The sequence below is a fragment of the Cibotium barometz genome, chromosome 1 (genome assembly GCF_041138505.1).
Source record: "Cibotium barometz isolate CiBa-2024 chromosome 1, ASM4113850v1, whole genome shotgun sequence".
Lineage (NCBI taxonomy): Eukaryota > Viridiplantae > Streptophyta > Polypodiopsida > Cyatheales > Cibotiaceae > Cibotium > Cibotium barometz.
The window spans coordinates 376,543-448,631 of NC_141046.1; the positions used below are offsets into that span (position 1 = coordinate 376,543).

The 72,089-nt window shown below is 40.9% G+C and overlaps 1 protein-coding gene across 1 annotated transcript; it reads left to right on the forward strand.

Annotated features, from left to right (window-relative positions):
- Positions 1-21,368: 21,368 nt before the first annotated feature.
- LOC147641491 (uncharacterized) lies at positions 21,369-22,780 on the forward strand. The gene is made up of 2 exons (XM_086807385.1): positions 21,369-21,691; positions 21,972-22,780. Exons 1-2 carry the CDS (start codon positions 21,407-21,409, stop codon positions 22,620-22,622), a joined length of 936 nt encoding a protein of 311 aa, XP_086663511.1. The 5' UTR covers positions 21,369-21,406; the 3' UTR covers positions 22,623-22,780.
- Positions 22,781-72,089: the final 49,309 nt, after the last annotated feature.

The following is a 72,089-nucleotide window of genomic DNA, read 5'->3' on the forward strand; positions in this document are numbered from 1 at the left end:
CAACCTTTAGCCTTGCCACCTCCACCTCTCAATCCTTCCTCATGGCCCACTACATCACAAGCTCTACCAAGTACTTCTCAATATGTGATAGTGCCACCATTAGCCTCACAATACATACCACCATCACCATAAACCCCATAAATAGTCCAACTATCCTCTCAAGATGGGTGCGAATCTCTAGTGCCTCTAACACTAATGATTTAAAAGATATGTTCATAAACTACATGAACCAATTGAATGAAAACATCAAATCTATTACTTTATGTCACGTAGGCTGTAACGCCTGTGACCGACGGCAGACCGGATGGCTATATCCAGGGTTCAGTGGGAGAGGACGCCCATGCGGAGTCATGGGCGGCCAGGCTAGTGTGGACGGCAGGCCACACACTATATAGCCTGGGGGATGAGGGGCAATCCTCATTCTTCCTCTATGGCTGGGTGGTGAGCGAGAGGCCGTCCCCTCTCGTGGTTAGTGGCGTTACGGATATGTAACACTGGTATCAGAGCGTGGTTCGATGAGATTGTCAGAGCCCGCGCGTGACCGGGGGACCGGAGCCCACTCGATGGTTTTCGACCATTCGAGTCCTTATCCTTATCTCGAATGGAGGGTGTGGAGGGGACGGCCTCTGGCTCACCACCCAGCCATAGAGGAAGAATGAGGATTGCCCCTCATTCCCCAGGCTATATAGTGTGTGGCCTGCCGTCCACACTAGCCTGGCCGCCCATGACTCCGCATGGGCGTCCTCTCCCACTGAACCCCGGATATAGCCATCCGGTCTGCCGTCGGTCCACAGGCGTTACAGCCTACGTGACAAATCCACACGACCATCACGTCGTGTGGTCGTAGTGCCCGTTTTCCACGAAAGAGTCCCACCGCACATGGCCGTAGCGCCGCGTGCTAAGAGAGAGACAAATCCCACGGCCGTAGTGCCGAGTCCTTCGAGAGAGAGCCGTTCTATGGCCGTTGTACCTAGTGAACACGTCTATGGCCGTAGCGCCGCGAGGGTAGCACTATGGTGATCACATATTTGGTTCAGAGAGACTAAATTTAAGCTGAGCATAGACTTAGTATTGACCATCACAGTCACGTAGTTTGGCTATAGTGTAAATCTAAAACTGCGGTGTGTTTTACTTGGGCTAAGAGGACCGACAATGGCGTCAGTTGTGCCCAAATTAGACGAAGTGCTTATCACGAGAAATCAAGGTAAGCCTAATTGAGCCGTAGTGCTCATAACCCTTCACAATCTTTTAACAGTTGCTAGAAGATTGAGATAAACTTTGACAAATGAGAACCATGTACAAGTGTAGTCTTGATGTGGTTATGCCTTGTGTCCAAATAAGTTGCTTACTGTTTGTAGCAACAAGAGAGCCTTGGCCCGTGGAGGCAAGCTGGCCCTTGGTGTAGTAACAAAATAGTGTCACTACTTGGGCCTAGGAGTAGTGACTAATTTGATTTAGTCACGTACATTGCCTGGTAAAAGTAATCCCTAAGGTGTGTATTACTTGGGATAAAGGGGCTCGTAGTACTGCTATCAGTACTCAATTGAATGGTTTATCTAGGAGTACTAATCTGAGGGATTAGCATACGCCTAGATAATAATAGCAGATTTAGGAATAAATCTGAAGGGGTATAGTCTTGAGATGTAATGCTCAATGCCCTTATAGAAGTTGATCGACGAAGAGAACTGTTCTTAAACTTATTAGCATGGTTTTCTCTTCTTTTTATTGCCATGCGTCGACATCCCACTGCTCGAGAGTTTGTGGTGATCTTTCGAGGGGGGAAAGAGCCTTTTTATATGTTACATCAATTGGTTTGGTGGTAATTTGATGGTATGGGACATCAAATTCTCACGGAATCGATTGTAGTCTTGGTGGAATGGGACGCCAAGACTTGTGCATGTAACTTGACTCTTTGGCAGGTCTGTATGTACACTTGTCTGTAGTGATAAAGTGTGCAAGATAAAATTTGAACTTTGAAAATTACCAAATATAGCCATAAGATGGGATAAAACCCAGTTACAGAGTTCGGAGAAGCTCTAGGTAGCAAGACCATGATGGTGTACTAGTGCTAACAGAGTGATTTAGTTCCGGAGTGATCTAAATCTAGAGGTTAGCAGTAAGACTAGTTGGTTGGACAGTTTCATGCATGGGGAACGCCCTATAACATTTTGCAAGCGTAGTCTTGCCTATGTTCAACATAAGTGTGCGATTGTGAGCACATTTTAGTTGCTACCATATGAATTTGGGAAATATATTACTTTCCTACATAAGCAATTGTAATATTGCATGACAGGCTATTTTGCTTACAAAGTTCATGTGCATGTAAACCCTATAAGTCGTAAGACCCCTTGGGAATGAGTGGAGCATTCCATGGATTTTATAAGGTTTTACATGGCAATAGTGAGTAGTATCTCACTCCAGATGATCCTGGTTGTTGTTAGTATCGGATCCGACATATGTAGTGTACATAAACTCAGGCTGAGTTAGGATAGAAGGCTAAGCCGGAGAGCTTAGTGGTAAATTCTACTGTATCTGGTGAGTTTTGACTTAACCGGAGTGTTAAGAAGTAAACTCAAAGTCTGGGGCTGAACTCGAGTGTTCGGAGGCAGACATATCTTTTGTTAAATCGGAGAATTTAGCAAAAGATGAGCTTGGGGTGAACCATGGTACCCAGGAAAAAAGCTCTTCACACTAAAATAGTGCACAATAATTTTAGGGTGATAAAAATCCATCTCGCAGGAATGTTTTACAACTTTCCATAGATGATAGATGAGACCATGTACTTTACGGAGTTAAAGTACATAGGTGGTGACTTCGGCGCCACATTTTTTGTAGGAAGTCACCAGTGGTGTGGTTAAGTCAGCCGAGACTCCACAAGACCTATGCACTAGTTTTTAAGTTGACCTCTATGATAAGGACGTCCAAAAATTCATGTTGTAATACCATAAATTGTACTGCAATGTGCAATGGAGGGGTCAATTTGTGTAGTCACTTCTTAGTAGCAAGTGACTTAAGCATCTTGTTATAGATGGCTGTATATGGTACTCCCACTCGCGGGAGGTACGCCATGGGTACGGAGTTACTCACAGACTAGTATCGAGCTACTAGTGTGATGATAGTGGGTACGTAGTTACTCACTACTAATACATAACTGCTAATAACATTAAGATCCTCGAGTGAAAGATACTCTAGATAAACATTTTAAATTACCGAACCACAATCCATGAGTATCGAGGTACTCATAAATATGTTGACGTTGCTCAAATCGAGGGACCGATTTGTTCGATGGTATGGAATAAGCAAGGAGAGTGGACTAACTTAAAAGTTACACATCACTAGTCCTAGTGAGTTGTCAAGGTCATCCGTAGTTTGATGATCCCCTCTACCTATCAGATAACATTCAATTTTGCAAGCCCTGGCATTTAATCCGTAGTGATTATGAGTTTGGTGCGAGATATGGTTATGAAGAACTTACAAGATTACTCATTTATTTGCTTGTCATTGGTTATAGCTTGGTAGAGATTGCCACCTGGTGATGGGTAGGTAGCTTTGCCGCTATAATGAGGAGGCAGCAAATAATGTTCTCATAGTTATACTTCATACCAACACCAAACAGGGATAGGATGAAATTCCTAAGTTCATCATCACGAAGTACTGTGATGTTTGCATTTATATTGAATGTATGATGTAATGAGACATTGGGCTTGTGTAATTACCATCAATTATCTAGCAACCTATGGCTTCGCAGCAAGCTCAGTCATTATCTGTGGATTGATAATGTGGTTATTAGTAGTTTGGAAATTTTCTTGATAGATGGTACAACCCACCCAAATAATTCATAAGTGTGTAACCGCTTATGAAGGGTAATAATATGCAACAATGAAGCACTTTGTTACAAGTGTGAAACCACTGATCTGTTGCAAAGCAGTTTATCAATAGTACCACCATATGTGCGTAGACACTATACCACATCTTCGTTGCAAGATGTTTAAAAGTTTCTTGGAAGGACTAAAGAATATAACATATGATATTAAACACGGTCTAGATTTGTTCTTAAACCTATGACACTAGCGCGTAGTCCGCTTGAGAGTAGAGTTTTTGAGGACAAAAACCTTTCTTGAGGGAAAGGAGGGATATCCTCAAATATCACATAAACCCGAATAGTTGTGTGAGTCCAGACAATACTTGAAGGGATGTGTCTGGTAATAGCAACAAAGAGTTGTAAGTAATTGGATGTAACTCCAGACACCCGTAGTGGTGCAACAATCTTTATCAAACATCTCCACATACTATATGGTCTGCCCGCATATATAGTATGGCATAAGAAATAGGAAGTTTGATTGTTATATTTGAATGGAAATTTTCAAAAGTTACATTTACTCTGAGTTAGAGTGGAGTTTAACCATCCGTAGATTGTAGTAGTTAGAAACTCAACAAAATTCTAGAGCATATGCTTGTGCAAGATGTTACTCTAAGAGAGAAAGTATCTCTCAGCTTTAAAACTAATCCTTGTGATGCATGATTAGATTGACTCTAGTTTATTTCTCCTATGGCCGTAGAGCTTTCCAAGGAGAAGTTTTAACAAGTTGGTAATGCAACATGGTAGCGTAGTCTACAAATATCTAGTAGCATAGTCTGAGAACTTGCGCTACTAGAGTGCTCTCCAGTACATTAGCTTCTGTGCTAATGACATGATGCAAAATCAAGGCATGAAATTTGCCTTAAGGTTTTGGTTGAAATACCAAATCATGGCTTGTGTGAGCATGATCCTGTCTTTACAGAGGTCTGGCGCGCTGTACGCGTATGCACTTTGTCACAGCCGCGCCCACCTTCCTCGCCGGCACGTAATGCTAGTCTGGAGAGACGCCGTAGGTGCGGCGGGTAGCGAGACGAGAGTGAGTCTGGAGAGGCTAGCCGAGTCTTCGGGGTATAGTTTTGAGCCGGAGAGGTCAGACGTAGGCCCTTCATCACCTTTGTTTTCCTACACGGTTTCAAAACATGATGCTAAACTTCGTCAGGGGGAGAAATATGCTAATTACTCCATTAACGACGGGTACTTACTTTACAAGGGTAGAGTATGTGTACCAACTATTGGTGACTTTCGGGCCCAAATTCTTAAAGAAAGTCGTGATAGTCCAAGTGTGGGTCATCCTGGGATTCAGAAGACCTATGCACTAATAAAAAGACAGTTTTATTGGCCTAGTTTGTTTAAGAACGTCCAGACTTATGTGCTGAAATGCAGTAAGTGCCAGGTCAATAAACATGAATGTCTTAAGGTTGGAGGACTACTCCATCCACTGGAGATTCCTCAAGGGAAATGGGAAAGCATTTCCATGGATTTCATTACCAGTTTACCCAAGACGAGTCGAGGGAATGACTCGGTGTGGGTGCCAGTGGACAGGTTAACTAAAATGGCAAAGTTTATTGCCACGAAGAAAACTGTAAAAACGCTAGAGTTGGCAAAACTCTTTATTGAACATCTCTACAAGCTATATGGCCTGCCCGCAGATATAGTGTCAGATAGAGATAGAAAGTTCAACAGTCATTTTTGGAGGAAAATCTTCAAAAAGTTGGATACTACTCTGGGTATGAGTACGGCAGATCATCCGGAGTCTGATGGTCAAATTGAAAAAATTAACCAAATTCTGGAGGATATGTTGCGTTCTTATGTTAGTAAGAAGCAATCTAATTGGGAAGAGTACTTGCCCTTATTGGAGTTTGCCTATAACAGCTCCAAACACTCAGCGACTGGATTTACACCATTCATGTCAATGTATGGATTCCAGCCGAGATCTCCGATGGCTGTAGGCCTGGAAAAGGAGAAGATTCAATCTGTCAAGGAGTTCCTTGATAAATGAATGATATGCTCAAAGCTGCACGCGAGAGCATCCATAGCGCACAGGATCGCGCTAATACATTTGTCGATAAAGGACGCAGACAAGTGACCTTTGCAGAAGGTGACTTTGTATTTTTTAAAGGTTCCTGCGCAGTCAGCAACCATGCAAACGGGAAAGTGTGATAAACTTTCTCCTAGATATTGCGGTCCTTTCAAGGTCCTTAAGAAGATTGGGGATGTAGCCTACAAACTTGAGTTACCGGAGAGTTCTCAAGTTCATCCTGTCTTCCATGTTAGTAAACTGAAGAAATCAGTTCACAAGATAGAGAACGTAGTTTCTCTAGATATTTGGTGGAATTGATCACTCCACCAAAGATACCACATGAACCGGAAAGGATTCTTGGGTATCGAGACAAACAAACCTGACATAAAGTGTACCAGGAGGTACTTGTTAAATGGATAGATAGGGATGAGGAGGTAGCTACCTGGGAATGCCGTAGTGCAATTTCCAAAAGGTTTCCCCAGTTTGTTTTCGAGGACGAAAACTCTTCTTAAGGGGGGGTAATGTCACGTAGGCTGTAACGCCTGTGACCGACGGCAGACCGGATGGCTATATCCGGGGTTCAGTGGGAGAGGACGCCCATGCGGAGTCATGGGCGGCCAGGCTAGTGTGGACGGTAGGCCACACACTATATAGCTTGGGGGATGAGGGGCAATCCTCATTCTTCCTCTATGGCTGGGTGGTGAGCCAGAGGCCGTCCCCTCTCGTGGTAACGCCCATAGTGGCGTTACGGATATGTAACACTTTAGATGTAAAGTTTTTGAAGAGGCAACAAAATCTCCTTGCAACACCAAAAACTGAAGCCCAGTCCACAAGGATAGTTTGTTGAGCTTGTAGGGAACCTCATCTCACATAGTAATGCCCTAATGCTCAATGCACATATTGTCTTGGAAATGGGAATATAGAGGTTGATTGTTTTATGAAATTTACGGCTCAAAATAATAGATGAGTAGCCTTGATTCACTCCACCTCTTTTTCTTGATTCTCTCCACCTCTTCACTTTCTGAGAATATCTCCACACATCCTAGAACTTCTCATGCTTCCCTTTATTCTCTCCCAGTAGATATCTCTCACCTTTTCATTGCTACTCACTCATTTACAGACTCTTGCTAAGGGCTTGTTCCCACACACACCCATTCACATGTATATTTCAACACCTCCCCTCAAGTGAATAATCGTAGCATACCTGGACCCTATACCAAGTTTCCCTCTTACTTGGTAGTCCATGACGAGTGCCTCAAGTCCCTAACTCATAGTCCTTGGCACTCTCTCTCTATGTGTCCAAAGCTACTACAAGTGCCTGTGACCTTGACTAAAGTTCTCACACATACATCTACCATGTGGACTACATCATCGGTGGCTCAGAGGTGGTTTTACTCTGTCGGGGTAGGTCACATTGGGTGTTGTGGGGTTTCTCTCTCTTTCTCTCTCAGAAAAGATGATCTGACTCCACTGAGTCTCCATGAAGTTTGTCGATGTTGTTCCTTCTTCACTGGGTTTTCTGTAGCACTCTCTTGCCATGTGTCCTGGCTTCCCACAGTTGTGGCAAGTGAAGGTCCTTCCTCCTCCCCTGCCTCTTCCTCATCCTCGTCCTTGTGAGAATCCTCCTCGGGTGAAGAATGCTTTTTCCTCTCCAGCTGTTGGGTCCACTTCTTTCTTCTCTTTGAGAGCTCTAGTAGAGCTCCTTCTATCTCATGCAGCTTCAATTCACGTACATTCTTTAAGGTTACCACAATGTTCATATTCTCCTTTGTTCACACTCTTCAAAAGCACTGCTAGTGCCTCATCATCCTCTACCTTCTTACCAATGGCTGCTAGTGCCTCATCATCCTCTACCTTCTTACCAATGGCTGCTACTTGTTGCTTAATGCTTTTGTATTTGTTCAAGTGTTGTGTGATTAAAGGTTCACTTTCCTTCATATCAAGTTTGTGGAATTACATTACCAGATTTATCTTTGATTTTTTTGCTTGAGTGCCAATAATTTATTGAGTTCATTCCATGCATCTTTTGCCCGTTGTATCCCTGTGAGATGTGGTGAATGATTTCCTCATTTAAACTGAGTGCAATGAGTCCTAATGCTTTCTCATTCCTGCTCTTCCACTCATTTTTCCCAATCACCTCTGGGCATTCATCTCTTCCCTCAACTAGCCCCCATAGATTTTTCCTCATGAGCAAATACATGGTCTTTGTTTGCCATGTATAAAACTGCTCCCCATTAAATTTAGCTATTTCTTGTGCCGTGATCATGATGATGATATCAAAGGGGTCTTACCTCTTTATCCAATTCAAGATTCAAGGGTAGTGTCTACCCTTTTACAACTTAAATTTGGTGTTTAAATGATGATACATATTTATCAGCATAAATTTACCAAAAATTACATAAAGCCAAGGGTAAAAAATCTGTACTGAATGGTTGGAGTATCAAACCATCTCCGAATTGTAATCTGAAGTTATAGGGATCTGTATCAGATACCCAACGGTAAATTTGAACCCTCAATTGCACCAAAATATAGTGATTAGTGCTAATTAATCATTGATTAGTAAAATAATCCCTTGTTTTGTGTGTAGAAAACAGAGTGTGCGGGGAGGCCAGGTCTGGGGCCTTAGAGTTCAAATGAGCTCAACTCCTTTCAAAGGTATCAATAGCAGTTAGTCTAGTAGAGGGTGAAGCCAGGAAACAAAAGATTTGACCAAACATTGAATGCTTAATCTCTATTTTACCAAATTCACTTGCAGATTTGATACAGAGATTGATGCCACTTATCCTTCCTTGAGGAATTTCACAAATTTGAGATCACTAGCATGTAGAGCACCCTTGAAAACCACTGGGGCCAAGAGGAATTAGACCAATTCTGTCTGTGTGAGTGTAGATCTTCAATTTCCCTCAGAAATTTGGCACCAGCGATTTCACGATTTTCTCTTGAATTAGACGACGGTTTGGCATGCTATCTTGATGAGCTCGTGCGTGGGTAGCATTGCTAGATGGGGCTAAGAGTTATTGCCTAATGTTAAGCTTGGAGGGAGATCAAGCCGCTCCACTAGCTGGGGGTACACAAAGCTTGTTGAAAAGACTAAAAAAAATGATTATCTCTTAATCCTAATTAATAGGTTAATTAGCAAGATAAATAAGCTCATAAATTGGATGGATCCTAAGTTAGGCTCTGATACCATGTTAAAATGTAAGTAAGATGATGAACTAAGGTGGATCAAATGCAAGAATTAACATCATTATCAAGTGATTAGATGATGATTAAGATAAGATTAGTGGCAATTAACTGATAGCTTAATGTAGGCATGGATACTCAAAAACCAGCAAATTACTCATTAGGCCAATGCCTTAATTTATACAAGTTTGTCCATGATCTGCTCCACTGATTTGTTCCTTGATTTGTGCCACCTCCCCTACATCTGGGGGGACACCTCATCCTTGATTCACTCCACCTCTTTTTCTTGATTCTCTCCACCTCTTCTCTTTTCCTAGAATATCTCCACACATCCTAGAACTTCTCATGCTACCCTTTATTCTCTCCCAGTAGATACCTCTCACCTTTTCACTACTACTCACTCATTTACAAACTCTCTTTTACAGCCTCTTGTTAAGGGCTTGTTCCTGCACACACCCATTCACTTGTATATTTTAACAAATATCAAGTGGTATTAGGGAGTCCTTAGCTCAGAAAGAGTGATTGTGTGGTAGATATCCCTATCTTTGGGAGAGGGAAAGAAATAATTAAGCTTGATGCATATCCTCGAGCTCCATAGTCTGAGAGAGGAGAAGATTCATATGATTTAGCCTAGTGATGATGGGAGTGAGGATTCTTCAAATTCTCCTCATGTTTACACTATCTAACCTGATCACACACAGATTAGCTTTGGTGAGGAGAAGTAAAAAACCACCCTTAGCTAATGATGCTGACACCATTAAGGTTCCCATTAAAAGTCCTTTTTACAAAACAATCATTGTGAGTGTATCCATAGACCCTAGCCTACAAGATTGTATAATTGAGCTTTGTAAGAGGTATCAAGACATTTTCTCTTGGGACTATTATGAGTTAAGGTGGATTCCACACGAGTTGGTTGTCCACTGTATACCTTTGAAGCTAAATGTCCAACTTGTGAGACAAATAGCTTGCCTGAGCTTTATCGACTTGGGGTGTACAATGAGCTGAAGATAATTATTATCAATAGGGTTCATCTTTCCAGTAGGTAACATTGAGTGGGTTTCCCCTATAGTAGTTGTGCCTAAGAAAAATAAGATATAAACAATTGAATAAGGGTAGTGTGAAAGATTACTATCCCCTTCCTTTTATAGATTAAACTCTTAATTGCTTAGCTGGGAGGGAGCTTGATTTGTTCATGGATTATTTTTCTAGGTATAATCAAATAGCCATAGCCAATGAGGATAAACTAAAAACCACCTATGGGACCTATGTATATCATGTCAATTGAATAAGGGTAGTGTGAAAGACTACTATCCCCTTCCTTTTATAGATTAAACTCTTAATTGCTTAGCTAGGAGGGAGCTTTATTCGTTTCATGGATTATTTTTCTAGGTATAATCAAATAGCCATAGCCAATGAGGATAAACTAAAAACCACCTATGGGACCTATGTATATCATGTCATGCCATTTGGGTTATGTAATGCAGCAGCCACATACCAGCGCTTCATGCATGAATCTTTTCGGGATGACTTGGCTGAGTTTCTTAAGATTTTCTTGGATGATCTTGGCTTGGGAACTAAGAGACACAAACGCTTTGCAAGCCTTGGAGTATGTCTTTAAGCAGTGTAGAGAGAAATCTATAGCCTCAAACCTACAAAAATGTATCTTTAGCATAGAGTATGGTATCTTGTTGGGACATCTCATCAGCAAACATGGCACAGCAATGGACCCTTTCAAAATTGAGGCTCAAACACCAGCACTAAAAATAGTGAGACAGTTGAGGGGTTTCCTTGGGGTAGCTAAACACTATAGTTGATTCATTAAAGATATAATGGCTCATGTTCTCCTTCCATTGAATACTCTCTGAGGGTTGAAATAAAGTTTGATTGGGTAGAGGGGCACCAAAAGTCATTTGATACCCTTAAAGATGCCTTCACCAAAGCTCCAATTATGAAACCTCCTAATGCTCTAAGACCATTTCACCTTCACTCATCTTGTTCATGACATGTCATCTAAGCTTTCTTAGCTCAAAAATATGATAAGAGGGATCACCCATAGCTTACTATAGCCAAAAGTTGAAGGATGCAGAAACTAGATACACTTGGGTGGAGAGAGCATGTTTAGCCACTGCAAAGGCAGCTAGAAAGTTTTGACCTTATCTTACTTTGTAGCATACTATCATCTATGTACCAAAAGATTCCCTTAAGCTTTTATTGAATAATTTAGAGGCCCCTGAAAGAATCATGAAATGAGCAATGGAGTTAAAAGCCATTGATTATGAGTTGAAAACCAAACCCCCGACCCTTCAAAAACTGGTGGATTTCTTAGCTAACCTTTTAGATGTTGAAAAAGAAGCACTTATAGACCCAATGGTGGTTGACTTGTTTCGTATTGAGAAATCTCAAGAGTGTTATGACAAAATAGCCTCTTATCTTTCTACCTTGGAGTTTCTCGATGAGTTGAATAAAGTTGAAAGAAAAAGGTTAACTACACGTACAAAACTTTTCTATTATGGATAGGCAGCTTTATAGAAAGGGCATGGAAGGAGTGTTTAGACGATGTGTTGCACAAGAGGAGATTTCAAATATTTTGCTGGGAAACTCACTGCAATGAAAGATTCTAAGGGTGGGTTATTGGTGGCCTACTATCTTTAAGGATGCTCATGAGTGGTGTAAGAGATGTGACATTTGTCAACGGGGGCTACACGTCTTGAAAATTGTCTTAGAGCTAATATCCCTATTATGGTAGCTTTACCTTTTAAAAAATTGGGGATATATTATGTGGGACTCATAGCATCTACATCTAGGAGGAGAAAGAAATAAATCATAGTATAGCCACTGATTAATTCACCAAATGGTATGAGGCACAAGCTATTAGAAAAGATGATGCACAAACCGCTCTACTACTTTCTTGATTGAGCAAATCATTTGTCATTTTGGATATCCAACCAAACTTGTATCTGAGAGGGGGAAACATTTCCTCAATAAAGTTATTCAAGGTCTCACTAATTATTTAAATATTCGTTCATGATAAAACCACACCATATAAAACTTCTACCAATGGGCAAGTTGAAAGCACTAATAAGACATTAATCACTATCTTAAGAAAAACCATTGCATCACACATGAGGGATTGGGATGATAAGTTATGTGCTACTATTTGGGCTTATATTACTACATATAATGAGGGCTTTACCCATTTTTCATTGGTTTATGGATAAGAATGTGTACCTCCCATTGAGCATCAATTATTGAGCTTAAGGTTCCTACATGCACATAACCTCCCTTAGAGGAGTCTCTACAAGAGAGATTAACCACTTTGAATCATTTAGATGAGTGGGGGTTGAGAGCTTACTTACATCAACAAGAGGTTTCCAAAAAGAGACAAACAAAACTACGAGGTAAAAAATCCAAATCTTATGAGTTTGAGAAGCACCAATTAGTATTGCTTTATGATGCCTGCCAAGAGTTGTTCACAGGAAATCTTAGTAATGTATGGTCAAGTCCTTATCGTATAGTTGAGGTGAAACCAAATAATAAGGTCCAATTAGCAAAAATGGATGGGACATGGTTTCCCACTAAAATAAACGTGGATAAAATCAAGCCATATTGGATTTGATTCATCTTCTCACTATGCATCTTAATGTCTTTTTTCCTTTGTGTTGTAGATGAGGAGGTAGTAGGTGAGGAATATATGGAGTTACTTAACATATTGGGATGCCATGGAGGAAACATCAAGATAGCAATTACAAGCAAGCATCCCGAATGACCCACCATGAGGAGAATCCACTTTGCCTTGGAAGCTATGGAAGGACATCTGCAAATGCACAACTGATGATTGCAACATTCCAAGCCTTCATCTACAACACTCTAAACGTTTGGTTTTGCTTCAATAGCATTATCATGCTAATGAGCAAAAGTAACACAATGGAACAACAACGAAAGGATGTGATATGTATGCTAGATTTACTTTTGGAGTTTTAAGTGTTTGATGTTGAAAGGATGTGATATGTACAATTGTTATTTCTCATGACAGTTGGTTTTCTGTAGCATATACGATATGATGATTGTTATTTCTCATGGTAGTTGGATTTTGTAGCATATACCATATGCACATGGCACATATTTATTAACAAATATGATTGTTATTTCTCATGATAATTGGTTATTTTTTAGCATATGCGATATGTTGATTGTTATTTCTTATGGTAGTTGGATTTTTGTAGCATATACCACATGCACATGACACATATTTATGAACAAATATTGCTCCTTGGACATGTGGAGCACTCAAGGAATGGAGAAGTCCCACTATCAACCAAGAAAGTCTACTTAAAAAACACTCATCACACTGGGAAGGAAAGGATTACACAAATTATTTGGAGGAGATGTTCAATTGGTTTTTTCAATATACCTTTAGAAGGTTTCTAAACATAGAGAGGGAACAAGCATCCAAGATTTGCCAAGGCCATTGAAAAATCCAAGAAGGTGACAAATTTTGAGATGTGGAAGAGAACATCTACCCCTATTTGCCATGCCACTTGACGATGGCAATGAGAATACATGGAAAGTATAGGGCAAAAGTTGTTGCTCTATGCCTTGGTTTTTTAAAGTGCGATTGAGAATTTTAGTTTTTGAAAAATTAGGGTTTTTTGGTCATGATGCCATTTTTGGCCCTATAAATACCTATAATAAGAACTCATTCTCACTTTCATGTCTCTCTCTCTCTCTCTCTCTCCCCCCCCCCTTATCTCTCTTTCTCTACCTCTCTAAAAACAAGTTTGCATCAATTTTTACACCCATCACCATGGCACGAACCCAACAAACTACAAGAAAAGAGCCAAAAATAATAAGATAAAAGAATGCGGTAACATAAAAGGCTAGGGTAGCGACTGCGAAGGCAAAGCACATGGATGCACAAGGCTTAAAAGTGACGTCAAAGTGGCTTGCACACCAATAGCTAGTGGAAAAGGCTCCAAGAGGCCAAGGAAAGGGGTAGTACCTAGTGTGACGAGGATGCAAAACAAGAGAGATACCCATAGTATGCACTCAGATTGATGAGGAAACCAAAGGATGGAGGACCCTTGGCAAAGTGAGATGCCAAGCGCAACATTAGGGGGACAAAGAGGCTCCTTCTTGGCTTGTCCAAGATATCCCATTAATCACCACCACTGAGAGAAAAACATTGTCGAGAAACGCTAGGCCCCTTCCCACCACACAAGAACGTGTGGCTATTGATCAAGAGATGGGGAGGATGAGGGCAGTGACACGAGCATCACGAGTAAGTAAAAAAGGTCCAACAAGTTCTACCAACTACCACAAGCTTACGCACAAGGGCCCCATGTGCACCCATCATTAACCTAAGCAAGGAATCACAACCTTATATGAGATCTAGCACTACCAGAAGAGCACCGATCTCCTCATTTAGAAGGCCACCTTTGCACATAGAGTGCATGAGATCCTTCAAAGCTACAAGACTGACTTCTTTTTCATGCAAGACATCGTGCTTGAAGCTATCCAAGAAGCTTTTATTTCTAGTGAGACTATGTTACCACCAAGCAGCACTTCATTTCTGATGTTTTTTACATAACATTTTCCTCTTGTTGTGTAGGATGTGATATGTATGATTGTTATTTCTCATGACAGTTGGTTTTCTATAGCATATACGATATGTTGATTGTTATTTCTCATGGTTGTTGGATTTTGTAGCATATACCATATGCACATGGCACATATTTATGAACAAATATGATTGTTATTTCTCATGATAATTTGTTTTTTGTAGCATATACGATATGTTGATTGTTATTTCTCATGGTAAGTGGGCTTTACATCTTACTTAGCTTCTACACAATGATAGAATATACTTACACAATAAAGTTTAAAAAAAGATATAAACGCAAGATCACACTAACTGTGTGTATATATATAAATGATGATAAAGTATACAACACCCATCCATGGCTGAGTGACCAAATATATTTTTCATTACTTAATCATAGTGGAGGAAATACATTTTGGATTAGGGAAAAAAAGAGTACTCTCGAATCATAGACAAAATAAAAAGATAGCAAAATGAAAATCTATAGAGTTGGGGATTGCTTTGAGTCCTCATCTCACGAACGTGATGTTCCTCATTATCACCTTCACTAAAAACATGGGCACAGTCTCACACATTCCAATTATTATCATCCCTTGCAGCTTCACACTCTTTTCTCACATTTCCATTACTTTTTGCTTGCACATGGGCACTGTTTGTGCAGTACCACAGTTTGTAGTAACAACCTAAAATATAATATAATTAACGCAAGTAAAACCCAGTTTTGAAAAAACAAAGAGATTATGGTTCTAGGAATGTAGTTACTTGCCATGCTTGCTAAGCAAGGCCTCCGGAAATAGAAATCCATCCTTTGTCTTGTACCCTTTCGAAGAGAGCTTCCAAACCCTATTGTAATGCAAAATTATATTCATCCTATATAGCAAGTGGTTTCTTGCTTTGAGCTATAGACATACAAACAAATGAACATTAATTTTATATTGTTATAAGGTAACCTTTTTTCTTAAAAGATAAGATACAATTTTAAGTAATATATTTATAAAGACTGGTAGGATATCTACTCCTCCTTCATGTGTAACATCATGCTACAAGTTGTTTACCATCTATCCATGCATAAACATAAATACTTAAAAATCCTATGCATAGTCTATGGATAATCGATAATTCATCCTAGACGGTGGCACCATAGCATAGGCATAGAAGCCTCTTGTGCATTCTCTAAGCATGCATACTATTTGAGCTTTGCATGTTGTATGTATGCATATTAGAGCATACATAGAGTGTGCATAAAGCATACATACGTATGTATACATATTAGCACATACATAGAGCATGCATAAAGCATACATATGCATGCATACATGTTAGAGCACAGATAAAGCATGCATAGCTCTAGTATGCATGCATAGAACATATGTATTCTCTATGCATTCATATGTATGCTTTATGCAAGCTCTATGCATACATATGTATTCTTTATGCATGCATATTAGACCTTTGCATGCTCTATTATGCATACATAAATCATACAGATGTATGTATGTATACATATTAGATCTATGTGTATACTCTAATATGCATGCATGTAGGCCTCTTACAGATAATATCTCTATCTATAGAGGCCTCTTACAGATAATATCTCTATCTATAGAGGCCTCTTTATGCATAGATGCCTCTTTATGCATAAATCCCTTTATGCATACTAGTAACATGGAAAAACAATTCCCATAGCACCTGAGGGTGTATCATTCATAGCACCCAAGGGTGTACAATATACATAAAGGGTTTATGTTTAGAGCTTACTTGAATATACAGGAAGGGTAAGGTGTTGGACCAAAAAAAAACCTACAAACACATGAACCATAAACATAAAACTTATTTTAAAAATGAGAGAGAGGGTTACCCACCTTCTGTAAAAATATCATGAAAAAGTAAAAAAAAATTCAAATATTAGGTGAGGTAAAACATAAAATTACATTACTTATATTAGTAAAGACATAGCATCGTATTTTAGAAACGTTATTTTTACCTAATGCATGAGCCTCATACATCACGCATATTTTATGAGCCTTGTGTATTAGGCATAAGGCTAATGCATCATAAGCCTTATGTAGAAGCTAATACATGAGCCTCATACGCATGCATTAGCCTAAGCATAAGGATTATGCATAAGCCTCATTAGATATGAGGCTTATGCATTAGGCTAATGGATTAGGCCATATACATTAGGCTCATACATAATGCATGAGGCATATAATGCAACAAACCTGGTACATTAGGCATGAGACTCATGCATTAGGCATATAATGCAACAAACCTGGTACATTAGGCATGAGACTCATGCATTAGGCATATAATGCAACAAACCTGGTACATTAGGCATGAGACTCATGCATGCATGAGGGTAATGCTTGCCTATATGCATAGAAACTCATGCATAAGCCTCTATACATAGAAACGCATGAGACTCTATACAGAAGCCGCTATGTATATATTCATGAGACTCTATACAGAAGCCGCTATGTATATATTCATGAGACTCTATATGCAACCTCATGCATTATAGCTTCTATGCATAGAAACTCATGAGTACAATAAGCATGCATGTGATCTGTCATCTATAAACGGCTGTTAATGTACTGCCTTTTAATCGTTGGCCTATGTTCTTTGGCCAATTCCTTAGGTCCCACCAGTTTACGCCGCCTTATGTCGGAAGTTCAACACCTAGCACACTTGGGGGATCTATGCCACAGCTTCCTCAGAGGTTGATTGAAAGGTTTGATGGATGGGTGGGGGTGGCCTATGGTAGTTGGACTGGGACGACCCTTTATTTATTCACTAGTGCCTCTCTGCTTCCTGTGGATCACATCCTAAGCCTCCCCTATTATCATGCAGTTGAATCATGTCGAAAACGTGATATGCATCCGCATGCACTGCTTGGTAGTTCAAATAATGAATGAATAGTTTAGCAGATATGTATATCTTGTGGGTTGGATTCTAGCTACTACAAGGCCTCTATGTCTTCATCCTCATAGATATCTAGTTTCGAATCATTTTTCCCTGTAGTAGTAGCAAAGCTGCACACCATCATTTGGGATCTGCTAATGAAGATCCTGGAGTTTGGGATGTGGAACTTTCCTCTGGTTTATATTTGTTGAGAAATTCATTGAGCTTGTATGGGTTTATAGGCAGGTCCCATTCTTCTTCATCATACTACTGTTTGAACTTAGAGAGCAAGTAGGCAACGTACTCTAGATTCTTTGCTCTAGCCTTTAGTTGTTCTCTTGTATGTCCATGTTGTCTCGCTGATTTTCCTCCTAAAGATTCACCAGCTTCTGCTGATGCAGAATTACTTGATTGGCTGTGGTAGTTGGTGGAATTGACGATCTCAATGCTGCTTGACTGTTGTCAGGAGCTCTTCATGCAGCCTTCGTTGTTTGCTTTTCTCTTGCATGAGTTGTGTTCAAACTCGTTGTAGCTGTAGTTTCACTTGATTTGCTTTGGCTAGCCTCATGTCCCTTACCTGAATTTCTTTGTGTAGGTTTATCAATTTTTTCTTGACTGCCTCTATCAACTCCTCTTGTTTTTCATGTTGTTTGTTGGCTTCTTTCTTGATAGCTTTCAAGTCATGTTGAGTTTTTTTGCAATTGGGAGGTCATCTTGGAGTTTTCTTCTTTCAGACTATGCAGCTGATGTAACTTTTTGGTGCTAATGGTATCCCGCTACTCTTCATATGTCTTCCATCAGGACCTTGCTGTTGGGGAGGTTTTCTTCCCCGTGGCTTTCTCTTCTAGCTGAATTAGCTTTGCCTTTTGCCGATCTAGCTTTGCATAAGCCTACATGAGTACCTTGTCTGTGTTTTTGAACGCTTCTTCTAGATCTATTAGGGTAGTCTGTCTGGTTGTGTTCTCATCTTACTACACGGACATTTGTTTCTCTAAGATGATGATTTGTTCTTTCAACTGAGTTGGTGTCATCTGATCAATGGCATGCATGCTTCCAATTGTTATTTTCTTTATGGGCTCGAGTTGGCTGTATTGGTTCTTTTCCCTTGGCCAACGCTAGATTTGTTTTCTATTGTTCATTACTATCCAATTTCCTTTTGAGTGTTTTATATGTTTTTTTTGGTGATCCATTGAGCCTTCTCATGTGGTGCCTTTGGCTGACATTTAATTCTAGAGTAGTGCCAGGCTGATTTCCAATTCCTTTTTCCCCTCTAACTACTCTATGAGCCTGTGTATTTTATTCCATAGCTCCTTCATCTACTGATCTAAGTGTGTATTTCCTCCAGAGATGGTGACTGTGGAGGTGGTGGTGGTTGTTTTTGCGGCTGAGCTTCCTCGTGTGGATGTGCAGACACATTGACCCTCTGGTTCTACCTCTAGCTTCATCTTTATTTTATGAGATGGAATTGGTAGCAGGAGGTGGCATGTGGGAGTCAGCAGTATCAAGTATTCTTTCAGTAGCTATAAATTGTACTTGTGAGCAAGTGAGAAAAGAGTGCACGCGATTGTGATAGAAAGGAAGGTCATGACAAAAGGAGAAAAACATGTGTTTCCTTCCCATGTGGTTTACTTCACTGATCTTCTTTTATGATAAGAAACAAAGAGTGTATGCATAGGGCTCAAGCTTTTGTAGGACCAAGAAAATCTTGACCTCCCCATCCTCTTCCCCACTACACACACCGTTGGCTCATTCTAACTGGCCACCACAACCTAGCAAAGCACCAAGGCAACATTGCTATCGTGGGGGCACAAAGCTATCAATGCACAAATGCTTTCGTTCAACTATTGTCGGTGTTATAGCAAGTAACGATCAATGCAACACTAATGTTTGCATTTTCCTATAAAATTGGTAAGTGCAAGTAACCCCTTCACCCTTCTTTTATTGTTTATATTGGCTCCTCATTAATTGAGTGGGTAAAGCACTCCCCATGGAGGGTAGAGTTGGTATAACTAGTTGTTTATAGGTACTCTCCTAGAAAGTCCAAACACAAGAAATTCCAAACCACCTCCCAAACAAGCATGCACTCACCACACAATGACCAAGCACTTACTCAAAACATAAGGGCTTAATCCATTGGGCACAATGAACTTTGCACACACATCATGGCATGAACAGTGCCACATCCACCTTCTTACCTCTCCATCTCGAGAGCCTTGAAAGTGGCCACGTTGGATCTCTTAGATCCATTTGCTGAAATGTGCCTCATAATCATTTGGGATAATTGTTGCTCCCTAGACTTGGAAATGCATCGATTCATCCAAGGTTACCTCCTCCATGACTAGGTCGTCAAAACCACCTCAGTAATCTTTTAAGGGCCACGTACCCATCGATGCCATGCTTCAATCACTAGAAGTGGCCCCTTTCCTAGACAAGGTTGGCCTCATGAACTTTAACGAAAACCTATCCCCATGCGGCATGGATCTCCCTCTTACCCTCTATTATATATCTAGTCCTACCACAATACATAATATGGCATTAAAAAAAAACATTTTAATAAACTTCACACTCTCTCTCTCTCTCTCTCTCTCTCTCACACACACACACACACACACACACACACCCCAATCACAAACACACATACTTTGATAAGCTCCCATAATATGGCATTTAAAAAAACATTTTAATAAATTTTGAATTAAGAGTCACCTGACCGTGATATATATATCTATCTATCTATCTATCTATATATATACACATGGCACACATACAATAACAACTTCATCGCCATTCAAGGCTCAGCATACGCATCATTTTTATTTTATTTTTAAGTAGAAAAAAGCACATGCAGCAAGCACAGTCTCTAGAGTGGTCGCAACAATGTGGAGATGCACACAAACGGCAGCAACGCCATGCATTGGAGATAGAAATATATACATATATTTTAACAGAAAAAAAAGAAAAAGATAGAGCACAACATAACGCGGGCTACTCACTCGTACTCGATGAAAGAAGCACTCCTTCGCACAACAGAACACGGGCTACTCACTCGTACTCGATGAAAGAAGCACTCCTTCGCACAACAGAACACGGTCTGCAAAACCACAAAAAGGGAGTCAGGTGCTAACACAGAGAGAGAGAGAGAGAGAGAGAGAGAGAGAGAGAGAGAGAGAGAGAGAGAGAGAGAGAGAGAGAGACGCTAAACTTACAAAGAGAGCGAGAGAGAGACGCCAGGAAACAAACTAGACACAAGAACCTTGTCAAAAAAAGCAACAGAGAGAGAGAAATCAATCACTCTGCAACGCAGTCTGGAGGGAGGGCGGTGGCAATGAAAAAGGCACGTCCAAAACGTCTGCAACGTAGCCAATGAGGGAGGGTGGCGACGACAGAGCTTTGCATGGCGGGAGGGTGGTGAACACGTCGACGTGGGAGGGCCCACTGAACGTTTGCAACATAGCCTAGAGGGAGGCGGCGCCAATGAAAAGGCACGTCAAAAACATCTGCAGCGTAGCCTGGAGGGAGGGCAACGCGAATGAGGGAGGGCGACGGCGGTGGAGAACCTGCATGGGAGGTTTGTTGCCATGGGCTGGTCCACGTTGAAGGTGGAGGCCCAGTGCATGAGGCTGACACGTGGCTACTGAAACTCGTCTGACAGGGCCTAGAACAGCTAGAAGAGCTTGCTGAGAGCAAAAACGTTGCCACGTGGCAGCTCCAAAGCCAAGCCCGTTTTTATATATATATATATATATATAGATAGAAGGTTGCAAAAATAAACACTGGTCCATAGGGATACGTTGTCCAATTACCTTTTCACTCTTCGGCCACCTTGTGAAACCCCTAAGTTCATATGGGCGGAAAAGCTTCGCAGTCTAAGGAGGGAGCTGCTAGTGTTTGTGTCGATAACGAGTTGCTGCAGAGCATCAGGGAATTGAAGGATGCTAGACATGAGAGCCACGACGGCTTCTTCGACAGAACGGAGGAAGTGAATCATCTCGTGGAGCTTCTGTTGGGGAAGCCTTCCAGAATCATCTTGCTCATTGGGCCCATTGACTCAGGTAAGTCCCGAATGCTCATGTTCCTAAGGCAACTCTGGCAAAATGATTCGGACATGTCTCATCGTCAACTTGAGGGAGCAGGATTGCTCAACTCCCGATGAATTGGCAGAGGCTATCCGGAGTCAAGTTGAGACCTGGCAGAATTTGGCTAGGACAGTTTTGAATGGTCTGGCAAGTAACGTCTTTTGCTTACGTGTGGGCCAAATTGCGTCTGGTTTAGGGCCATTTTGGGATAATCTTAGTAACAAAAGAGGCCTCGTGGCAGTTGAAAATACCATTCGGATGTTCTTGACTCAGAACCCCCATGTAAGGCCAATAATCATGTTTGATGAAGTTAACAGGCTGAAGGTGTGAGAGGAACGCTTTCCAGAGGAGCTTCAAAGTCTAACTCACTTCTTCTTGTGGCTCACTAAGGAGACAGGCAGAGGCCATGTTGTGATGGCAACTTCTGATGACTTCTTTCGTTCGTGGATCAGGATGAAGGTCGAATCGACCAAGCTAAGGATAATGACACTGGGCTATTTCAGCGAGAGTGATGCAAAAGAGTTCGTGATTAAGCATGTGATGCCAACATATGAGGGTTCTTTGCCAGCAGCTAATTTTGATGATGTATGGAACACTATTTACAGTGTTGCAGGAGGTTCCCCCCACTTGCTCAAGACGGTAGTGGAGGATGCTGTAGAGGCTGGCTCCTGGGAAATTGCAGTGGAAGACATGGTCTCATTGAAGCTTACAGAGTTGCAAGAGGCTGTGCTTGGGGATGGGTGGTCACCTCCACAAATCAAAGGCATTATGTGCGAAATCGTCCGAGGCAAGGGTGCTGCTGGCTTTCAGGATGTTGTTACCAAGGTCTTCTCTGGCAATGAGGCCGAGGCCAGAACAGTGGTCAAAAACCTAGTACAGAAGAACATCATTCATGTGAGGCTGTGGACAGCAGGTATAAAGTACAAGGATTCTTATGGAGTGAGAGGAACTGTCACGTGCATCCCGCACTTGGATGCCACGTAGACATTTCTGTACAGAAGGTGCAGGACCTGGGATGGTGAACTGGTCCCATGTGAGCCCAGTCCGGGACGAGTCAGCCAGGGATCCATCTCAGTCGTCCGAGGTCAGGTGTGCATTGTCCTGCACATGAGTCCAAGGTCAGGTGTGCACTGTCTTGCACATGAAATAGTGCCAGTCCGCACTGTGAGTCTCCCTCTAGAATGATGTCAGTGGTTCTGTGTATCTGGTATGGTACCGGATGCCAGATCACTGAGTAGATTATGTTTAGGACAAGGGGCCAGCCCATAGGACTACCCCGGATTTGAGTGTGGGCATGGGAATGGTGTAGAACCACCCCCATGAGGGCCAGGAAGGCCCAAGCTGAACGCACCAGCCATGGAGGGGCTGTAGAACAGCCCTAGGGCACAGATAAGGCAATCTCCAGGAGATTACAGCCTTTGTATGGCTGTAGGGCATGTATGCGGCAGCCCATACAGGCTGCCCAGCCTTGGGATTGTGACAAAAGTGGTGTCCAGCCAATCAGAAGTAGGCGCATCACTTTCAGCCTGTTAGGGAAAAAAGGCAGTATTTTTTGGGATTTAATTCAGCATTTATTGCTTAATTTCACCATTCGTGGGACAATAAGCTGTTTTACAGCTGGCCGACTGCTCCTGAGGAGGAGTATAAATAGGGTAGGCCTAAATCCCATCATTCATCTCAGTTTTCACCAAGTGCTCAAGCCAATCAAGGGCCAGTCAAGCGAAGGAGATTGCCAAGCAAAGGGGTGGAGTTCTGAAGGTCAAGGGCAGGATTTTCCAGCCAAGAAAAGGTCAAGTTTTCATTATTTGTTTTCAGATTTACATCATTCTAATAAAGCAAATACACCATCCGTGGTGGGGGCCCTACAGAGGGTAATTGGGACCCAATACTGTGTCCTCTCCATCTCCCCCTTCTCTCTCTATTTTCTGCACATCTCCTTTCAGTTTGTGCGTTAATTCCGTCGCGAAAAGAGTGCTGATTTCTGAGTTTTGAAGTACCGATCCTTCTCCGAAGCTTCCGCATATTACAGTGGTATCAGAGCCTACTTCAAGGACAAAGATTCAGCAAAGAAAACCAGAAAATTTTTCGCTCGTGTGGTTGGTTTTTAGACGCCGGTGGACTACCCCTTTCGGAGTGACTCCTGTCCCTCGAAGGACGGTTGGTTTTTAGCCTCCGGAAGCCTCCGGAAGTCTCCCACACAGATAGTGGATGGTCAGATTGCGTTCCGGAAAGGAATTGCATTTTCCCACTATGGCGAGTTTCGGCGACGAGAGAGAACCAGAACCATGGGACCAGAGTGCACCAGGCAGCCCAGCTAGGGCACCCGGCTTGAGTGTCACAGATATGTTCCAGCAGATGATGCGAGCAATCGCAAACCAGACAGCCAAGTTGGATGAGCAGAAGGCGCGGATCTTGGCTCTGGAGGAGCGTTCTCGCTCTCCAGCGTCGCGTTTTCCATCTTCTCCTCCCTCTCCTTCCGTATCCCAGATACCAGATCCTCGTCACAGGGACCCTCTCGCTGGGTCACAGCCACAGCCAAGCTCCTTGCTTGAGATGCAGTTGCGTGCATTGGAGATCCGACAACGAGAAGACGACGCCATGCGACGCGTGGAACACGAGCGTTACCTCAAAGCTTTGGACGCCAGATTGACACCGGCGGCGCTCTCGAATCATTTTCCCGAGAAAATGAATTTCAGTAAGTATAATGATAAACTCGATCCCACAACTCTTTATTCACGGTTACATCAATTTGAAGCTACTTTGCCGCAGTTAGGAAAACAGATACTGACAAAGTGATCTTAGCTAGTTGGTACTTGGAAGGTGAGGCCATTCCTTGGTGGACTCAGTGGGCTCATGCCCACACCAGAGCAGGTATGGCAGCTTATGTGTGGGACGAGTTCGTCCGCGACCTTAAGCAGCGGTTTCTACCGCCCCACTACCTTGAGCGACTCGAAGACGAGTTCAGGGGAGTGCGTCAGAATGCGCAACCAGTCTTTCAGTTTGCCAATAAAATTTCGATCTTGTGTCTACAATTAGGCTTATCTGATTCGGACAAGAAAGGGCAGTTTTTGTATGGCCTGGACACGCAAATCCAATGGGAGGTGCGTATGTTTAGGCCAGCCACCTTTGAGGATGCACTCTCGCTTGCGCAGAGTGCAGAAATGAAACACAATGGTGGCAAGCCCAAGACTTCCCAGCTGGCTTCTCCCAAGGCTAACGCCTCGGGGGGCAAAAGCCAAAACCAGACGGGGTCTTCCCCAGGACAGAGCCCGGGAGCCTTTGGCTCTGATTTTGAGTACCCCATGGGAATCAATCCAGCATCCTTTGCTGCTATGAACAGGTGGGTGTCACAAAACACACCTTGTACAGCAGTTGGAAGTCCAGTCTAGCATGGATGTATTCACATCTACAGTGCTTGCAGTTGAGAGAAAGAAAGAAAGAACGTCATATTAACGTCCACGGAATGCCTTGAAGGCATATGGGACGAAAAACTGGTACCTCAAAGTCATTACAATGCACTTCGGGGTGCACTTACGCACAAGCAAAAGATTAATGAAAACCCTAGGATGATAAACAACTATCTGTGATACAAAAATGCCGATGGCACATTAGAATGCTAGTCGATTGGGTTTAGGCTTACGGAAGTCCTCGATTATTGCCCTTCCGTCGCGGTAGACTGCCCACGTTCCAGCTTGGCGGGCTGCTCGGACTCTGGCGAGTTCTGCACTTTTGTTTTTAAGCTGTAGGGGAGTGAGTTCATCAGCTAACCAGAGCCTGGTGCCCTGTAATGATTTGGACTGTCGGAGAACTTGGATCCTGTCCTGTTTGTTGTGATATTTCGCAATGGCATGCTTCCCTTTCTTGACAATGGTCCATGGGTTGCCTATATCAATGAGGGGGAGGGCCTTACTGAGTCACCTCCTCATAATCTCCGTTTCTGAGATGTATTCATCTTCATCAATTTCCTCTGAGAAACCTTGTTAGAGCAGTGTTTTGACTGGAAGAAGACTTTTTTGTTAAGAGTCTTTTCTTTCTCTCTCTCTCTCCCATGTTTCTATGTTTCTCAGTTTGCAGCTTCAGTGGTATCATGTTTTAATTTCTGTGTGAGGATTGAACTGTTATAAGTCTTGCAATCATTGTTCACAGAAGGTGTTTTCTGAGTATGTTTCTCTTGTGAATTTCTCTTCATCTTTGTAAAGGATACACTGTTTCCAGTAGGTTATAGATCCCCTACAGAGTGGTTCTCTCTCAATTTACTGCTTCCCCTACTGGACAGAAGATACTAGTTGCATCTATGTTTTTTGAGGAGTTTGGGTTGGTTCCATGCTCTGTTAGTGGTCAATAGGAGGTCTTAAGAGTGGATTTACTCTGTTTTTGTTGTTCAAGCATCAATCTTCTACAGGGCTGCTGCACCTCTTTTGAAAGGGCTGGGGAGTGCCCCTTACACATGTTTCAAGGCCATCATGTGTACCTACTGTCTGTATAAGTTTGTTGAGGTTTGGACTTGGTAAATATGTCTGGCAGTTGGTTGAAAAGGGGGCTGTAGGGCTGTTTTGGACTGTATCCAGACTATGTGGAGTCATGTTCCCTAGGGGCTACTGTCCACAGCTAAAAGGTGTTTTGGGCAATATATGGTTCTAACCTTCTAAGGACTCTGTTCTTGCTCCTACAGAGTCATGGAAAGTTTTGGGGTTTTGTAGTTGGGGCTCCAGCTGGTGGGCTGTTTTGGACTGGTTTGGGGCTGCTTGACACATGGTGTAATGGCCATCCTCAAAGTTGTTTTTGGCAAGAGAGGGTTCAGACCTTTTTAGGACATTGTTCTCTTGCTACTATAGAAGCCTCGAGAGGTTTGGAGATGAGGATCATGGCTGGCAGCTGTCTTGAAATTGTGTATATGGACTGTTTTGGTGCAGGGTATACTACCTTCTCCAGTAGACTGATGTGCACAGCTGGTTGATGTTTTTGGAGATCTGTCACTTCCTACCAGTAGTCCATACACAGGACTAGTCTCCCTGAGAGGACAGGTGATTTGGAATTGAGCAAGGGTGCCAATAGCAGGGCCCAAAACAGAGGATTTTTTTGCTGTTTTTGGTGGATTCTGGGTAGAAGAGTGGTCTGGAGGTGGGTTGTCTGGGGTTAGATCTTGGAGTCTGGGAGAGGTGAGTCTGAGAAGGGTTTTTTGCTTGGTTGTAGTGCCCCCAGAGGAGTGGGTAACAATGGTGAGGACCAATACAGGAGCTATAGAGGCAGGCTTCCTGGTCTCATCAGCGTCAAAGAGTGCATATGTTTAACAGTCCTGCTGCTGCTGTCAGTCTGAAACATGTATGCCACAAGTTGTTGTGTCCGGAGCAGCCTTGTCAGTTTCGAGCAATCTGTCTGTTTGTGAGCAGTCAGAGTGTTTGTTCTTATGGCTACGGCACTTGGAACTTATCCTTTTGTCATTATGTAAAGAAGTAAATACTACTTTTCTATGGTGCTTGCATATCAACAATGTGCACTCAGTGTGTTGAGCGGCAAACAGTGCAAGTGTGGAACAGTCTTGCTGCCATTAGTCTGAAACATGTATGCAAGCTGTGTGTCTGGGTCAGCCTTTTGTAATGTCTAGAGTCTGTTTGGAGCATTCTTATGGCTTAGGCACGTGGAACTCATCCTTTTGTGATTATGTTAATGAAGTAAATAATACTTCTCTAACCCATCTCAAAATTTATGGATTTCCCTAACATCACAGACCATAGTACATGGGTGTTATGCTTAACAAAAGTTATTTCATGATGTGTGGTGTGACTAACATCTCTATTGAGTTTTTGATAACAATGTTCACAGAATTTGTGCATGGCTGACAGATATTTACCTTCTCTTGGTGACTAAAGAATGGTTGGTGGGAACAAGCTTAGACAAATAAATTGGGATTCACAGTTTCCAGACATGCATGTTTGACACAACATATTCACACAACAGCATCATATTGATTGCCACGGTTATCATATTCACACAACATCATATAGAAGATTAAGCAAACAAAAGCCTAATTTAAAGCTCTCAGCCCCTAACTCAAGGGAACCGAGACAGAGAGAGAGAGAGAGAGAGAGAGAGAGAGAGAGATTTACCTCTTGCGAAAGGCCCAATAGGCCTATCAGACAAAGTTAAAATACAATTTTCGATGGAATCATCATCATGGAAACGAAATAAAATAAGAGCTCAAGACCAAATTGAAAGTTGGAACCTGAGCTAAACCAAACATATGGGGTGAATGCAGTTATCACTAATCAACCATGCTATAAGTGTACAACCATGACATGATGCAACATCTAGCTAGATCAAGGGGAAGAGGGGGGGGGGGGGGTGGTATCCATCATCAGGCATGAGAATCTGGATCGAGAGGAAGAGGCCTCTTGAGCTTTTTCAAAAAAGGGGCTGTTATATTAAGAAAAAGGGAGGAGCGGATTTACAAGGGCCATATTTGCATGGCTGACACGTGGAATCATTCCAAAAAGGATCCTAGGAAGCATGGCCAATTGGCAATCGCGGCGCACGTGAAGGCATGTGCGCCGCGTGTGAGGGGGGTGGGCTCTTTGCATGGCGAGCCGAGCCTGATCTTCGTTGATTTTCTCTCGCTGATTCTCCTTCCGCTTGATGCTCAAACCTTGCCCCGACGCCGGCTCCAACAGGCTGGTCGAGGGGAGGGGGTAGCAAGGGCACTACCTCTTCCTCCTTAGCCCCTTCCATCACGGGCTGAGCTGGCTCCTCTACACAGCTCAAGCCTGGATTGCAGATTCACTGCCGTCGTCGCCAAGCAGTACTGCAGGATCTCCTTCGCTTGAGCCGTCTGCAGATTCTGGGAGTCGGAAGAGGGGCTCGATCTGTCAGACAATCTTTTGGTTGCGATTCAGAGAGGGTGAACTCCTCCTTCCTCCGACCCTGGTAATCTCTTAAGGTGATCTCTTTTGTGAGGGCTCGAATCAGGTCTGGTTACTTGCAGCTTTTTCAGGTTTGATGTCATGCATCATCTTGCGGGCCTTGATTTTAGCTTTTGATACCCCTTGTTTTTATCTCACTCGTCATCTGTGTTGTTGGGCCTTGTATTGCCTGCAGAGGATGACGGTGCCAGCTACTCCCCGCTGCAGAGATGAGTGGCTTGAGACTCGGCTGCTCTGTTTAGATGTGATCCACCGTTCTTGCAGGGGGCAAAGGGGCCTTCGCTGGTGTCTGCCCTTCTTGATGAGGTGGGCCTTGAGGACGGTGCTTGGGCTGGCGCTGCCAAGGTGGTCTTGCAGGTCACTTTCCGGGACCTGTCCTTTCTCGTTTCTGTCGGCTTGCAGGAGACTGGTTAACATTTGTACTGTATATTGAATGAGTCCTGAATCATTCATCCGATTCGATTTGGGTTTGTAGAGAACTTGTTGATGACTGTTAACCGTATGAAGATCAGCTTTGTTGCATGCAGATTATGTCAATCAGCGTTTTGTCTTTGGTCTTGACTAACCTGATTTTTTCCTTGATTGTTTCCAATTTATGTTTGATGAAGTCTGATGCTTTCCTGTTACATTTAATTTCTAGCTTTTCCTCTAAGCTGATTAGATAAGGTAATCTTTGAGCCCAGTACCTGCTGCATGTAGTACTTAAACTGATAGACAGCGGGGGACATTTAATATCTGAATTGTTGAACGTTGCTGCTAATCTAAGCATCCATGCATGCCATAGATATTCAGTTCTAATGACATTCCACAGCATGTCAGAACAACCTATGGTTTCTCCCAGTAATATCTGTTTCCATGATAGCTCTGTGCCCCATTTAGATGCTGAGTTTTGCAGCTCTTTGAGAGATTGTGAAATGTGATGACACTGTAAGAAAATATGAATATCGTCTTCTGGGAGACCACATCTGGCGCATTGGTTAGAGGCCACATTAAATTTGGCTGCCTTGCTTTGGGTCCATAGAGCCCTATAAGCAATGAGCCATGCTAGGCATGACTTCTTGGGATCAGTGAGGGGGTTCCAGAGGTTCCTGAGGCTGTTGTACCATTTTTTGCGGTCCCACTGCAGGTGCCATCTACGGTTGAGGGGTAGGTGGATGGGAGGGGATTTTGAAAACTTAGGGATGGGGAGGAGAGGTTTACTGCCTGACCATTGGTAAGCACAGATGTTGAAAGTAGGAGGGAAGTCCAGCTTCCAGGTCTCTTGCAGGTCCCACTTCGAGGTTCTGCTTTGTACGAGGTCACCAGCTCCGGGGTCCTGCAGTCGTACTTTGCCACTAAATCAGCTCTTGAAAGCCAGGTTCCTAGTTGTTGATCTCTGAGATCTGCCCATGTTGCTATGCCTCTCTTGAGAAGGTTAAGCGCTATTTGGGCTTCCTCAGGTTGAAGGGGGGGGAAAGGTAGACTGGACCACCAGCAGGAATCCCCGGCCAGAGCACCATTAGAAATGCGAAGATTTGGGGCTGGGTTGAGGAACATTTTGACATTGTTCCAAGCTTTCCATATTGAGGACACTAGTTGGCTGCCCTTGGGGGAGATGGAGAACTTGGATATGACTATGGTTGTGAGGGGTAGGCTATTCCATTTATTGAATCCCGTGATAACAAATCTGGGAGTATCCTTAAGGAGGAGCTGGGCCCAATCTTCCGAGGGGTTTTCACAAGCTCTTATGATCCATTTAGATGCCATTCTATTGGCAGTGATCCTGATGTCTTGGATACCTAGACCTCCCTTTGCTTTAGGGGTGGTGCATATGTCCCACTTGACTTTGGGTATGCTCTTGTTCCAGGGGTCACCGCCCCAGAGAAAGTTCCTACACAGCTTGGTAAAGTTGTTTAGGTCAGAATCTGGTGGGCGCCAGCAGCTGATAAAAAAGATGGTGTAAGGCAGAATGAAGTGTTGGAGAATCATGATCCTCCCTGCCAAGGTGAGCTGCCTTCTTTTCCATCTCAGAAGCTTATTGTCAATCTTTTCCATGACCCACTGCCATCTTTGTTTGAGGGTGACCTTAAAACCCATTGGTATTCCTAGCAGCTTGAAAATCTCCCCGTCATGGATAAGGTTGCATCCTGCTTCCATAAGCCAGTTAGGTGGAGGATCTAAGAGAGATTTGATGCCTGTTTTGCAATGGTTGATCGAGGAGCCTGAGGCCATGCAATAGACTTGTAGGCATTCCCAGAGGGTCTTTATACTTTCTTCCTCATTGGCTATCAGACAGTTGGTATCATCGGCAAACATCTGTGTGCACATCTGATCTCCATTAGGGAGCTTTATTCCAGCTCTCTCTCCTTTTTTCATTTTGTCCTTGATGAGCCAGTTGAGGCCATCTGAGGCTATGGCATATAAGAGGGGGGCTAGAGGGCAGCCTTGTCTGATGCTCTTTTGGAGAGGGAAGGGGGCAAAAAGCTCTCCATTGTAGATAATCTTGGCTTTGGCATTCCCGAAGAGGGTTTTGACCATGTGGGTGAACTGAGGTCCCAAACCCATATCCCTAAGAGATTGGAGGATGAAATCCCAGTGTATTCTGTCGTAAGCTTTTTCAAAGTCTATCTTCATGAATAGAAAATCCTGATTAGATTTTTCAGCATATTCAAAGCCTTCCCAAAGTGCTATGATGGCATCTAGTATATATCTGCCCTTGATGAATCCTTTCTGCTCTTTATTTATCCAGCTATCCATGTGCTCGGACAGACGGTTGGCAAGAGCTTTGGCGATGATCTTGTAGACACTGTTAAGCATTGTAAGAGGTCTCCAGTTTCCAACTTCCTCCTTAGGGCCTTTTTTGTGAATGAGCTTGATGAGACCTTGATTAGCTTGGGAGGGTAGTGCTCCATATTTGACCGCTTCTTGCCAAACCTGGAGGATGGGGTCCACTAAAACCTCGCTGAATGTTTGGTAGAATTCAGCAGCCAATCCGTCTTCCCCTGGGCTTTTGTTAGGCTTGAGAGATGCTATTACCTTTTTAATTTCTTCTTGAGAGATGTCCCTCTCCAGCACTTTAGCAAGATTAGGCGGAACAGTGGCTTCCCTTACCTCTTTAATGATCTGCATGGCTTTAAGCTTGCTTTGAGAGGGGGGCCCAGCTTCGAGGAAGATGTCCCTGTAGTATTCAGTTAGGAGCTGCTTGTTTTCATCATGATTGTTGGCCTTGACACCATTCTTGAAGCAGAGGAGGGGAAGATGCTCTTGTCTTTGTTTCACTTTAAGCATCTTGAACATTTCTTTGCTCGGTCTATCAGCTTTGCCTGCCCACCAGTCTCTGGTGAAGAGCTTTGCTTGCTGATGGGCTAATTCCTCCTCTCTTTTAATTTGAGCTCTGATTTGGTTTAGCTTTTCAGGGTTGGGAGAGAGCTCCTGTATCCTAAGCTGAGATTGCAGATTCTTGAGCCTACTGGACCGGTGGGCTGAAACTTCCTTCCTTACTTGCTTGAGGAGGTTTTGAGTAGACTTGATGGCGAGGTTCCAAGCTTTAGCAGGGGGAAGGCTTAGTGAGAAGAAATATTTCCAGATTTGGGCTACCTCTTCCTTGACCATGGGTAATTTAAAAAGGGTAGGATCAGTGTGGAACCATCCAGCTTTATGCCTGGTGTCCTGATTATCCATAGTGGTGATAATGGGATAGTGATCAGAAATGCAGGTCGAAGAGTCTACCTGACACTCACATCTGTTATGCTTTGCTACAATTTCGTTGCTGGCATAAGCTCTGTCCAGCCTGGCTCTTCTTTTGAGCTCCCCTGATGAGTAGTTCTGCCATGAGAAAATTCCTTCCTGTCCTAGGTCTTGTAGCTTGAGTTTTCGTTTGACTTTCTCCCAAGCAAGCTTCTCCCTTCCAAATAGGACCTGCCCCTTGGCTTGGAACCTGTCTTGAAGGGATTCTACCATGTTGAAGTCTCCCAGAATGAGGGTGGGGGCCTGTAGGCTGAGGAGGGCATTCCATGTTTCAGTCCTTTGTTTTTGAGGACCGTGGGCATAGATTCCCACGAGAGTAAAGTTGTTGAGATACATTGCAATCCATTGGTTGTTGTGTCCTATGTGAAAGCCCTTCAGTTCGGAACTAAGGTCGAGGTGAATACCCACTGCTAGGCCTCCACTTCCGTGGGTATGCAGGGTGTGGATCCAGAAGTGATCGGGAGAGACTGAGTTGAGTCTTCTGGTCAACTCTTCTCCTGTAGTCTTGATTTCAACTAGAACAATGATATCCAAGAGGCCTTTGGTTTTCAGCCACTGTCTGACCAATTGCGCTTTGTTCAAGTCAGTTAGGCCTTTTACATTGAAGCTGGTTATTTTCATTATCTTTTGTTGGGGGGTTTGCTGGATCCTCCCTTGGTGGCTGATTGGGGGGTGGCTCCAAGTTGAGCTCTCCCTCTCTTAAGCTCTTTACTGATCTCCATGTCATTCGGTATATCTGGCTGTGCTCCAGTTCTGTTCCCCTTTGATGGGCTGGATACAGTACCCATTTCTGTGTCGTCAAGGTTGTCCACCTCCTTCTCTAGTCTAAGCTTGTTAAGTGGAGTACTTTCCACGCAGTCCTGTTCCTCTTCAGTAGCCCCTGGTTCTGGAATGGCAGCCAGGACTGAATACCTGTTAGGCTTTATTAAAGGCACATCGGTTTTGGGTTTGACAGTAGGCTTTCGTCTGCTGCCTGCTGGCATATCAGACTCTTTGGATGGCGGGTTGGATGAGGAGGGGGGGGAATGGACCAAGGGCTGGGGGGGGGGAGCTTTGTTAGCTAGGTGAGGAAGAATGTTTTGAGGATTCTTTATGGGGCAATTCCTGATGAGGTGCCCCTGTTTTCCACAGTGAAAACAGGAGTTGGGAAGATGCTTGTAGAGAATTGGTTGGGAAATGGAAAACTCCCCACACCCAATGGAGATCTCTTCCGGAAGGGGGAGAGAAAGGTCAAGCTCAACGAGGACTTGGGGGTGCCAAGCGGGATTGTAATCAGTGAAGGCTTTGGTGCCTAGAACTTGGCCCAAAGGAGCTAGGATGGCTTTGATCCAAGGAGTAAGGTGTATGGGTAGGTTGGGGAGCTCTACCCACACGGGGTAAACTGAAGATTTTGGGCCATCCGGGTTGAAATCCTTAGTCCACCTCATAAAGCAAAAAGGGAGGTGTCTAAACATCCATTGTCCCGAGCTGATGACTTTCATAGCCATGCTAGCCTCTTTGAACATAAAGATGTAGTAACCTTTAGCCAGTGCTTGCGTGAGCGTTACCTCAACTCCTATGGAGGACCAGCTGTCTCGGATCCAGGCTTTCATTGCTTCCTTCGATGGGCGCGGGCCAAAAAGCAGGCCGACCAGACATCTTTCAGAGTAATCTTCAACTTTGTTTCTGACTTGTTCAATCGGAAGATTTACATGGACTGATAAGGGCTGAGTGTTACCTCTTTCAGCTGCACTGCTAGGTTCTTTCTGTTGGACTTCATTATTGTTCTGGCTGATTTCCTTTGGGGGAAAGGGGGCTTCTTTAGGTTGATCCTTGCTTTTTGAAGATAGCAGCTGTTCTTTAGCTTCCTTTAGTTCTTGCATCAGTCGGGTGTTTTCTTCCATTACTGCTTCTATTACTGCTTCATCTCCCCAGGGCTTGTCTGGGAGTTGGTTCCACTGGTTTGTTCTAGGAGCTTGCACAGATGAGGAGGGAGAGGCACCGGAAGAGTGACTGCTGAGCATCTGGTTGTATTTTGCAGGTGATGGAAGCTGGGGTCGAACAAGGGAGGGGCTCCTCCTCTCAGTGCCCATGCACTTGGGAGGGCATCCGCCCGCAGAGAAAGAGAGACGGCGATGCAGCTTGGCTGGAGGCAGAGATCAGAGCTTGGCGGGAACTGCAGATCGAGTTCTCCTTTTCTAGGCCTCTTGAGCTTGTTGGTGACGTAAAAGAATCTCATCAATCTTGAAGTAATGAGTCGATGGTGGTCGTGTAAAAATACATGGCAGCGTAGTGGAAATGGATCTGGTACAAACGCAAAGATACACAATGACAGAATATTCACGCTTTTTATCGTGGGTACATATTCACGCTTTTTATCGTGGCATTAAATAATTAATGCCCACATTATCGTGGCATTAAATAATGAATGCCCACTTTTTGTGGGCATTAATTATTTAATGTGTGACCTTAGGCTCCCAAGCATCCCGACATCTCGCCCCTTCATAACAGAGAGAGATTGATTGAGAACGTGTACACAGAGCTCTGTTTGTCTTGCAATTAACATGCAAACCTTTGATGACATAAAGAGACAGATAGAGAATGTGCACACTTCATCGTTGTAGGTAGGACCGGAGAGAGACGTGCGAAAAAGAGAGAGGGAGATTGTGCTCTCCTCCTCCTGGACCTATGCGAGAGAGAGAGAGAGAGAGAGAGAGAGAGAGAGAGAGAGAGAGAGAGATTGTGCTGCACAGTAATGGCTGGCCCTCTTCAGACAATTTCTCCGAATCGAAATTACCGCAGCTTGTTGAATATCATCGACTCATGCACGAAGACACGTACATGTTCAAACAACTTCTGGATTCATCGATGCTAGGAAAAGAAACTTCATTTAAAAAAAAGTTTAACACCTTAGGCATGGCTTGCGTTTTTCAGCATATTCCCATCTATTTAATTCAAGTAGAGAAAAAAATCGTTGTGGGTGCATATAATTAATTAATTAATGTATCGTGACTTTGATAAAGAAAGGTTCCAAATTAACACTAAAGTAAATAACAAATTTACTGAACATTCATCGAAAACAAAAGGTTCTAAAAACAACGAGACGAAAGTCGAAAACGAATAACTGCATATTATATTATATCGACGAGCCAAAATACAAGAAAATTCAGAGAAATACATAGTTGGAAAACTGTTGATCCTATTCAAGAGGATAGCATCAAAGTTATCTTCGTTTGTGAAAAGCATAGTAAGTTACAAACAAACTCCAAAGCAAAACTAGAGTGTTACAAACCGAAGATAAAAATGACTAGAGAAAACAACCCTCTTCCTTTGTTTCCTTTGTAAGCCCAACATATTTACAAACCGAAGGTGATAGCGGGACAAACTCTTCACCATCCACGATAGCTTTTTTGAAGTTATATGTTTTCTCATAAACAGAGAGATAAGATTGACTGTAATTTGGCTCTGCTTCAGAACCTCCATCATTATCATCTACTATAATAGGGTTGTTGTGACTCCCGGGCTACATGTCAGCATCTGTTCGTTCATTCCTAGGATTTTCATCTTCATCACTATCTGGATGTTGGTACAATGGATCAAAATATCTCGCTCTACCACCTGGGTTCTCTGCCAAAAAAATCTCATCTATTTCCATACATTGTGTTAGGTGAGGCAATTTCATTACTTTCCAAATCGCTACTGACCTCCTCCTGCTCATCCCATTTCCTGTCTTTGGAATTATCCAGGATGCAGCAGGGTAGTACTTGCCTGTGCATATCATTTTCAAAAGTGTGCTTTCAAGTGATGCACCTAGCTTGTTAGATACATAGTTGTCCATAAAAACATAGGCTCTCTCAAAAAGATTAACAGGAGACAAACAAACTTTGTTTTTAAGATCAGCTTGTCCGTACAGTGCGTAAAGCTATCTGCCTCTAGTTATTTCTTCTGTTGATACATTGTGCAAGAAGAATTTGAACTGTGCCTTGTGAAGATCTTTCATGCAATAACCGACAATGCCTTCGAATGTGTGCATTCGAATCTGTCGTAGCCCTCTGCACATGACTATGGCTCCTTCTAGTTTAGAGAACTCCCATCCTAGGTATCGTCTGATGGTTTTACCAATACTAATGAGTGAAGAAGCCATGATAGTTGTCACCATCTGGAAATGGAGGTGATTTAGAGTACCTCCTTTTTCAAGGGCAAACAAACCCTTGAGGTATTCCATCCTAACAAATTCTTCTAGTGGTTCCCAGGAGCAAACATCAATATCTCTATTTCCTATAGCAACTGTCATAGAGACTTCAAACAATTTAGTTTTTTTCTCAGATTGATATTTAGGGATTTTCTGAACAGAAGGTTCAAACTCTATATTCTTATCATTGGGCAGAGGGGCAACAGAAGGTGTCATTAGCCTTTTCCCTTCTTTTGGAGCTTAAGATGAACCTGCAACACAAACAGGATTGAAATGTAGTAATAAACTATCAAGTGACATGAAAAAAAGATACCAGTACAATACTTCATGGGTTACTTGCACACCCTGAGGACCGGGCTTTCTCCTTCACTGCACGCAGATTGCAAACAACAAAGGATCCTTCTAGTGGCGTCATGATTCTGGACATTGCAAGAATGCACTCGACTCTTGGAACAGTCGATGCAGAGGGTTGAGCCTCATCACAGAGTAACGGCGTACAAGATGGACCAGGGTCCATGCGTTGACATAACGAAGAGCAAGGGCCTCGATCTATCTTCATTATATTAGTAATGTTATCGAAGGGCTTTCTTCTGGGAGGCATCTCGGTTACAAAACAGAAGCAAGGCAAAAATCAGTAAAACGAAGAAATTATTATGTTCAAATTTCTTAAATAAGCAATGCTATGTCTACTAGAATAAGAAACCCACAGGACAGTATGGGCTAAATGATTCGTACAGCATACCAAATAAAGAAATCTATACTTCCAAAAAAAAAGATGGACAAAAGAAGAAACATCGCAGAGAGAACTACATACAGTTGTCGAAGTTTTTAAGTATTTATAAACACGTGTCCATTGCATGTACAAAGAAATAGAATCCAAAAGGGGGAACAGTTAGAAGACACTACAGTTAGCAGCAGTAAGAAATAGCATGTGTCGTATGCACATGGCAAACCTTTGTGTCCGTTGCATGTTAGAATGTGCATAGAATCCAGAAGGCGGAACAGCTAGAAGGTTACTCAGTTAAAAAAATAGCATGTGTCGTTTTGATGCTTACATGCGTATGATGTAAGCTTAGCACGATAATTTACTACATATCCAAAAAGGCAAATAAAATAAATTTAATAAATTACCACAATTCAAGAGTGAACGAAATTACCACACTTTAGGGTTGTTAATAAATTACCACAGTAAAAAAAACATAGCGAGTTACCACCATTCCACGACAGAGAAACTTTCCCAAAGCAGGCCATCATACAGAAATTGCCATAGTTCAATTGATAGGGAAATTAGCTTTTTTAAATAATAAAAAACAACACAGTGAGTTACCACCATTCCACGACAGAGCAAGTTACAACCATTCCACGAGAGATGCATTCAGAGGACCAGTCTTTGGCTGCATGAGATGGAACAGCAAAAATCCAGCAGTCAACAGCATTGGTTGAGTGGCACACGAACAGATGAGTGAGGGATAGCAAACGAGTAGACGGCGAGCATGGCAAACGAAGAGACGAGCATGGCAAACGAGACGAGCGCACAGCCAGAGGAGCAAGCTACCACCATTCCAATCAGAGGAGCCGTCTCTTGCTGCTTGGCAAGATGAGATGGAACAAAGTCCAGCAGTCAGCACGAGGCATGATGGCACACAAACACACGAGCGAGGGTGTATATATTACGAGCAGACGGGGAGCATGGCAAACGAAGAGATGAGCAATGAGAGGAGCACACTCCATGCAAAACTTGGCAAGATGAGATGGAACAAAGTCCAGCAGTCAGCAAGTTTAGGACGAGGCATGATAGCACAGGAACAGACAAGTGAGGGTGTATATATTATGAGCAGACGGCGAGCATGGCAAATGAAGAGATGAGCAATGAGAGGAGCACACTCCATGCAAAACTTAACTCTGCATGTGTTGACACGTGCGAGCACGTGAATCAGCACGTGTTAGGTGGCCTTACAAAAGAAAATCAAGCGACACGTTGAGCAATTAATTCCATGCGTCCAAAAAAAGATTTTGGGTACATATTAGAGAGAATAAAATTTTTGATTATACTCGATAGTACAACTAATGGCGTTGTCCACCCATGCACTCCCACACAAATGGAGCTTAGATGGCAATTTAGACAGACACTGGATGAATGACTTCTTTGTTACTTGAGGGCTACGTCACTAGAACTCTTCTGGATGAATTTGATTACTGTGAGATAGGGTCTATATATAGTGCGTAGATGTCATGTAAAGCTGGTTGGCCAGCCACTACTAGTCCGACCAGTATCCCAGAATAAGATACTCGACATCATGAGTTGACTACCGCTATAATAAACAACAACTAACCCCCAGAGGGTATGCACAGCTCTCAGGATGATCGTAGATCGTCTCGGCCCTCAAACGGGCCCCGTAACTCAATGCAATGGCCCTCCAATAAACTAGTAGCCCTGAGCGGTTTACCTTTGGTGGTTTAGAGTCTTCTTGTTGTTTAGATGTGCTTATGGGTGTTGTAGTAGTAGAGGCTTTCATTTTTATATTGGGAGAAAGTGGCTTTGCCGTAGTAGATATTTTTTTTGGTTGTTGTGGGTTGGTAGTTCTTTTCAAGAGAAATGATGTCAAAGATAGGGTAGTCATTTGCAAAGTCATCTGTATAAACACCCATGGAATGGGTGTCAAAGATAGGGTAGTTGTTTTCAAAGTCAAAGATAGGGTAGTTGTTTTCAAAGTCATTAGTAAATGCCCATGGAATGGGTGTGAGAACCTCATCTTCCATGCAAACTAACAATTTCTTACCTTTGGCGTGTAGACTAATGTTAACCCTCATTGGCCACCTTTCCAACGTCATTTTATATTTTACGTGTGCGATCACCGGCTTGTCTACGAAAGGCGTGCCATGGGATTAATTATGGAGATTGTATTCTTAGATTAAATGTTTACACAAGCCTAGGTAGCGGTGGATAGCCATGGACCTATTTTTTAAGTATGGTCGCCCAAGGTGTGAAGGCTGGGGCCAAGATAGGGGTCATTTTGTAGTCTCACCACTCATTCTCTGATGCTAATTCAATAGAGTGATCTTCTTCTCTGCTCTCCTATGCTATTGCTTTCTTGCTTGCCTCTTTCTTGTTTAAGCTCTTGTGTGCTTATTTGCATGTATGTGAGAGAGTGAGTGTGTGTGATTGAGTGAGAGGAGGGTCGAGCTTCCATTGGAGTGCGGGCAGCGACGTTGGAGTGGAGCTTGGAGTGTAGCTGCATAATGGCAACATCGTCTCCTACTAGGAGAATTTGAGCATAAGTATTGACGAGGTGAGTGACACATCTTGATTATGCAATTGTGGGCTAGGTTATAGTAGATTAACTTCTCGGTTTTAGTTGTTTTATTCTCCTGAGTGCGGTTAGGCAAAGCCCCACGACATTGGCTAGTTCCTGCATTCTTTCTATGGTGCAAGGGCTTCCTATAAATGGCGTCGCTGCTGGGGAATAGCCCTACCACAAAGCCACAATGCATTTTGAATGCCTGTGTGTGTGAATGAATTCTGTTCAATTTCTGTTTTCTATTTTTTCAAGAATGGTAGAAATGAATGGCTGAAAATCTACTCATTTTGTGGCATTTGTATGCATTATTGTTGAAATTTGTAATTTTTGCATATTGTTCAATTTCTACATGTTCCTGTAATTTCTACTTGTTTCTCAATTTTTGCATGTTTTTCATTTCTTGTAAGTTCTGCAATTTGTGTATTTAGGATAATTCTTCTTCCACATACCATTTATAAGTTCAATATGTGATTTTTGCATTTTCTAGTTTTCTTGTATTTTTTTCCAAATTTGAAATAAAAAACAGTTAATTGAGCATCAAATTGAAAGAATTGGGTAAAACAAACCATAGAATCGATTTCCTAGCATAGTGTTTATCCTAATTTGACTCCTTATGTGGAGAAATCGGGATATTAATAGAAATTAGGGGAGGATTTAGCACGCACATAAATTTTTATGTTTTTTGTATTTTTTAACATTTTTATATTAGTGTAATTAACACGTTAATTACACTTAATCCTCTTCCTAATTTGGAGCATGTTGATTGATAGGCTGCATTTGATGCATGCAGGCTTTTAGGCCACTAGCCAAAAATTTCCAAAAGTCTGTTTTATATGACTAGGGACACATTTAATGCGTCCAGGCCCCAAGTCAAAGATTCTAGCCTTTTCGATAAAACCAAAAAGTGAAACTATAAACAGTAAACAAAAAAACATAAAAAGAAAAAAGAAAAAAGTGAGAAGTGAAAAGGTAAAAGGGAAAAGGTAAAGGTCTGAAGACAAAAAAAAAGTAAACACCTTATTAGATAATATTGAAAAAATCTCAAATTTTGGGAATTTTAAAATTGAGAGGTCTCGTATAATCTGGGAATTTTCCACTTAATGTGGGAAAACGTACATAGGTATAGAGATCCATATTTGCAAGGAGATTGATACATCATGTACAAAGGTGGTGTTGAAAAACACCATAACAAGGAAGTTGTGTATAGAATGGCCTTAGGGCCATTCCATATTTGCAAGGAGATAGATTGATCATGTAGGAAGGTGGTGTTAATAAACACCATAATAAATAAGTGGCAAATGTCTCCAACATAAAATTCCACCAACTTGATTATTCTGCAAAAATTAAAACTAAAAAAATGAATCATTGTCAACAATGGCAAAAATTAAATGAAACAAACATAAAATTGGAATACAAAGACTTGACATACTACAACTTGTCATAGACTAAGTCACAAAAGATGGTTTGCATCTAGGTTGTGCAGAAAAGAAGCTTTGTTTTTGTTTTTAAAAATTTAAACATGAATCAAATGATAATTCCAACTGCAGCCAAAAAATTGAATCTTGATTCTACTGCTCTTCATTCCCGACATCGTCAATGTCATCCTTATGAGGTTGGTGTGCTCCACCTAGGCACATGCCTTCTTGCGCTTTCTTGGATTCCCTAACTCGGATCTTGATTCTTGTATAAGGCCCTGGTTTTTTGTGTCTTTATGACCAAACAATTGCATCAGCCTCTTCCCACACCCATGGATCTACCTTGTTCTCTGCCCAAAACCCCTTCCAACAATGAGCATAGGCCTCTGCATCTGTCAAAACACTCTTCCTTGCACAAGGTGCCCAATACTGTATCAGAAGCTTCTTGTAGTTCGATCACATCCTATCCATATCAATGTTGGATTCAACCATAGCAAGCCAAATAGGATACACATCTCTGTTATCTAGGAGTAGCAAGATAAAGTCCCCTTGTTGGAAATCTAGAATTGGGTTGAATTCTTCCCCTGGTTTCTCTCATTGAGGCCCACAATAATGATCATTGTACTCTTCATAACATAAGAACCTTTCAGGCTCCAATGGAGCATCCATATTATCCAATTTGTTGGGATCCTTGAGATCTTGGCCAAAAATTTGTGTACAATCTAGCCTCTGATGCTATTGGTTTATCAAGCTCTAGCCTCTGATGCTATTGGTTTATCGAGCTCTTGTATTACATTATTCCAGTAATCTATCACAGGTCTGTAATATCTTGGCATAAAAGAACCATTACAAAGATTCTGCCAAAACTTAATGTAAGAATTTATTCCCAATATCACATCTTCATTCCCCTTTACACACTCTGCCATTGGCAATAAAGGTGGATTACGCGGTGGTAACATTGGTTTACCGTCACTGTCTTTCTTCCATATTGGAATGCCTCCACCACTAGGTCTCCACTCAGATGATGCTACATGCACTTTACACTGCCTTATCGGTGTATCCCCATGATGAACTAAAATTGAAGCGGTCTTGAGTGACTAATAAGGGCATATTTCCCATCACAAAGGTAACCATCACAATATCCCTTGAAATCAGGAACTTGTGTAAGCAAGAAAGGCACTAGAGAAGAAGTTGAGCTGGTCCTTAAGATGTCCATTAGATGTGGTAAAGTGAAGGTCTATCCAACTCTCAATTTTTTTGAAAACCTACTAAACATTGCATCTGTCCTCATGTGTGTGTCCGACCATTAAAAATCCCAATTGAATAGTTTTGAAAACACCCCTTGTTGCAACTAGAAGAGATAGATATGCAAACACATATCGATTCTTATTTTCACTGGAACAATTATCTAGCTAGTAGCAAGTTCTCTGGCAATTTGCAAAAAGCTGAAACCACATTGTGACCTGCATGTGGATCGAATGGTTGTTCTGCTGGAGGAGGGATTGGTGTGGAATTGCATTATTGCTTGCCCGATAAGCTCTTTACCACCATCACTAACATAGTGGTAGTTTAAAGCTTCCCTTGAGTTCAATACATGAAGAAACGAAACATTGCTCCTTGAAGGCTCATCTGTTGCTAGATCACCAAGTAGGTGCCATGCCAAATATGTGTCCTTTGGTACCATGCGTAATCTAGGAATGGCTATCTTCTTTTGATCCATCTTGTCATGGATAATGTACAACCATTTCTCTGGTTGTAATTCTAAAAATGTACGCCATGCATAGTGCGTGGGTCTACAACTTTGTTGCTGGCACATGTGAACTTTTATTTCCTCCCCAATCTTTTCTATTTCCTGTAGACTAGGCTTGGCTCCCATTCTAGCCTTCAGTGAACTATACAAGCTGCACTTAGAGAACTCACTTATTTTTGTCAATGCCACGTGTGGATACTCTTGATTCAAGATTCTCCCAAAGGAAGACCTAGATAGCTTCTTTTGACAAACCAATTGATCAAGCATTGTGTTGATCTCATCTAATATGTCCACCTGCTTAGATGTTTCTAGTATCTTTAATCGAGTCTCCCTTGAACCATCCAGCATAGTTCTACTTTTGTTAGGCATCCGCTCTGAGTTAATGTTCACAAAGTCCTGAAGCAGTTCTCTAGCCCATACCAATATGCTCTAGGATTCTTCTGAGTATCCCCGTGTTTCCATGTACATGTTGATGCACACCCGCCTCAAATTTTTCCCTATAGCAGTAAAAGGATGACTTGGGGATTCCATGGACCTCATACCATGATCGACAACAAACAACCATCCCATTAAGTTTAAATTCATATTTAATCTTATGAGTTTTTGAGTCTTGTATCCAAGACACAGAGAGCACATCATATACATAGTTTGTTCGGATTTCCTAAGACTGTCCCCAATAATCTTGAGACTGTCCCCAACAATAATCTTGGCGTATGCGTAATTACCATGTCGCAATTTGCAAGCTGACAACATTTGTTTTGACAACAATTAATAGAGCAAAACCTTTGCATTGATTCCATTTGACACATAAAAACTTGAAGTTGGTGGTTCTCTCTCCTTTGGAGTTCTGTTTATGAAAGTATAACTTCTCTTTTTTGAGGTTGAGACATCATTAAGCACCATTGGAAATTCGACGGTGGTCTGTTCACCATCAACCTGCATGTCCTCGAAGGCTACATAGCATTGCAATGGGGTCTTGTCTAGCATTGTAATCTATTTAATGGGCCACTTAACTAAGGTGATGCTATCCACCTCAGAACCGTTTCCACTTAATGTACCCTCTAGTGTCCTCTCAACAGCCACACCTATGCAATTCTCACCAAGTTGCTCAAAGTTGACATAATTGTCTGGGAGCACATACAAGACCAAACCCTTGTACATCATCTGGGTCTTACTCTCATCCCATAAGAGGACATTTTTTCTCTTCGAAGACTCTCAAGTTTTTAGGTCACTCACTAGAGATGTCACTGGTATAGCATCCACAATTGGAGGTTCCGAAAGATTAGTTTGTCCAACTTCATTTTCAATTGTCCCTCCAAAATTCATTGAATCTCGAAAAGGCATTAACATAATCTTAATCCAACGGACGGAAGTCCACATTGTACCTCTTAGATTTCGTGTACCATAGTTGGAAAGGGGAGGTCTACATCCTTCAAACATTGCTACACAAACACAGACACATTCCCCTGCCCAATCTTAGAACAACTACAAAACATTTCTAGATCTGTACTAGAGACACAACCAACAGCAAAAAATTCACTTGCTACCATCATAAAGACCTTGTCTCCAGGTTGAGCATCCATCCCTGTCATTGATAGCATTATAGAGTCAAAACCTTATCATGCAAAAATATAAGCAGTAAAAACATAAGATACTCTCTTCTTTGAATGTTCCTATGGCCATCCTAACATGCGCAAGATTATCTAGAACGACCAAGTGGACATTATGTATCCCTTGTAGCATGTAAGAATGGCGTTGGGGCATGTAAGAATGTCCATAGGGCCATTCTTGGATGTCCCAATGCCACTCCAACATAAGACCCAACCCCTGTTGACTCTAGGGCAATTCAAACATGGCTTTGAGGACATTGTAGTATGCAAGAATGACCTTGGGGCATGCCTAGGGCCATTCTTAGATGCACCAAGGCAACTTCAACATGTCTTTTATCATGAGTGAGATTTTTTAGAATATTTTATCATGGGAGTGAATCCAATTAATTATGTATGATGCACGGTTCATGCGTGAAGCATGGTAGTGAATGATTTCCATTTGTTAGAATTATTTTTGTGAGTGATTCCAAAGTAGTTTTGATCTAACATTGTAGACTATGTTGAGTATAGATCATGAGTTTGAAACAACCAAGGTGGACATTGGACAAGATTATCTAGCCGAGCACATGTGTGCTAAATATTTGATTTTATATGGTTTGGCCCATTGTACATATGTTGGGCAAGGTTTATTTTTTATGAGATGCTTTAAAAACATTTGACTATAGTTCAATTTTGTGTAAAAGCCCAATTTTTGAAAAGCTATGCTATTTATGGCTCCAAGGGCTAAATTTATGAATATGATTTAGATACTACATATGAAAGCGGAGCCACACACGGCTGGGGAAAATTTTCACCCAATCTTGTATTCTTTGATTTTTATGCTCTTGAGTTATGATATGGTGCTTATGGTTTATTTCCTGTATTATTTAATTTGTGGAATATTCTAATCTCCATGTACCATGGTCCTATTCGAGCATGGCAAATTGAAGTATTGAATTTGGGTCATGGAGACTTGAAGAAAAATCAAGAAATTGATTTTTACTCAAAGGTTATTGGCTTGGAACAAATTTGAAGGCTTTTCAACAAATTCAAAATATTTGCACTGGAAGAGGAGAATCTATAGCAAGGATACAAAGGATTTGGACAAAGACAGAGTTCATTCAAAAATCCAAGAGATAAAGAAAGACAGAGTGTGGAAGACCCTTGGGCAAAAGGAGACATGGTTATGTTAATTTTGTAGACTCTTGGATGTGATTGAAAATCAAGGGCAAGGAAAGAAGGTGGAAAACCATAAGTGGATTTGCAAGAAACCACCCTCTTCAAGCAAAAGTGGTTTTCATGGATTCTTAACCTCTTCTTGATCCGTCAGTATGGATGAAATTTGCAATTGAAGGAGGATTGGGCCCTTGGATTGTTAAACCAGTAGGAGTGTCTGAATTCCATAATCAAGAGTGGAGGGCTATAATGTTTTCCTATTTCCTTTTCGACTAATAAAAGCACTAAAACACTACTGTAGGGAGAAATAAAGAATATATATATATATATATATAAATTCCTTCTCTCCTCTCCAATTCGGCGGCATGGCAGAGCCCTTCCAAACCTTCTTAATCTCCTCCAAAGATCACGCTACGTGCGGCGGAACTCCTTCTTGTTTCTCTGCTATGCGTTGTGTGCCATCTAGGCCGTGAGGGTAGTTATTCATTGGAGAGGCTTTTTATTAAGATTTCATAAGGTTACTTCAAAGCTTATGAAAACAAAAAAATTTTAAAGCTTTAAAAGTTAAAGCTTTTGCCTCTTTTCTTTTTAAATCCTTAAACTTAAAAGGCTTACAAAAGCTTTAAAATAAAGAATTCACGTATCTTCAAAAAGGGTTTCAAAGTGCGATTTGTGGACACCAAATTTCAGTAAATTTTTAGATTTTGGGGGAAAAGAAATTCAGCAATCAACTGAGTATTCTTCTTCGATATTTTTTTCGATTCTTTGAAAACTCTTCCAACGAGTTATTTCTTGAGTTCGTTGTCGACATCAAGGCGATAATTGGATTATTATTTTTATTCTTCGTTGGGCGCCATAGACTTCAAGCACTTCAACAAGACTTCTTTCAAAATACATGGGATTCCAATAAGCTTGCTATCTTTTCTATTTCATTTCTGCATTTCCATATTATTTTTCTTGCTTCTTCTACAATGGCAATCTATCCACAACCATCGACTATCCAAGATTAGCTAAATGCACTTCAAGCTCAGTTGTTGAATGAGACGAGGCAAAAAGAAGATCTTGAGCAGAAATTTTATCATAAGAAGCGAAGAGGTGCATCTTCGAAATCTGATTCTTTGGATTTTGAGGAAGACCCTATCCAAAGGATTGTGCGAGCTACTCTCAAAGCTCAATAGTCTCGAAAGGGACACAAGATCAACAGAAAGGCTTTGGGTACGATGGCATAGAGAAGAGCGGGATTTTCCATGGCCTCTCAAGCACCAAGAGATTTGAAAAATCTACACTGGGACCTTATTGCTAATCCAAACATTCTCTGATGGTGACAAAACATTGCAAGAATGTGGAGGTGGGCTCCGCTCACATGCTCACAAATTTTGGTCACCACCATCGGAGCATCGTTGGGTACCATGGTATGGGAAAGAGCGGGATTTTCCAAGGCCTCTCAAGCACCAAGAGACTTGAAAAGCCAACACTGGGCGGTGCTAATTGCTAACACAAACATGCTCTGATGAGGACCAAAATTTGTGAGCATTTTGTGTTCTGTTAAACTTGCACCTGTAGAGAAACTGAAATCTGTACACACACATGAAGACTGAACATTTCGAATTCGCTGCAAATCTCACAGCTGCACACACATTGGCACTTCAAAAAAGGGACAAAAATAATAATAATAAAAGAAGGCGGTTGTGCGTGAACAGCGCACCGCGCGAAGAGACCCACACACCGCACCATAAAGACCGCCACTGCACCGGATAAGGGGGCGAATTTTTTTTTCATTTTCTGCCGCAAAAAATTGGGAAGTTATCTAACTTTTCGAGAGGAGTTAGAAAACACCCATCGTCGAAATTTTGGTCCCGGAACCATTTTCCCATATAGTGAGTCAGTATGGAAAACTGGTAAATTTTAGGCGATTTTTGATCTTGAAAAATACGCTATTTTTTTAGCCTGATGTGTTCGAGGGGGTTCAAAATGGGTTCAAGTAAATTTTGAGCCAACCAACTTGAAATTTTTTTGATTTTTTTGAAAAAAAAAATAAAAAATAAAAAAAACACAACCTTAAAATTTGACGTTATGCACTTGTGGTCGGGACGTCATATAGACACTGCCATAGGGTCTAGGGCACCTTCTAGAGTGCCTACACAGGAAAGTGGGACCCAATCGGTAGGAAATTTGGCAGATATTGTTGCTGAAACCTTTTCTGAATCCCAATCTGATACCCTTTCCATGACAACTAGCTCATTGTCTATGGACAATCTAGGGCCGTCAAATAGTCATCTCGTAGCCCCAAATAGGACACCCACAAGATATTTTAATCCATTTGAAGCCGACACCATGGGGTTACCACTCAATGTGAGACTTCAATATGTCTACACGAATGCTCAAGGAGCTGAGATCTTTAGGGATCCACAACAACGGTATCTCGTTAAGATTGCGGACTTTTTCTCAGAGCTTGATAGAGCACCTCTAGTCAATGACCAGGGTAACATGTACATGGGTGGAGATGGTGTTCGCTACAAAGTCACCTATCATCCAGAGAATGTAGACAAATTAGGGGGGCTCTCTAAGAGTGAGTTGCTAAACTTATCGAAGCCTTCCGGAGCAAGGGAGTCTAGAGACGATTGGCTCATTGAGCCAGACATGCCTGGACCATCCAATGCCCAGTCCTCAAAGCCATCCATAGATTATTTACTTTTTGTAGATCTAAATTTGGAAAGGGACAGGAAAGGCAAGAGCAAAATGGATCAGGGGGCTAAGAACCAATGGGAGTTTGTACGACAAATTCGAGTGACAAAGGTCTTTCAGGATGACCCACTTCAAGAGGTCTATAAGGACTCTTTAGAAGGATATTATGCAACAACTAGATTGCCAGAGCTAGATCTTCCTCTAGCACTTGTGGTGGTAGTCGAGAAGCTTGCAGGATACAAGAACCGAATCGTTGATAAGTGGGCCAATGAATACCGAACCTTAGATTGGAAGGAGATTCGTGAGCTCACGTGGAAAGGACAACCATTATTCATGGAAGTGTTCTCAACTAATACAGCTAAACTAGGAGAGATAGCCTGTCTTGGAGAAACTGTTGCTCCTCCCCTACGAGAGTTCACTAGAGAGGGACCCTCAACATCAAAGTGGACCACTACAACAAGTAGCCCAACTCTAGCACCAAGATATTATCCACACCAAAAGTGCGACCACAGATCACACCACAACAACGTTTCTCTCACTATGACAATCGGAGGGTAGGGGAGCCAACTTGGCCTCCCATAAATGCACCTCCTGAAATGAGGGTAACACAATCTTTGGAGGGGGTTGGTGAGGCAGGTAATAGGGGACCCACACGAATTTGGGATGCATATGGACCACCTTACCAAAGAGAGGAACCACTGAGAGTGAGAGGCCGTAGGCTCGATGATGAGTATTCAAGACGAGTAAGGCCATCAACTGTTCAGAAACTGGTAAAGAAATACGAAGGGTCAGGAGATCCATATGACCATGTAGCAGCATTTAGGCAAGCAGTTCGAGCTGAGCAAGTGACTGACAAGCATACGCAAATTGAAGGATTTGGGCTCACTCTTGAGGGAAAGGCCCTTGCTTGGTTTCAGGCACTAGAGGCTTTAGATAAATCTTCTTTACGAGTTTTGGAAGAGAGATTCATTGTTGCTTTTTTCTTGATGGGGATTCAGCATGACACAGTAGCAAACATCTACTCTTTCAAGCAAGGCGAGACTGAGAGTGTTAGAGAGTGTGTAAATAGGATAAAGCAGTACATTAATCATTGCCCAGAAGATGAGAAACCCACCCAGAGTCGATTAATTTCTCTCTTCTCTTAAAAAGAACTCAAAAATTCAACACTGCACACACATCTCTATGCAAAGAAGCATACAAATTTCAATGAGTGTTGCCATGATGCTATGGATTTCACAGATAACTTCAAATTCCAAGATGGTACTAGCCCTGAGGTGCAACCTAGAGATCAGTGGGGTGATGACCAAAGTTCAGGGTCTAGCGCACTAGTAAATCTAGACCAGATAGCTAACCTGGTACTAAGGAGATTGGGACAAACCTATCACCCACCCATGCAGCCACAACAACAGCAGCAGCGAATGAGGAGTGTACTACCTATAGGTCCTCATCTTTGTGGAGCATGTGGTGGTAACCATAAAACCGACGAATGTAATACCTTTTCTCCTCTAGTCACAAACCAACCCACAAAGAAGTGGTGCCAGGGCTGTGCTTGGAATTATACCCACACCACACAAGAATGTACTCGCATTGCAAGAATGAGACAGGAGCGTGAGCAGCAAAGGGGTGCAATGGCTCCACAAATGCATCAACAGTATACTAACTTTGAACGTAAGCCACTGATGGCACAAGAGCAAGCATGACCTGTACTTGGAGCTCAACCTCCTGCTCCTGGGACTGCTCCTGTGAGGTTTGTTGACTACGACAATTCAAATATGTGTAGAGACTTGGTAAACCTAAGCTATGTGGAGGAGGAATATGCATCATATTCATCCAAGGAAAATCTCTTTGAAAGTCCCGCATATCCAAGCCAAGCACTGGAGCCTCAACCGGGGGAACAAAATTCTTTGATGTTGCTAGGCAGCTACCAACCTAGGACTCCAGACCCCTCAGGTCAATGGCAGTAAAGGAAAGTAGAAGCCAAACTAGTGGGCCCCTGTTATGAGTGCGGAGAAGCCCATTGGGCTCGTGATTGTCCACATCGCCAAAGGCAAGCAACTCGATCCAATACAACAGTACCATAGTTTCCACCAATTGAAAGATATTGTCTAGGGTGTTGTGTAGAACACTTTCCAAAGGATTGTTTGCTGAAACCACATGAGGAAGGCACCTCTCAACCAAAGGTCTCACTCAACTTTGTAGAGGCAGTTCCATCGCCACCTTCATCAGAGAATGAGGATGTCGTGCCACTTAGAGTCATGACTAGATCACAGACACGAAATGCCAAAATGCAGACTGATGAGACACCTCGAACTAGGGATGCAAAGGCAAATCTAGTGAACAGGACCCTACATTCGAATAGAAAAAGGACCACTAGGAGGAAAAAGAACCGCAACAAGCAAACTAAGAGTGCATCCACTAGTTCTCAAGAAGTCTCCAAACAAAACATGAAGGATCAAGCTTTTACATCCCAAGAAGTGCATGAGGAGCATCAACCTCAACTTGGGCCTAAGACAAACCGTCTTATACATGTCTAGATTTTGCAAATAGAGATGCCAAGAAGAAGATGTATTTTTCATGCAAGCACTTGTACTTCATTTATTTACATGTTCTAGGCTTAAGCCGGAGCAAGAATATGTTCATCCACCAATCTATTCTATTTGAGCTGGAGCTTTACAATGCCTTGTCTCATAGGAGAACATACCCTAATTTAGACATTTGAATGCAAGGATAATCAGTTGACCTTTGATATTTTGGGATAACCTTTGTGGATGTCACCTCATTGTAGAGGGTTCTATTGTGCAATGCCTATCTCCTTCAAATAGATACTCCCTCTTTCCCAAACAAGTTCAAAAGATGCATTTTTTATTGTGGTGCCAAAATTTGACGAAAGATACCTTTATTAATAACATTAAAAAAGACAAATATAGTTTTTTATTTTGAGTGTTGAACCTCTCCCACTGGTATAAATATAGAGACAATCTCCAAAGCAATTTGTTATACACCATTGCCAACCAAGCCTTGTTAGAAGAGTAAAACAAACCTAAACCCTCCTTCTTTTTGTTTGTGATGGCCTCATCAAATGTTAGTATTGAAGTTGTTGCTACGCATATCTAGAGGGAGGCCACCAATGTGGAGATCAAGCAAAAGACCATAGATGGTGCATAAGCATGGAAAGGTCTCACATCCTATCCACTTCCTGGAAATGATGATGCTATTTCTCAAATTAAGGACAAAGTGGTGGGCTTAATTGCAATTTGGTGAGTCCATGGTTTTATTGATGAATAGTCTAAGCATGTCTTGCTAGAGGAAGTACGGAAGGGTATGAACACCGTTCGCTGCTTTGTGTCTACACCTCGGAGAACAAGCGAGGCACATATTAGTAAAGCTGATGGTTTTTGCATTTCTGTATTTGGAAGGTGTACGTGAATGAACTTGGTTTTATTTTTGGTTTGAATTAATAACTCCAATGTAGAGGATGTGATGTTGACATGTGTTTATGTGTTCACTCATGTCAAAGTAATTATGTCATGTTGCTCTCTCCAACTTGCTTCGCCCGTCTCTCCTCATGGAAGGGGGCTTCAAATTTCTATAATTGGAAGATGTACATGAAAAACTTGGTTTTATTCTTAGTTCAAACCAATAACCTCAATTGTAGGATGTGTCAAATAATTATGTCATGTTGCTCTCTCCAACTTATTTCGGCCCTCTTTGTCTTGGGGGAGGGGGCATCTTTTTGGCACTCGCCTGATTCCCAAAAAGTGCTCGCTCCAAAATGCTCGCCAAAAAAAAACCCCCATCTGGAGGTATGAGTCAACACATGTGAGCCTAGAGATGTAAGTCCAAGAGGTATGAGTCAACACATGTGAACCTAGAAAAAAAAATTTAAAAATATTTAAACTCAAAAAAGTAGGTTTAAGAAAAAAAAATGTATTTTTATAGCTTAAGTAGAAGAGATGTGCCTGATTTAAAATTAATTTTAGACTTGCCTTCAGGAGAAGCACTAAAGATTGTTTCGCTATAATGAAACGTTGATTAAAACTCGATCTAGATAGATTGTTGAAAATAGCAATACAATAGTGCATCAAACTACAAATCTTTAAACCCACCCAACCTTGGGTCACAACAAAATACCATCACTCAATAGAGTGCTTCCTTGTTAAGAAGGAAAAACTCCTTTGGATCCACCTGAAGCGAGGAGCTTTGGTACAAAATGAGAAAACTAAACATCAATGTAAGTAGAGGAATAATGAAACACTTAGAAATAGGAGTTGCGCTATGGTCCTCCAACCCTAGATACTAACTAGCTTTGTAAATAGTGCCATAACTTTATGAAAAGAGCAAAAAAGGAATGGGAGTAGGTCAAGAACCTCAAGGTTTTCTCCCTCAAGTGGTCAAACCATATCGGATGCCACAATGTTTCAAACATTTGTTGGTGTCAATCCTAAGCTGACCACGACCAACAAGCAGCCCGATTGAGATATGTCTCCTTTATTATACCATTAGAGACAAATGTTCCTTCAAACACATCACAATAAGCACACACAATGTAAGCAAGAGTCCCACTTTCTACTAGAGCTCATTGTAGAAGTGTTTTCACCCACAAAACCAAGTTTAGATTCTTGTTCATGAGAGGAACATGGAACACAAGGAAGGGTAAAGATCCAATGTCTAGAATTACCTCAAATCAAAGGGTTTTACAAGGGCCTTTACATAACATGTCTTCATTTGCAATGACCTAAAAGCCTTAGAGCTAGGCTAATGTAGAGTATGAGTGCTGTTAGAAACCAGACAGGCCAAACCCCATGGGGCAAGAAATTCCTAACCCTGAAAACAGAGGGTTTTCTGCAACCACTCCCTTAGTTCCAATGCCACATGTATATGTAAAAGAAATGCGTAGGATGGTGTTGGAATAAAAAAAGAATGTAGATATTTGGATTGATGGTCATCTTTATCCCCTTGATATATCCATCCAAGATACTCCTCCATTCAAGGACTTGTCCACATTTTGTACAATTTGTGGGTGAAAGGGATAAGGGATAAGGGGTTATTGGGCTATTGCAAAAGGCTATCCATGTCTAGAGCATTGCAAAGCTAATATCTATATTCTCAACTACAGGGCATGCAATGAATTCTACATCAATGCTAGCAAGCCTTGCTAGAGACCAATCAAAAGATGAAAGAGTTAGACTCCACAAATGGAGAGAAGGCATGCATCTTGAAGCTATAAGAGATGAGGAAATTAAAAAGCATCCTAAACAGAGTCAAGGATCACAAGAAAGCATTAGTGTCAATCAAAAATCTTGATGGTGGTGGCGGGTACTGGAGCTTGCAAAAGGACAAACCATGCCACAAAGTACATCAAGCAATCAAACCTTATGTCCGTCATTCATAATCCTAATTGCAAGCCCTTGTATGAAGTGGTGTGACAAAGGAAGTTATATTGGACCTCACAGACCTTCTTAGCTTAATGGACATTCAAAATGCATGATGCGATGAAGCTAGAATTAGTACCAAGGGCTATGAGTCAATATACCATCTAATCAAGGATGCCCTTTAGAAGCATAAGATTGCAAAGCAACCTGTTTCTAGTTCCTAGAAATGTTCGGGCTACAAAGAGAATTGATAATGATGATATGAAGAGATGTGTGGGGTAGTATTTCCATGTCAAAGTCACATTGACACTAGAAAGTCCCAAGGGGAAGGCCAACAACTCACCAATAGTCATTCAATATAATGCCTTCAACAACATTTTTATGGACTTAGAACAATTGCATACATGGTGAAGTTCTATCACGTTTCCTTGCATGGTGAGTTTTCTTTCCTCTAATTTTTTTTTAGTTTGAGAATTACTACCCTGCCTAGTATGGTGGTAATAAGATATTCATTTGTGATTTATAGTTTCAAGAGACACACTAAAATTTGTGCTTAAATTGGATGAGTGTCAGATTGTCAAAGGGAGAATGTTGGAGCATATGAACATATCACCTCGATGAATGAGGCAATGGCACATGCATGATGGCACATGCATGGGAAATAAGCAAGAATGAGACAAAGATGCCTACTTCATTTGTGGTGGCTGGGAGCCTTTGAAGTAGTGAAGGAAACATATGAGGTCTTGGCTTACATGTTCGAGAGAATTCCACGCATCATAAAGGTAATAAATGATCAGCTAAATGGCAGACTACTACAAGTAGAAGAAGTGGGTACATTGAATGTGTAGTGGCATTTGGGTGGAGACTTGAAAACTATCAAGCGCATGCTTGGCCCTAAGGTGCCTCTACTCACTATCCTTTCCCATTTTTCATGGGTGAAGTGGAAACCAAATACAAAGATAAGGAAAAGGACAAAGGCAAGGTGAAGCATGTAGAAAAAAAGGAAAATCATGTGGCCATTGAGAAGGGAAAGCGTGCTAGCTACGCAAAGGGTGCTACCACAAGGGCAAGGGTACTACTAAGGGGAAGGGTGCTAGTGTAACTGAGGAGAACTAAAATAGTGATGGTAGAGAAGAGAATGATGGGAAATGGGTTGGTGGAGTCATGCCATGCAGCAGCATGTTGGCAGTGCCCAATAGAGATAGGGCAGATCTAAGTTCAAAGCTCATCATTCCATTCCCACTAGACAATATTCATGATAGCACGCTCCATGCATTCATGTGGGCCTTTGATCTATTACTTAAGTGACATATTGACTTATAGAGAATATTAGTACTATTTGGGAGGATATTCAAACCATGAAGACCTTTGGTGTAGAACATATATCTTTAGAAATGGGCATGTTAAAAGAGATCAATGTTATGCTTTGTCAGAAGTTGGTTTATGCTCTTACACACATCCTTCCATAGTTACACGAAGTCGCTTTTTCTCAAGTAGGTCCATTATACCTCATTATGGTTCTGTAGCCCAATGGATAAGGCGCCAGTCAACCAAAAATCTGGGTTCACACTAGTAGGTTAGTTTCCTCGCAGGACGCCATTGTTGCATTTTTTAAAGCCTCAAGAGCATATTATTGTGTAAGAATTTCACGCATGTATGTGTTTTGTGTCTGCACATGTCCATTTACTACTGATATTTGCATTTCACATAATATTTATCTCACACTGATGATGATTTCACTTGGTTTGCCTTGAGAGATATTTTTATAGGGACTTGGATCAAAAACATAACAAGAGCACAAGCTAAGATGTAGGATTTCAAGACATTACATGGAAGAACAAACCCTTGAGCATGAAGACACCTTAAAAGTGTACAGATTGATGCCTCATCATACCAAATTCCTTACAAATCAGGGAAATAATATTATGTATTTGATGGCACGATTTGGAACGATTTCACCAAAGACCAAGGCTCTCAAATGGGAGATGTTTTACATGTTCATAAACCAATTCCACAAGACCCAAGTTCTGGCAACAGGATCCAAGAGATGCCATCTGACAACAAAACTCCTATCAACATGATTGACATCATACAACCTAGCTCTCATATATGTGTCATCACTAGGGAGGGGAAGGAAACAAAACCCAAGGAGCAAGCTATCACATCTAAGGTAGAAACCCAATAATAACCAAGAATTCCTCACACCCTCCCACCCACCCACATGGAGAAAGAGTCTCACACTTTGGTACATTTTGAACCAAAAGAAAAGAAAAAGAGGAGGGTAAGGGTGCTTCTTCCAAGTAAGTTACCATCTTCCATCTCTCGCTTTAATTTTCTTGACACCCTTACCATGTGGAGATTACCATGTTCCTTCCCCAATTTTTGCTAGAGATCTCTCATAGTCGCACTCAAATTAGATGATTATTTCATGATATGAGTTTGTCTTGCCACTTAACACAAGGGAGTACTAAAGTGCAAAAGATAGATCCTATGAAAGTGGATAGGGATAACCCATCCATAGCTTGCATGATTCATGAGCTGGTCATTTGTAAAGCTATAGTGGATGCTAGGTCAGGGGTTAATGCTTTGATCTATTATATATTTTTCCAGTTGGGATTCACATTTAATTGTGTACCTAAGAGTGGTCTTAGAATGGTAGATCATAGAACAATCTAGCTAGAGGGATTTATCCTAGGGTTACCAATTACTATGCAAATACAACAACAGCAGTGAACTTTTATGTCATTAGATTACGCCCAAGGCTTGGCCAATATCAAGTGGTATTAGGGAGTCCTTAGCTCATAAAGAGTGATTGTATGGTAGATATCCCTATTTTTGGGCGAGGGAAAGAAATAATTAAGCTTGATGCATATCCTTGAGCTCCACAGTAGTCTGAGAGGGGAGAAGCTTCATATGATTTAGCCTAGTGATGATGGGAGTGAGGATTCTTCAAATTCTCTTGATGTTTACACTATCAAACCCGATCACACAGAGATTAGCTTCGGTGAGGAGGAGCAAAAACCACTCTTAGCTAGAGATGCTGACACCATTAACGTTCCCATGAAAAGTCTTGACAAAACAATCATTGTGAGTGTATCCATAGACCCTAGCCTACAAGATTGTATCATTGAGCTTTGTAAGAGGTATCAAGACATTTTCTCTTGGGACTATTCTGCATTAAGGTGGATTCCACCTGAGTTGGTTGTCCACTGTATACCTTTAAAGCCAAATGTCCAACTTGTGAGACAAAGACAAAGGCGCTTGCCTTAGCATTATCGACTTGGGGTGTACAATGAGCTAAAAATAATTATTATTAGTAGGGTTCATCTTTCCAGTAGCTAACACTGAGTGGGTTTCCCCTATAGTAGTTGTGCCTAAGAAAAATAAGCTATAAACAATTGAATAAGGGTACTATGAAAAACTACTATCCCCTTCCTTTTATAGATTAAACTCTTAATTGCTTAGCTGGGAGGGAGCTTTATTCATTCATGGATTATTTTTCAGGGTATAATCAAATAGCCATAGCCAATGATGAGGATAAACTAAATACCACCTATGGGACCTATGTATATCATGTCATGCCATTTGGGTTATGTAATGCACCATCGACATACTAGCACTTCATGCGTGAATCTTTTCACGATGACTTGGCTGAGTTTCTTAAGATTTTCATGGATGATATTGGGTTGGGAACTGAGAGACACAAATGCTTGCAAGCCTTGGAGTATGTCTTTGAGCAATGTAGAGAGAAATCTATAGCCTCAAACCCACAAAAATGTATCTTTGTGGTAGAGTATGGTATCTTGTTGGGACATCTCATCAGCAAACATGGCATAGCAATGGACCCTTTCAAGGTTGAGGCTCAAACACCAGCACTAAAAATAGTGAGACAGTTGAGGGGTTTCCTTGGGGTAGCTAAACACTATAGTTGATTCATTAAAGATATAATGGCTCATGTTCGCCTTCCGTTGAATACTCTCTTGAGGGTTGAAATAAAGTTTGATTGGGTAGAGGGGCACCAAAAGTCATTTGATACCCTTAAAGATGCCTTCACCAAAGCTCCAATTATGAAACCTCCTAATGCTCTAAGACCATTTCACCTTTACTCATCTTGTTCATGACATGTCATCTCAGCTTGCTTAGCTGAAAAATATGATAAGAGGGATCACCCATAGCTTACTATAGCCGAAAGTTGAAGGATGCAGAAACTAGATACACTTGGGTGGAGAGAGCATGTTTAGCCATTACAAATGCAGGTAGAAAGTTTTGACCTTATCTTACTTTGCAGCAATCTATCATCTATGTACTAAAAGATTCCCTTATGCTTTTATTGAATAAGTTGGAGCCCCTTGAAAGAATCATGAAATGGGTAGTGGAGTTAAAAATTGATTATGAGTTGAAAACCAAAACCCAACCCTTCAAAAATTGGTGGATTCCTTAGCTAACCTTTCAGATGTTGAAAAAGAAGCACCTATAGACCCGGTGGTGGTTGACTTGTTTTGTATTGAGAAATATCAAGAGTGTTATGACAAAATATCCTCTTATCTTTCTACCTTGGAGTTTCCCGATGAGTCGAATAAAGCTGAAAGAAAAAGGTTAACTACACATGTACAAAACTTTTATATCATGGATAGGCAACTTTTGTGAGACCCCTCTGCCCCCTCCATGCACTAGATTCCCGGTTGCTAGCAGCCAGCAAAAGTAGCTTCCTCTTGCACGGGGCAGGGTTTCCCACTCGGGGCCTCGCCCTCGAATGTCCGGACACGAGACTAATCTGGTGGTCATTCCGAAACCGAAACCGGGAAAATTTCCCTTGCCCAAAAAATGGGGACGATTCTACCTTCGTGATTTTCTTAACAAATTTTCTAACAGGGTCAAGAGACTAAACTATCCTTCACTTGATTAAACCAGATAGAAGGAAAACTATCACTGACTTAGTTTGAAGAAATCAACGCTTTTTTCCTAACCGAAATCAGGCACAGCCGTTGATCTAATCATTTGAGGAAATCAACGCTTTTTTCCTAGCTGAAGTCAGGCACAACCATTGATCTACTCATTTGAGAAATTCTTCAGGTTCTATTTAACTACTCAAATTCTAAGCGTATTCCTATTATTTTAATTTAATTATTAAAACTCCACTGATTCCAGCCTGATTCCAGCCTAACCCCATCCGGCCCAGGGGTTAGCCACCACCCAACCACTGGAATCGGTAGAACCAGACAATTACTCACCCACCCATAATTGAATACCTTTCTTAACTTTTTCTTTTGAATACAGATACACACACACTCCTCTTTAAAACTTTAACATATAAAATAATCCATTGACAAATAGTTATTGGTTATAGATGTCATAACTCAAAAATCCCATCTAGTCCCTTGTTTCTCAAAAAACAGTATCACTCTTCTGGACTCTCCGTTGAGACCAACTGGTCAGCAACGAGATCCAGCAAACTACAATAATCATTTCGCCCATCATACATATCTTCCACTACATACGCATGGGTGTCATAGGCACCGCGAGCCCGTGCATCTCTTGGTCAAAACCCTCCAGGATCCTCCTTAGGTTTCCTTGCACTTCACTCAGGGATCCCCTCGTCGGCCCTCGCTCATCGTACTGGAAGCGCACCATTTTTCAACCATACTGAGGCTGGTCAAGACCTGGTCAGGTTTTGTCGCGTGAGCCGTCCTTTGAACACTCCCCGCCAGCTGTTGCAACTGAACTTCCCTTAGAAAAACATATACCAAATGCTCCCTCTGGCGTAAGACAGTCCCTTAAGAAAACAGGGTTTCCAAGCAAGTTTTCAGTTTGATTTTCTTTTGAATACAAGGAGTATTTCTTGAATCAGTATCCCCAAAACTTCTTGATCGGAATTCTGAATTTCATACCAGAATTCCTCGAATTCTATAACCTTGATCCACAGATCCATTCGAAGGGTCTCAAACTTAGTTTCAGATTTGGCGTGAGTTTTTAGTGTATTTTTCTAAACTGGTCACACCTTCTTTTCTCGAAACTGACGAAAGAGTTTGGTCTTGGTCATAGTCTGATTCAAGGTTCAAGTTGGATAAGATTTTTCTTGAACTATCTTTCTCGAAAAGGTTTGAGAATTCAGTTACTATTTTACTAAATTTCTTTCTTTGAATATTTACTTAACTGATTTCTAAATTAGTTACGAATTCCAATGAGGAATAAATTAATCATTTATTTGAATATTTCGATCTTGATAGATTGCTTGAATTATCTTTTTACAATCCGTGTGAATATAAAATGATAGAAATTTCTCTCTTAGAGTATTTAATTATTCATTTATCAAATACTCATAGAATTTAAACAAAGAATTTAAGAGAATTCTAATTTTGATATAAAAATTCTTTATGCATCTATTTATGCATAAAAATCAACTTCAATGGGAATAACACTTTTATAAAAAAAATCCTTTTAATTCTTTGCTTTGGTCCTTAGTCCACTCTTCATCTTATGTGAGCATTTACTCATTTTTGGGGGGGTTTTCTTTTATTCTTCAATTTATCTCCTCCCTACATTTGGATTAATCTCATTGTCCTATCAAACATTTGTTTGGACCTTAATCCAAAATTTTCTGAAAACAAGGGCCCTTAGGCTAAGGTCTTTTGTGCACATTATAATTTATTTCTAATGCACCTTTTAGGAATTTCTTTTTAAACTTTTATTTCGGGGAAATTTATTTTAATAAGAAGGGATATTTTTCCATCCAAAGATATCTAAAAATTACCTCTCTCTAGAACATTTTCTCTCTCTAGGCCAAAATAGGTAGAAACAAGATCTTTTATTATTCTGAAAAGGGGATTGATTACAGGGGAAGAAACTGGACATTTTGAGGAGCTGGGGAGGAATCTCACAACTTTATAGAAAGGGTATGGAAGGAGTGTTTAGACGATGTGTTGCTTGCACAAGTGGAGATCTCACACATTTTGCTGGGAAACTCACTGTGCAAAAATGAAAGATTCTAAGGGCGAGTTATTGGTGGCCTACTATCTTTAAGGATGCTCATGAGTGGTGTAATAGATGTGACATGTGTCTACACGTCTTGAAAATTATCTTAGACCAGATATCCCTATTATGGTAGCTTTACCTTTTATAAAATGGGGGATATACTATGTGCAGCCCATAGCATCTACATCTAGGAGGAGAAAGAAATAAATCATAGTAGCCAACTGATTAATTCACCAAATGGTATGAGGCACGAGCTATTAGAAAAGATGATGCACAAACCACGTTTCTTGATTGAGCAAATCATTTGTCGTTTTGGAGCTCCAACCAAACTTGTATTTGAGAGGGGGACACATTTCCTCAATAAAGTTATTGAAGGTCTCACTAATTATTTAAATATTTGTCATGATAAAACCACACCATATAAAACTTCTACCAATGGGTAAGTGAAAGCACTAATAAGACATTAATCACTATCTTAAGAAAAACCATTTCATTGGGATGATAAATGATGTGCTACTGTTTGGGCTTATAAAACTACATATAAGGAGGGCTTTACCCCTTTTTCATTAGTTTATGGACAAGAATATGTATCTCCCATTGAGCATCAAATGTTGAGCTTAAGGTTCCTACATACACATAACCTTCTTAGAGGCATCTCTACAAGAGAGATTAACCACTTTGAATCATTTAGATGAGTGGAGGTTGAGAGCTTACTTACATCAACAAGAGGTTTTCAAAAAGAGAGAAACAAAACAATGAGCTAAAAAATCCAAATCTTATGAGTTTGAGAAGCACCAATTAGTATTGCTTTATGATGCCTGCCAAGAGTTGTTCCCAAGAAATCTTAGTAATGTATGGCCAGGTCCTTATTGTATAGTTGAGGTGAAACCAAATAAGGTCCAATTAGAAGAAATGGATGGGACATGGTTTCCCACTAAAACCAACATGGATAAAATCAAGCCATATTGGGTTTGATTCATCTTCTCACTATGCATCTTAATATCTTTTTTCCTTTGTGTTGTAAATGAGGAGGTAGACTATATGGTTTGATGGAGATAGCAAAGGGTCTACAAAGTTTGCATCATGTGGCATTGTTATACATCATCCTGATTAGTGCATTAGTCTTCTAGGGATTAGTTTTAGGGATTAGTTTGGGGGAATATTTTAGTAACAATATGGCCGAATATCAAGCTTTGTTGATTCGGTTGAGGGCATTGAGAAAATTTGAGGCATCATTGGTTCATGTTAAAGGGGATTCATAATTAGTTATCCATCAACTTTCAGGCATTTCTAAAACACTCCATCCTCTCATGCATTACAAATACTAACAAGCCTATGATCTTCTTTCATATTTCCATAACCCCATTATTGAGTATGTCCCACGTTGTCAAAACAACATTGCCGACACACTTGCCACAATGTCTCTCTCTGGATCATTTTCCCAGAACCTGGGGACTTTTTCAAATTGTTCTCACTCTTTATAAGATCTTAGCACTATTTGGGAGGATACTCAAACCATGAAGACCTTTGGTGTAGAACATATATCTTTAGAAATGGACATGTTGAAAGAGATCAATGTTATGCTTTGTGAGAAGTTGGTTTATGCTCTTACACACATCCTTCCACAGTTACACGAAGTCGCTTTTTCTCAAGTAGGTCCATTATACCTCATTATGGTTCTGTAGCCCAATGGATAAGGCGCGAGTCAATTGAAAATCTAGGTTCACACTAGTAGGTTAGTTTCCTTGCAAGACACCACTGCTGCATTTTTTTAAGCCTCCTCAGTAGCTTATTATTGTGTGAGAATTGCATGCATGTATGTGTTTTTTGTCCGCACGTCCATTTACTACCACTATTTTCATTTCGCATAATATTTATCTGACACTGATGATGATCTCACTTGTTGACCTTGAGCGATAATTTTTATAGGGACTTGGATCAAAAACACGACAAGAGCACAAGTTAGCCTTGAGCATGAAGACACCTTAAAAGTTGTACGAATTCATGGCTCGTCATACCAAACTCCTTACAAATCAGGGAAATAATATTATGTATTTGGTGGCACCATTTGGAAAGATTTCACCAAAGACTAAGGCTCTCAAATGGGAGATGTTTTAAATGTAAGGTTGACGGACATGATATGTTGTCCTTCATCAAAGCCGCACCGCTATGAAATAATAATAATTATCACCCCACAAGGACGCTGTGTTGGAGGTGCAGGCAAAGCTTTAGTATCTATTTCCACACATTGTTATCCTGTTGTATTAAATATTTACCAAAATGATTGTGTCTTTAGTGTTGTTTGTTACATAAACTACATCACATATTCGTAAAGCATTGCATCCAAGTGTTGGTGAAGGGGGAGAAGAGAAGAATTGATTCATAAGGATTGCATTGCACATTCTTGACTCACACACCAACCATTTTAATATTCATGCATCTCTCTTTGTGGCTTTATCTTGGACTTTGAGGATATAGCCTTGCATACATCGTTATCACCTTTGCTAGGTGTTTCTTGCATGAGCTTACCTCTAGAGCTTGTGTGAGAAATATTTCCTAACAGTGGCACACCCAGTAGGACTCTATCTCTAGTTTAGGGTCCTATGACACAAAAACTCACAATCTTGGGTAGATGGAGCCTTGCACTACATGAGCACTAGTGGGTGGGAAAATAAATTGAGACAATCTGAGAGGCCTAAGCGATATAAGCGTTGGGAAGAGCTTCAAAAGAAAGCACAATCTTCGAGTCCACCCATCACCAGGTTTAGTTCACTCCTTTCTCCACATTCGAGTTCTAGTATATCTATCATTAAAACACCTCCCATTTCACCTTCCAAAACATTTCCCAAAACTCTTCAAGTAACTCACATTCCTACACAACCACCATCACCCCAAGCTATCATCATGGCCATGCCAGCCCTAACACACACTAATAGAGGCGGGGTAATTATCCATGCCTTTTTTGACGCTTTAGATGTAGGATCCCACTGCCCCCTCTGCACACCGGCGGATTCCCGGTAACTGGCAGCGGAAGCAGCTCCCTCATGTGCGGGGTAGGGTTTCCCACTCGGGGCCTCGCCCTCGAATGTCTGGGCACAAGACTAAGCTGGTGGTCATTCCGAAAACCGAAACCGGGAAAATTTTCCATGCCCAAAAAACAGGAACGATTCCACCATTTTGAATTTCTTAACGAATTTTTCTAATGAGGTCAAGATACTGAACTAACCTTCATCTGAATAAACCAGATAGAAAGGAAACTATTACAGACTTAACTTGAAGGGATCAACGCTTTTTTCCTAATTGAATCAAGCACAACTGTTGATCTATTCATTAGAGAAGTCTTCAGGCTTTTATTTAACTTCTCGAGTTCTAAACGTATTCCTATTAATCAATTTTATTATTAAAACTCTATTGATTCCAGCCCATCCGGCCCATGGGTTACCACTGGAATTGGTAGAACCAGACAAGTACTCACCCACCCATAATTGAATGCCTTTCTTAACTTTTGCTTTAGAATACAGATACACACACACTCCTCTTTAAACTTTAACTTTTAAAACAATCCATTGACAAACAATTATTGGTTACAGATGTCATAACTCAAATTAACCATTCAATCCTTGTTTCTCACAAAACAGTATTACTCTAGACTCTATGTTGTGACCAGTAGGGGTCAGCAAAACGAGATCCAGTAACAGATTACAATAATTTTCTCGTCATCATACATATATATATCTTCCATGACATACGCATGGGTGTCCTAAGCACCGCGAGCCTGTGCATCGCCTGGTCAGAACCCTCCAGGATCCTCCTTAGGTGTGTCACAGCACTTCACTCAGGGACCGCTTCGTCGACCCTCGCCCATCGTACCGGAAGCACACCATTTTTCACCATACCCAGGCTGGTCAAGTCCTGGGCAGGTTTTTTCCGCGTGAGCCATCCTTTGAACACTCCCCGCCAAAGCTGTTGCAACCAAACTTCCCTTAGAAAAACACATATACCAAATGCTCCCTCCAGCATTCTGGCATAAGACAGTCCTTTAAGAAAACAGGGTTTCTATGCAAGTTTTCAGTTTTGATTTTCTTTTGAATACAATGGGTATATCTTTAATTCGTTTCCCAATACTTCTAGATCACAGGTCTAAAACTCCAACAGAATTTCCTAAATTCTGTAACCTTGATCCTCAGATCAGAATCAAGGGTCTTAACTTGATTTCAGATTCGGTGGGTGATTTGAGTGAAATTTTCCTGAACTAGTCACATCGTCTTTTCTTAAAACTGACGAAGGAGATTAGGTCTTGGTCATAGTCTAAATTCAGGTTTGAGTCTAGAAAGGTTCTCCCTGAACTAACTTTCTCGAAGGGTAATATTTCAATTACTACTTTACAGAATTTCAATCATTGAGTATTTTGCTTAACTGAATTTAAAACTAATCATGAATTCCTATGAGGAATAAATTAATCATTTATCTAAAAGTCTGTCTTCGATAGTTTTTTTTGAATTTTCTCATTACCATCCTAGAGAATATGAAACGGTAGAATTTTCTCTCACAGATTATTTACTTATTCATTTACCAATATTCATGGGATTTAAACATAGAATTAAAGATAACTCTTATTTTGATATAAAAATTCTGTATGCATCTATTTATGCATAAAATCCAACTTCTGTGGAAATAACACTTTTATATAAAAGAATATCCTTTTATGCATCTATTTATGTAAAAAAATCAATTTTGATGAAAGTAACACTTTTATAATAAAAAAATTCTTTTATGCATCATTTTATGCATGAAAATCAATATTGGTGAAAGCAACACTTTTATAAATAAAAAATTCTTTTATGCATCATTTTATGCATAAAAATCAATATTGGTGAAAGTAACACTTTTAGAATAAAAAAATTCTTTTATGCATCATTTTATGCATAAAAATGAATATTGGTGAAAGTAACACTTTTATAATAAAAAAAATATTTCCAATATGCATCTTTCTATGCATAGAATTTAAATCTAATGAAAATCACTATTTTATAATAAATAAAATAACCAATATGCATCTTTCTATGCATAGAATTCAAATCTAATGAAAATCACTCTTTTATAATAAAAAAATAACCAATATGCATCTTTTTATGCATAGAATTTAAATCTAATGAAAATCACTCTTGTATAATAAAAAAATAACCATTATGCATCTTTCTATGCATAGAATTTAAATTTTAATGGAAATCACTCTTTTATAATAAAAAAATAACCAATATGCATCTTTCTATGTATAGAATTTAAATCTAATGAAAATCACTCTTTTATAATAATAAAATAACCAATATGCATCTTTTTATGCATAGAATTTAAATCTAATGAAAATCACTCTTGTATAATAAAAAAAATAACCAATATATATCTTTCTATGCATAAAATTTAAATCTAATGAAAGTCACTCTTTTATAATAAAGAAAATAACCAATATGCATCTTTCTATGCATAGAATTTAAATTTTAATGGAAATAACACTTTTATAATAAAAATATTTCTACTATGCATTTTTCTATGCCTAGAATGAAAATAACACTTTTAGAATACACAAATGGTGGGGATTACTCTTTTTGAATAATAAAAGATAAAACTTATTTCACAAATTTTAAGAAAATTTTACCATAACCTCCTTTGTATGGCTGACCATTTTTCAAATTTTTCTATCCTCAAGTTACTTAAAAATTATCCCAAATGGTTTAAAGCATTCTAAACTAATCAAATTCCACTTTTAAAAGAGAAACAATATGAAAAGTTTAATTCTAACAGTTTGATTACTTATCTAGAATAAAGAAAGGCTGAATTTAAGAACGAAGAGAGGGGGAAAGCCTTTCCAACAAGGCATAACATCATTTTTTATTTTAAAGAAAACAAAAATTAGAAAACCATTAAAAGGAATAAAGAAAAAGTGGGACTTTTAGCTTACTTGAATTTCTGTGAGCTTTCCTTTGGCTTGATGGTTTGAGGAATCTACTCTTGTTTGTAACAAGAGTGGCCACCAATTCTTTTGAAGCGGGAAAGGTCAAAAACTAATGAATTATTAATAAATTCACTATTTTTGGCTCTAGGTGGAGTAGAGTAATAGTGCATAAAACACTATTAAGCTTCTACAAAGGGGGAGGCTTCTATTTATAGGAAAAAGTGAGCTTCTAACCAAGCAAACTGATTCTAGAATTTTCCAGATCAGTTTAGTCAATTTTTGACCTTTTTTGGGTTAGTTTAGCTTAGTTTTTGGAACTAGACTTGAATTAGGAGAGGAGAGATAAAATATCTCAATATTTGAACATTTAAAACTCCACCACACATGTGAAATAGGTGCCTCCTTCATGAGGGGGAATCCCCACTCTGAGGTGTTAAAAATTCATTTTTTAAGTATTTCCTTTGGTCCTTAGTCCACTCTTCATCTTATGTGAGTATTTACTCATTTTTGGGGGGGATTTTCTTTATTTCTTTAATTTATCTCTTCCATACATTTGGATGAATGTGATTGGCCCCTCAGAACCTTAATTTAAAATTTTTAAAAAATTTGGACCCTTAGGATAAGGCCTTTTGAACAGATTATAATTTATTTCTAATGCACCTTCTAAAAATCTTTTTGAACTTTTGTTTCGAGGGAATTTATTTTAATAAGAAGATATATTTTTCCATCCAAAAGTATCTAAAGTTTGAGTAACCTCTCTCTAGAATATTTTCTCTCTCTAAGCCAAAATAGGTAGAAACAAGATCTTTTATTATTGTGAAGAGGGGATTGATTACAAGGGAAGATACTAAACATCTTGAGGGGTTGGGGAGGAATCTTACATTCTCTCCCACTTGAAAAACGCGAGATGTCCTCATCTCGCAAACTGGAGGTAATCCCGTAACAGTTCGACTTCTTTCTCCCAGGTGGCATCTTCAAAAGGATAGAACTTCCATTTAACCAATAATTCTCTTAGAATTCTATTCCTGAGAACCTTTTCTTGAACATCTTCAGGTTGGAGTTCCATCTGCCCTTGGGTTGAAGAAGTTAAGATTTCATCAAATCAAGCACATGATTCGGGCTTGGTATATACTTTTTAAGAAGGTTGACATAAAATACATTATGTACTTTAAGTTGAGGAGGCAGAAGAAGCTCATAGGCTAAGTCATCTACTTTCTTTGTAATCAAATATGGTCCACAATATCTCGGGGATAACTTCTTGTACTTCCCAAGAGATAGAGAACTTCTTTTGGGGCGTACTCGAATGAAGACCATATCTGCTTCTTCGAATTTTCTGTCTGTCCTCTTCTTATCTGTATACTGCTTCTGTCTATCCTAGTAGGTAGCTTTTATATCTTTGCAAATTGACTGCATCTGCTGCTCCATGTCGTCAAGCATCTGTCTGAACATCTCGACCCTAATCAATGGGTTCGGACCAAGTTAATGTAGTTAAGCAATCTTGTTCATATAGAGCTTTGAAAGGGCTCATCCCAATACTTCAATGATAAGAAGCATTATAGGTGAACTCGACTAGGTGTAGATAGCTTAGCCACTTGGGTTCCCTGCCACAGCATGACCGAAGTATATCTTCGATTACTTGGTTCACCCTTTCAGTTTGACCATTGGTCTCGGGGTGGTAAGCTGTGCGCTGAGATCCCTTCTGAGTGAAGATCCACTTTAAACTCTGATGATCTGTCATCAATGTGAATCTTTGACCCAGTAGGTAATGTCTCCACAACTTCAGGGCATATACTACTTAAAGTAGTTCCAGGTCGTGGACAGCATAATTTCTCTCATGCGTTCTGAGTTTTCGGGATTCATAGGCCACTGCATGACCTTCCTGCATGAGTGCACCTCCTAGGGAAAAACCACTGGCATCAGTTTACTACCTCAAATGGTAGAGAGAAATCTAGCAACTTCAGAACGAGATTGGTTACCAAGGCGGTCTTCAGCTTATCAAAAGCACTCTGGCACTTGGCAGACCATTGAAACGGGATATTCTTCTTGAAAAGATTAGTCAGGGGGGAACCTATGAAAGCATAATTTGGTATAAAAATTCTATACCAACCAGACAATCCCAAGAATCCTTTGACTTCCTTCACTGTCTTTGGTTCATGCCAATCTATGACTGCTTGGACTTTTGCAAAATCTAGAGAAATTCTATCTTTGGATACCAAAAAGCCCAAGTATCAACATGGTCGACAGAGAGTGCATTTGCTCTTTTTTGCAAAGAGTTGGTGCTTCCTTAGAATCTCAAGAACTTTTCTAACATGAGCTTCATGGTCAGCTGCATTCTTTGAGTAAATCAGAATATCATCAAAGAAAACAAGAACAAAATTATCAAAGTATTCTATGAGAATGTCTTGCATTAGGCGATTGAATGTAGCTGGGGCATTTGTCAATCCAAACGGCATGACAATGAATTCATAATGCCCATACCGAGTATTGATGGTTGTCTTTGGGATATCTTGCTCATTAATCCTAATTTGATAATACCCTGATTTGAGATCTATCTTTGTGAAGATCTGGGCTCCACTTAGCCTGTCCAAAAGCTCATCAATTCTGGGGATAGGATACTTATTCTTAACTGTCAGTTGATTGAGACCTCTGTAGTCCACACAGAGTCTTAGCGTTCCATCTTTCTTTTTCTGAAAGAGAACTGGCGCACCCTAAGGTGAAACACTGGGTCTTACAAACCCTTGTTCTAACAGTTGTCTAAGCTATTCCTTGAGTTCGATGGCTTCAGGAACTGGCATTTTGTATGTGTGCAGGGCTACTGGCTGAGCTCCGGGGGTCAATTCTATCACATGATCTACTTCCCGGATTGGAGACATCTCTGTTAATTCTGCCGGGAATAAATCATCATAATCACTTAACCATTCAGGTTCTTTAGCTTTTAACTTTATGTCTATTGGATTCATTTTGACAACATAAATAAGCTGCTTCTTTCTAAGTCCTTTTAGTAACTTAGAAGCCTTTACTAACTGTAGACTTGGGGATCCTAAAATTTCGGTTCCTTGAACTTTATTTTCGTGAAGGTCATGGAAGGAAATGGTTCCATTATAACAGTGAATGTCAGCTTGATTTTTGTGGAGCCAATCCATTCCAAGGATCCCGTCGAAAACTCCCAAAGGTATAACTCTGAACTGACAGTCAATTAAATTTCCATCTAGATTGAACTGAATACGATCTGTCTCAAGGTGAGTGAAAAGAATCTTCCCACTGGCCTATTTCTGATCTAAGACTAGCTTACGCAAGCATCCTGGGGAAATGAAAGAATGAGTACTGCCTGAATCAATCAAAAGCTTAAAAGGCTTACCCTAATACTCAGCTGGAGTATGGATGACGGAGAATTGGAAATTTGGCCCTTGGTTTTCAATTGCTGCATAAGGCTGTCCTCTTTCCTCTTCCACTACTTTTGCTATTGTGACTACTCTGGCTGCTGCAGTCTGAGGCGAAACTCTTTCTCTTTGGTTGCCCCAGTTTTGGGAAGGAGTTTTGAGGCTACTCTTGATAGAGGCAGATGGCTGAGCTAGAGTTCTCCTGGGATTGCCCTGATTTTGACGAGATGGACCTTGATTTGATTGATAGGAAGGGGCTGGTCTCTGCACTCTCAGTCCTTGACTTCCCTATCCCCTTGACATGGCAGGAGTCGGGCAGTCTTTCAGCTGGTGACCGAAACCCCGACATCCAAAACACCGGTTCTCACTTCCAAGCTCATCCCTCTGAATCCTTGAAATGAGTTTTCAATTTTTAAAGTTCATTCAACATAATATTAACAAGTGAAAACATTATTTCCCAGATTTACTTTAAAATTTTAAGCAATTTTTGCTGTTACGTAAATTTACAACATGGCTCTGATACCAATTGTAGGATCCCACTCCCCCTCCGCACACCGAATTCCCAGTAGTAGCTGGCGGAAGCAGCTCCCTCATGCACAGGGTAGGTTTTCCCACTCAAGGCCTAATCCTTGAATGTCTGGGCACGAGACTAAGCTGGTGGTCATTCTGAAAACCGAAACCGAGAAAATTTCCCATGCCCGAAAAACGGGGATGATTTCATCATTTTGAATTTCTTAAAATGAATTTTTCTGACGAGGTTAAGATACTGAACTAACCTTCATCTGCATAAACCAAATAGAAAGGAAACTATTATAGACTTAACTTGAAGGGATCAATGCTTTTTTCCTAATTGAATAAGGCACAGCTGTTGATCTATTCATTAGAGAAGTCTTCAGGCTTTTATTTAACTAGTCGAGTTCTAAACGTATTCCTATTAATCAATTTTATTATTAAAACTCTACTGATTCTAGCCTAACCCCATCTGGTCCATGGGTTAGCCACCGCCCAACCAGTGGAATTGATAGAACCAAACAAGTACTCACCCACCCATAATTGAATGCCTTTCTTAACTTTTGCTTCTTTAGAATACAGATACGCACACACTCCTCTTTAAACTTTAACTTTTAAAACAATCCATTGATAAACAATTATTGGTTACAGATGTCATAACTCAAAATTTTCATTCAATCCTTGTTTCTCACAAAATAGTATCACTCTGGACTCTCCGTTGAGACTAGCAGGTGAGCAACGAGATCCAGTAATAGATTACAATAATTTTCTCGTCATCATACATATATATATCTTCCACGACATACGCATGGGTGTCCTAAGCACCGCGAGCCCGTGCATCGCCTGGTCCGAACCCTCCAGGATCCTCCTTAGTTTCCTGGCACTTCACTCAGGGACTGCTTCATCAGCCCTTGCCCATCGTACCGGAAGCACACTATTTTTCACCATACCCAAGCTGGTCAAGACCTAGGCAAGTTTTTGTTGTGGCTGAGCCGTCCTTTGAACACTCCCCACTAGCTGTTGCAACCGAACTTCCCTTAGAAAAACACATATACCAAATGCTCCCTCCAGCATTCTGGCATAAGACAGTCCTTTAAGAAAATAGGGTATGCAAGTTTTCAGTTTTGATTTTCTTTTTAATACAATGGGTATATCTTAAATCCATATCCCAATACTTCTAGATCACAGGTCTAAAATTCCAACAGAATTTCTTGAATTCTGTTACCTTGATCCTCAGATCAGAATCAAGGGTCTTAACTTGATTTCAGATTCGGTGGGTGCTTTGAGTGAAATTTTCCTGAATTGGTCACATCGTCTTTTCTTGAAAAACTGACGAAGGAGATTAAGTCTTGGTCATAGTCTAAATTTAGGGTTTGAGTCTGGAAAGGTTCTCCCTGAACTAACTTTCTTGAAGGGTAATATTTCAATTACTACTTTACTGAATTTCAATCATTGAGTATTTTGCTTAACTGAATTTAAAACTAATCATGAATTCCTATGAGGAATAAATTAATCATTGAGTATTTTGCTTAACTG

Bases quoted from the DNA above. Each gene is read 5' to 3' on its own strand.
- LOC147641491 (XM_086807385.1), top strand. From the start codon at position 21,407: ATGGGCGGAAAAGCTTCGCAGTCTAAGGAGGGAGCTGCTAGTGTTTGT. The intron at 21,692-21,971 runs GCAGGATTGCTC...AAGGTGTGAGAG, and splicing joins CTCATCGTCAACTTGAGGGA to GAACGCTTTCCAGAGGAGCT.